Source organism: Cervus canadensis, chromosome 8 (assembly GCF_019320065.1).
Source record: "Cervus canadensis isolate Bull #8, Minnesota chromosome 8, ASM1932006v1, whole genome shotgun sequence".
NCBI classification, from domain to species: domain Eukaryota; kingdom Metazoa; phylum Chordata; class Mammalia; order Artiodactyla; family Cervidae; genus Cervus; species Cervus canadensis.
The window spans coordinates 89,585,095-89,657,183 of NC_057393.1; the positions used below are offsets into that span (position 1 = coordinate 89,585,095).

At 44.6% G+C, this 72,089-nt stretch overlaps 1 long non-coding RNA gene across 2 annotated transcripts; it reads right to left on the reverse strand.

Moving 5' to 3' along the window:
* Positions 1–24,705: 24,705 nt before the first annotated feature.
* Positions 24,706–38,912, reverse strand: LOC122446192. Of its 2 annotated transcripts, none has more exons than XR_006270809.1 (4): positions 38,701–38,912; positions 37,753–37,817; positions 30,143–30,291; positions 24,706–27,787 (listed from the first exon to the last, which is right to left on the reverse strand). It is a non-coding gene; the product is annotated as an uncharacterized LOC122446192 (long non-coding RNA). The 2 variants fall into 2 exon arrangements; XR_006270810.1 differs by having other exon boundaries at positions 37,746–37,817.
* Positions 38,913–72,089: the final 33,177 nt, after the last annotated feature.

Below are 72,089 nucleotides of genomic sequence, written 5' to 3' on the forward strand. Positions count from 1 at the left end.
GCCTGCACTCTTGAACCTGACATTCAGTAGGCGAAGACAGACAATAAGCTAGTGGACAAATGAGATATTTCAGATTGTGACAAGTGCATAGAAGAAAGGAGGGGGTAATGTGGTAGAGAAACATGAGTGGATTATGGAGGTTTACTTAGATGGGGAAACAGTGAAAGCCTGTTTCAGGAACTAGAATTTAAAATTAAGCCCCAAAGTAGAGAGGGAGTCAGCCAAATGAACAGTCAGGCAAAGATTTTAGAGGCAAAGTTCAGTTCAGTTCAGTTCAGTTCAGTTGCTCAGTCGTGTCCAACTCTGTGACCCCATGAACCGCAGCACGCCAGGCCTCCCTGTCCATCACCAACTCCCGGAGTTTATCCAAACTCATTTCCATTGAGTCGGTGATGCCATCCAGCCATCTCATTCTCTGTCGTCCCCTTCTCCTCTTGCCCCCAATCCCTCCCAGCATCAGGGTCTTTTCCAAAGAGTCAACTCTTTGCATGAGGTGGCCAAAGGACTGGAGTTTCAGCTTCAGCATCAGTCCTTCCAATGAACACCCAGGACTGATCTCCTTTAGGATGGACTGGTTGGATCTCCTTGCAGTCCAAGGGACTCTCAAGAGTCTTCTCCAACACCACAGTTCAAAAGCATCAATTCTTTGGCACTCAGCTTTCTTCACAGTCCAACTCTCACATCCATACATGACCACTGGAAAAACCATAGCCTTGACCAGATGGACCTTTGTTGGCAAACTAATGTCTCTGCTTTTTAATATGCTATCTAGCTTGGTCATAACTTTCCTTCCAAGGAGTAAGCGTCTTTTAATTTCATGGCTGCAGTCACCATCTGCAGTGATTTTGGAGCCCAAAAAAATAAAGTCAGCCACTGTTTCCCCATCTATTTTCCATGAAGTGATGAGACCAGATGCCATGATCTTAATTTTCTGAACGTTGAGCTTTAAACCAACTTTTTCACTTTCCTCTTTCACTTTCATCAAGAGGCTTTTTAGCTCTTCTTCACTTTCTGCCATAAGGGTGGTGTCATCTGCATATCTGAGGTTATTGATATTTCTCCCAGCAATTTTGGTTCCAGCTTGTGCTTCATCCAGTCCAGCGTTTCTCATGATGTACTCTGCATGTGAGTTAAATAAGCACAGTGACAACATACAGCCTTGATGTACTCCTTTCCCTATTTGGAATCAGTCTGTTCCATGTCCAGTTCTAACTGCTGCTTCCTGACCTGCATATAGGTTTGTCAAGAGGGAAGTCCAGTGGCCTGGTATTCCCATCTCTTTCAGAATTTTCGACAGTTGATTGTGATCCACACAGTCAAAGGCTTTGGCATAGTCAATAAAGCAGAAATAGATGTTTTTCTGGAACTCTCTTGCTTTTTTGATGATCCAGTGGATATTGGCAATTTGATCTCTGGTTCCTCTGCCTTTTCTAAAACCAGCTTGAACATCTGGAAGTTCACAGTTCACGTATTGCTGAAGCCTGGCTTGGAGAATTTTAAGCATTACTTTACTAGTGTGTGAGATGAGTGCAATTGTGTGGTAGTTTGAGCATTTTTGGGGATTGCCTTTCTTTGGGATTGGAATGAAAACTGACCTTTTCCAGTCCTGTGGCCACTGCTGAGTTTTCCAAATTTGCTGGCATATTGAGTGCAGCACCTTCACAGCATCATCTTTTAGGATTTGAAATATCTCAACTGGAATTCCATCACCTCCACTAGCTTTGTTTGTAGTGATGCTTTCTAAGGCCCACTTGACTTCACATTCCAGGATATCTGGCTCTATGTGAGTGATCACACCATTGTGATTATCTGGGTCATGAAGATCTTTTTTGTACAGTTCTTCGAGGCAAAAGGAACAAGTATTAACAAGATGCCAGGATTAAGAAGCTTGGCTAGTAGAGGGAAGAAATGGAAGGTGTGTGGCTGGAGTGGGATAAGCAAGAGAAAGCAGAAAGCTGAGGAGAGTGGAGCAGTGAGTGAGACCAGACCCCTCAGGCCCCCTGGGCTGTGAGTGAAGTTGGATTTTGTTCTAAGGGCTGAGTGTTACAAGAGTACATGGAGAGCGGGAGAGATATCAGTAAGATGGCAAAATAGGGGGTCCCAGCCCTTATTCCCCCACAGAAACACTGATTTGACAACAATCCACAGACAAAAATATCTTTGTGAGAGCTCTGGAGTCCAGCTGAGAGGTTCCAGCACTCCATGAACCACAGAATGTAAGGCCAGCCACACTGAAAGGGTAGAAAGTGCAGTGTCAATTTGCTTGCATCACTCCCTCCCCCAGGCTGACAAAATTCAGAGCCCAAGAGATTCCCCAGCCCACAATTTCTCCCACAGGATAAAGACAGAACAGATGAGAGTCTGACTCCCCAGTTTTTTAGGGCAACGTCTAAAATCTCTACTTATCTTGATGCACCCAGAACACTGAAGAAACCACCATTGCTGGACTGTCTGGGAGCAACAAAGAACAGAGAAAAGGGTAGAGGTTCATAAGAACCGACATATACACCCCAGAGCCACAAATCCCCAAAGATGGTGCCTGACACAGCCCCACAGATGGCATATGGACCTCAGCAGCCACTGAAGACCTCAGCAACCAACTTGACTCTGCAGGACTCGGGGAAGGTGCACAACTCTGAGACTGCTCTTCAGAAGGGCGGGGCAGAGTGGGGTTGTGCTCATTGTCCTTGCAACTCGGTACACTGCTCTGTGAAAAAGGGGCATGTGACTCCTGGCAATCAACGTGGCTCTGTGGGTAGGGATAAGACACAAAATTCTAACACATGTCTTCAGAAGGGAGGGATGAAAGTAGTGCTTGCATCCAATGTTGTGACTCAGCAGGGCATGCCCTAGAAAAAGGATTAGGCAGCTCTCAGTACCTTACACAGCTCTGTGGGTTCAGAAGAAGGCACACAATCCAAAGACTAATCAATCGAGGAGGGATGAGAGGAATCCAGTGGTCACATCTACACAAAAAGTTTGATAGATTCCCATGATCTCTATCCAGGTGAAGGCCTTTCCATTCCCAAGCCAGGATGTAAGGGGTGACTACTTCTTCAAGTGTGCAGACATCAGCATAGGATAAAATAATCACAAAGAATTAGGAAAACATATCATCATCAAAGGAGCAAAACAAAGTTCCAGTTACTTACGCCAAAGAAATGGTGATGTATGAATTGTCTAACAAAGAATTCAAAATAATCACCTTAAAGAAGCTCAGTGAGCTATAAAAGAATGCAGACAGAGAACTAGTAAATCTGAAAAAGCAATACTGATCACAATAAGTTCAACAAAGAGATATAAACCATAAAAAAGAACCAAAGTATAAATTCTGGAGCAAAGAATACAGTCATTGCTCTGAAAAATTCAATAGAGAGCTTCAACAGGAGACTTCAGCAGGCAGAAGAAAGAATAAATGAACCAAAGGCAGGTTGTTTGAAATGCTCTACTTGGAGAGGCAAAGGTTAAAAGGAATGAAAAAATGCATAAAGCCTACAGGACTCACAGGACACAGTCAAGAACTCAATATAACACCATGGGGGCTCTGGGAGGAGGATATAAAGAAGAAAGTTTATAAAGAAATAACAGCTAAGACTTCCTCAGTGGATCAGTGGTTAAGAATACACCTGCCAATGCAGCGAACTTGGGTTTGACCCCTGGTCCAGGGAGATTCCACACACCACGAGGCAGCTAAGCCCATGTGCCACAGCTACTAGCCTGGACTCTAGAGCCTAGGAGCTGAAGCCACTGAGGCCTGCTCATCCTAGAGCCTGTGCTCCACAAGAGAAGCCACCACCATGAGAAGCCTGCACACCACAGTTAGAGAGTAGCCCCCACTCTTCACAACTAGAGAAAGCCCACATGCAGCAATGAAGACCCAGCACAGCAAAAAAAAAAAAAAAAAGTTAAATAGAGAAATAACAGCTAATATTTTCCCTAATCTGGGGGAAGAGAAGGACATCTAAATTCATAAAACCCAAAAGACTCCAAAAAGGTTGAACCTAAAAAAGGTCTATGCTGAGACACATTAAAATTAAATTATCGAAAGTTAAAGAGAGAATCTTGAAAATTCAGCAAAAAAAGAAAAGAAAAAATGACTCCACATAAAATGAAACTCCATTAAGATCATCCACAGAATTTTTAGCAGAAATCTTGAAGGCTAGGAGAGACTACAGTGATCTTTTCAAAATGCTGAAAGAAAAATATCTGCCAACTAGGAATACTATGCCTGGCAAAACTGCCCTTTAAAAAATGAAGGCGAGGTTTTCTTCTCCCAAGAAAAACAAAAAGTGAGAGGGTGTTTGTTACCACTATACCTGCCTTACAAGAAGTGCTAAAGGGAGTTTGCCATGTTGAAACCAGACGACACTAAACAACCACATAAAAGCATAACAAAGTATAAATTCTACTCATACATAAATATGAATAAATAAAGGAAAATGCAATACTGTCATGCTGATGCACAAATCACTTTAAACCCTACTTGAAAAATTAAAAGACAAAAGTATTAAGAATAACTATATCTAAGATAATCAATCCATAATTGCTTTAAATTTAAATGGACTGAACTCATTAATCAAAAGACACTGAGTGACTGAAAGAATATAACAACAAGCTACCAATATAGGCTCTGTACAAAAGACACTTAAAGCTATACCTTTAAAAACACTCAAAGTTTGAAAGTTAAGGAATAGAAAAAGACATTCCATACAAATGTTAACCAAAAGAAAGCAGGGGTGGCTGTACCTATGAGACAAAATTGAGTTTGAATCAAAGACTGCTACATAAGAGAAAGAAGATGTGCATGCCAAGTGTGCATGCCAAGTCACTTCAGTCTTATCTGACTCTGTGACCCTATGAGCTGCAGCTCACCAGGCTCCTCTGTCCATGGAATTTTCCAGGCCAGAATACTGGAGTGGGTTGCCACACCCTCCTCCAGGGGGTGTTCCCAAACCAGGGATCGAACCCCTGTTTCTTGCGTCTCCTGCATTGGTAGGTGGATTCTTTACCACTAGTGCTACCTGAGAAGCCCAAAGAAGATGATTATATAATGGTAAAAGGATTTATTCAACAGAATGATGAAACAATTATCTATGTACCCATTCCATTCTTGGGTGTGTATCCAAAAAAAGCAAAAACATTACTTCAAAGAGATACATGCACTTCAGTGTTCGCAGCAGCATTATTTATTATTTTGGACGCTTAATCTTTTCAAAAATTAATTCATTTTTTAAAGAAGGATAATTGATTTACAGAATTCTGTTGTTTTCTGTCAAACCTCAACATGAATCAGCCATAGGTATACATATATCCCCTCCCTTTTGAACCTCCCTCTCATCTCCCTCCCCATCCCACCCCTCTAGGTTGATACAGAGCCCCTGTTTGAGTTTCCTGAGCCATACAGCAAATTGCCATTGGCTATCTATTTTACATATGCTAGTGTAAGCTTCCATGTTACTCTTTCCATATATCTCACCCTCTCCTCCCCTCTCCCCATGTCCATAGGTATATTCACTATGTCTGTTTCTCCATTGCTGCCCTATAAATAAATTCTTTAGTTCCAATTTTCTAGATTCCAAATATATATATTAAGTAAGTGTGAAGTTGCTCAGTCTTGTCTGACTCTTTGTGACCCCGTGGACTGTAGCATACCAGGCTCTTCTGTCCATGGGATTCTTTAGGCAAGAATACTGGAGTGTGCTGCCATTTCCTTCTTCAGGGGATCTTCCCGAACCGGGTATCGAACCCGGGTCTCCTACATTAAAGGCAGATGCTTTACCCTCTGAGCTACCAGGGAAGCCCATTATATGTTTTAGAATATGATATTTACCTTTCTCTTTCTGACTTACTTCACTCTGTATAATAGGTTCTAGGTTCATCCACCTCATTAGAACTGAATCAAATGTGTCCCTTTTTATGGCTGAGTAATATTCCATTGTGTGTATGTACCACAACTTCTTATCCGTTCATCTATGTAATGGACATCTAGGTTGCTACCATGTTCTCAGTTCAGTTCAGTTCAATTCAGTTGCTCAGTCGTGTCTGACTCTTTGCAACCCCATGAATTGCAGCACACCAGGCCTCCCTGTCCATCACCAACTCCTGGAGTTTACCCAAACTCATGCCCATCAAGTCGGTGATGCCAGCCGACTCATCATCCAGCCATCTCATCCTCTGTCATCCCCTTCTCCCCCTGCCCTCAATCTTTCCCAACATCAGGGTCTTTCCCAATGAGTCAACTCTTCACGTGAGGTGGCCAGAGTACTGGAGTTTCAGCTTCAGCATCAGTCCTTCCAATGAACACCCAGGACTGATCTCCTCTAGGATGGCCTGGTTGGATCTCCTTTCTGTCCAAGGGACTCTCAAGAGTCTTTTCCAACACCACAGTTCAAAAGCATCAATTCTTCGGTGCTCAGCCTTCTTCACAGTCCAACTCTCACATCCATACATGACCACTGGAAAAATCATAGCCTTGACTAGACGGACCTTTGTTGGCCAAGTAATGTCTCTGTTTTTTAATATGCTATCTAGGTTGTTCATAACTTTCCTTCCAAGGAGTAAGCATCTTTTAACTTTATGGCTGCAATCACCATCTGCAGTGATGTTAGAGCCCCCCAAAATTAAGTCTGACACTGTTTCCATGTTCTAGCTATTGTAAATAGTGCTGCAAACAACAATGGGATACACGTGTCTCTTTCAATTTTGGTTTCCCTCAGGGTATATGCCCAGGAGTGGGATTGCTGGGTCATAGCGTGGTTTTATTCCTAGTTTTTAAAGGAATCTTCATACTGTCTCCCATAGTGGCTGTATCAGTTTACAGTCCCACCAACAGTGCAAGAGCATACCCTTTTATCCACACCTTCTCCAGCATTTATTGTCTGTAGGCTTTTTGATGATGGCCACTCTGACCAGTGTGAGGTGATATCTCACTGTAGTTTTGATTTGCATTTCTTCAATAATGAGGCTTGCTGAGCATCTTTTCATGTGTTTAATAGCCATTTGTATGTCTTCTTTGGATAAATGTTTGTTTAGGTCTTTTCCCCACTTTTTGATTGGGTTGTTTGTTTTTCTGGTATTGAGTTGTATGAGCTGCTTATATATTTTGGAAATTAATCCTTTGTCAGTTGTTTCAGTTGCTATTATTCTCTCCCATTCTGAGGGTTGTCTTTTCACCTTGCTTATAGTTTCCTTTGCTATGCAAAAGATTTTAAGTTTATTTATTTATTTTTCAAAATATAAATTTATTTTAATTGGAGGCTACTTACTTTACAATATAGTATTTGTTTTGCCATACATTGACATGAATTCGCCATGGGTATAAATGTGTTCCCCATCCTGAAGCCCCCCCTCCCACCTCCCTCCCCATCCCATCCCTCTGGGTCATCCCAGTGCACCAGCCCTGAGCACCCTGTATCATGCATCTAACCTGGACTGGTGATTCATTTCACATATGATAATATACATGTTTCAATGCCATTCTCACAAATCATCCCACCCTTGCCCTCTCCCACAAAGTCCAAAAGACTGTTCTATACAACTGTGTCTCTTTTGTTGTCTCACATATAGGGTTATTGTTATTATCTTTCTAAATTCCATATATATGCATTAGTATACTGTATTGGTGTTTTTCTTTCTGACTTACTTCACTCTGTATAATAGGCTCCGGTTTCATTCACCTCATTAGAACTGATTCAGATGTATTCTTTTTAATGGCTGAGTAATATTCCATTATGTATATGTACCACAACTTTCTTATCCACTCGTCTGCCGATGGACATCTAGGTTGCTTCCGTGTCCTAGCTATTGTAAACAGTGCTGCGATGAACATTGGAGTACACATGTCTCTTTCAATTCTGGTTTCCTTGGTGTGTATGCCCAGCAGTGGGATTGCTGGGTTGTATGGCAGTTCTATTTCCAGTTTTTTAAGGAATCTCCACACTGTTCTCCATAGTGGCTTACTAGTTTGCATTCCCACCAACAATGTAAGAGGGTTCCCTTTTCTCCACGCCCTGTCCAGCATTTATTGTTTGTAGACTTTTGGATAGCAGTCATCCTGACTGGTGTATAATGGTACCTCATTATGGTTTTGATTTGCATTTCTCTGATAATGAGTGATGTTGAGCATCTTTTCATGTGTTTGTTAGCCATCTGTATGTCTTTGGAGAAATGTCTGTTAAGTTCTTTGGCCCATTTTTTGATTGGGTTGTTTATTTTTCTGGAAATGAGCTGCAGGAGTTGCTTGTATATTTTTGAGATTAATTGTTTGTCCATTGCTTCGTTTGCTATTATTTTCTCCCATTCTGAAGGCTGTCTTTTCACCTTGCTTGTAGTTTCCTTTGTTGTGCAAAAGCTTTAAAGTTTAATTAGGTCCCATTTGTTTATTTTTGCTTTTATTTCCAATATTCTGGGAGGTGGGTCATAGAGGATCCTGTTATTATTTATGTCAGAGAGTGTTTTGCCTATATTTTCTTCTAGGAGTTTTATAGTTTCTGGTCTTATGTTTAGATTTTTAATCCATTTTGAGTTTATTTTTGTGTACTGTGTTAGAAAGTGTCTAGTTTCATTCTTTTACAAGTGGTTGACCAGTTTTCCCAGCACCACTTGTTAAAGAGGTTGTCTTTTTTCCATTGTTTATCCTTGCCTCCTTTGTTGAAGATAAGGTGTCACTAGGTGTGTGAATTTATCTCTGGGCTTTCTATTTTGTTCCATTGATCTATATTTCTGTCTTTGTGCCAGTACCATACTGTCTTGATGACTGTGGCTTGGTAGTAGAGCCTGAAGTCAGGCAGGTTAATTCCTCCAGTTCCATTCTTCTTTCTCAAGATTGCTTTGGCTATTCAAGGTTTTTTGTATTTCCATACAAATTGTGAAATTATTTGTTCTAGTTCTGTGAAAAATACTGTTGGTAACTTGATAGAGATTGCATTGAATCTATAGATTGCTTTGTGTAGTATACTCATTTTCACTATACTGTTTCTTCTGATCCATGAACACGGTATATTTCTCCATCTTTTTGTGTCCTCTTTGATTTCTTTCACCAGTGTTTTATAGTTTTCTATATATAGGTCTTTTGTTTCTTTAAGTAGATATATTCCTAAGTATTTTATTCTTTTCGTTGTAATGGTGAATGGAATTGTTTCCTTAATTTCTCTTTCTGTTTTCTCATTGTAGTGTATAGCAATGCAAGGGATTTCTGTGTGTTAACTTTATATCCTGCAACTTTACTATACTCGTTGATTAGCTCTATTAATTTTCTGGTGGAGTCTTTAAGGTTTTCTATGTAGAGGATCATGTCATCTGAAAACAGTGAGAGTTTTACTTCTTCTTTTCCAATCTGGATTCCTTTTATTTCTTTTTCTGCTCTGATTGCTGTGGCCAAAACTTCCAAAACTATATTGAATAGTAGTGGTGAGTGTGGGCACCCTTGTCTTGTTCCTGACTTTAGGGGAAATGCTTTCAATTTTATACCATTGAGGATAATGTTTGCTGTGGGTTTGTCATATATAGCTTTTATTATGTTGAGGTATGTTTCTTTTATTCCTGCTTTCTGGAGGGTTTTTTTTTTTTTAATCATAAATGGATGTTGAATTTTGTCAAAGGTTTTCTCTGCATCTATTGACATAATCATTTGGTTTTTTTCTTTCAATTTGTTACTGTGGTGTATTACGTTGATTGATTTGTGAATATTGAAGAATCCTTGCATCCCTGGGATAAAGCCCACTTGGTCATGATGTATGATCTTTTAAATATGTTGTTGGATTCTGTTTGCTAGAATTTGGTTAAGGATTTTTGCATCCATGTTCATAAGTGATATTGGCCTGTAGTTTTCTTTTTTTGGTGGCATCTTTGTCTGGTTTTGGTATTAGGGTGATGGCGGCCTCATAGAATGAGTTTGGAAGTTTTCCTTCCTCTGCAATTTTCTGGAAGAGTTTGAGTAGGATAGATGTTAGCTCTTCTCTTAATTTTTGGTAGAATTCAGCTGTGAAGCCGTTTGGTTCTGGGCTTTTGTTTGCTGGGAAATTTCTCATTACAGTTTCAATTTCCATGCTTGTGATGGGTCTGTTAAGATTTTCTATTTCTTCCTGGTTCAGTTTTGGAAAGTTGTACTTTTCTAAGAATTTGTCCATTTCTTCCAAGTTGTCCATTTTATTGGCATATAGTTGCTGATAGTCGTCTCTTATGATCCTTTGTATTCTGTGTTGTCTGTTGTGATCTCTCCATTTTCATTTCTAATTTTGTTGATTTAATTTTTCTCCCTTTGTTTCTTGATGAGTCTGGCTAATGGCTTGTCTATTTTATTCATCTTCTCAAAGAACCAGCTTTTGGCTTTGTTGGTTTTTGCTATGGTCTCTTTTGTTTCTTTTACATTTATTTCTGTTCTAATTTTTAAGATTTCTTTCTTTCTACTAACCCTGGGGTTCTTCATTTCGCCCTTTTCTAGTTACTTTAGGTGTAGAGTTAGGTTATTTATTTATTTATTTTTACTTTTTTCTTGTTTCTTGAGGTAAGCCTGTATTGCTATGAACCTTCCCCTTAGCACTGCTTTTACAGTGTCCCATAGGTTTTGGGTTGTTGTGTTTTCATTTTCATTCATTTCTATGTATATTTGGTTTCTTTTTTTAATTTCTTCTGTTATTTGCTGGTTATTCAGCAGTGTGTTGTTCAGCCTCCATATGTTGGAATTTTTTAATAGTTTTTCTCCTGTAATTGACATATAATCTTACTGCATTGTGGTCAGAAAAGATGCTTGGAATGATTTCAACTTTCTTGAATTCACCAAGGCTAGATTTCTGGCCCAGGATGTGATCTATCCTGGATAAGGTTCCATGTGCACTTGAGAAAAAGTTGAAATTCATTGTTTTGGGGTGAAATGTCCTATAGATATCAATTAGGTCTACTGGCCTATTGTATCATTTAAAGTTTGTGTTTCCTTGTTAATTTTCTGTTTAGTTTATCTATCCACAGATGTGAGTGCGGTATTAAAGTCTCCCACTATTATTGTGTTGTTGGTAATTTCCCCTTTCATACTTGCTAGCATTTGTCTTACATATTGTGGTGCTCCTATGATGGTTGCATATATATTTATAATTATTATATCTTCTTGGATTGATCCTTTGATCATTGTGTAGTGTCCTTTTTTGTCCCTTTTCACAGCCTTTGTTTTAAAGTCATTTTATCTGATATGAGTGTTGCTACTCCTGCTTTCACAGAATTACACAGTGAAGAGAAGAGGGAGGGAGGAGACTGAGGTGGCCAGGAGGATAAAAGGGGGAATCAAAAGGAGAGAGACAGATCTAGCCAGTAATCAGTTCCCTAAGTATTTTCCACAGCCCAGAAGACACAAACAGAGTTGGGTAGAGAAGAGAAGGGGGAGAGGGGAGTTAGAGGCGACCTGGTGGAGAAGAAGGAGAGTCAAAAGGGGGAGAGAGCAATCAAGCCAGCAATCTCACTCCCAAGTAAAAATGGGTACTGAAGATTGAGTTCTTAAAGGTGCAAAACAAATACCAAAAAGCAAAGATTAAAAATCTAGAGTAGACGTTAGATTCTCAAAAATACAATATTAAATAAAAAAACCAAGACACAAAAATTATAATAAATATGTATATGAAGTTTGCTTTAAAAATAGGGTCTTTTTTATTTTGCAAAGTAATAGTAGGTTATAAAAATGAAAATTAATGGAGTAATAGAGGACTTAAAAAATTTTTTAAAGTTAAAAAAATGATAATAGTAAAAATATATCTAGGACTTTCTCTGGAGCTGTTGGGGACAGTGTGGGGTCAGTTCACTTTCAGGTAGTTCCTTGTTCCAGCTATACTTCTCAAGATCTATGGACCCCTTCCTATGTAGTCGGTGCTAACTGCAGGGTTTTAATCTGTCGCACCTGTCACTTCCAAGGCCGTTCCCTCTGTTTATTTTGGCTTCTTCTGTTTGCTGGCCTCTCCAGTGTCTAATTTCCGCCCTGACACAAGGGGGCGCTGGTGGTCACTTACTCAGGCTCGCTTGTTCAGTCGTGCTGTGGGGAGGGAGGGGCGCTGCAGACAAGCATCCCTGGCGTGTGGGGGAGCGCTCGCAGTGTCTGGGCCACACTGGGTTTGCCCCGCTCACGGCGCGTGTGCTTTCCCCGTCTACACTGCTCAGGCTCCAGGTTGCTCTGCCGGGAACTGTCTAAGGCGGGCCCTGGGTTAAGTGCACTTCCCAGGTCTAAACCGCTCAGGTTCAGGTTCTCGGGTACTCCATAGAGGCGCAGACTCGGTTGGGCCTGCGTTTTGTGGCCTTCCCCGGTCTGAGCAGCTCAGGTGACCAGGTGCTTGGTGAGCGCAGTTGCCCCCAGTTGAAGGCTGGGTCTTATCGCCTCCCCCGTCCCAGCCACTCAGTTTTCTGGGTGTACAAAGGGCATGCCTTCTTAGGTGTGCCGTGTGTCTCTTCTGGGGAGCTGATCTCTGGCTGCGACCCTCCCGGCAGATGTTGACTGTCCAGAATCTCAAGAGGTCTTGCTGCTTGCAGTTTGGTACAGGATGCCTCTCCGGGGCCACGATTGCCCCCTTCTGGCTCTGGCTGCTCTCACCTAACTGTCTCTGGCAGGGGATGGGCCGGTCCGCAACCGGCTAGCTCTGCTCAGTCCTTTGTTCTGTGAGCAGGACTGGTGTTGTCTTCAGTTCAGTTCAGTTGCTCAGTCGTGTCTGACTCTTTGCGACCCCATGAATTGCAGCACACCAGGCCTCCCTGTCCATCACCAACTCCCGGAGTTTACTCAAACTCAAGGGACTCTCAAGAGTCTTTTCCAACACCACAGTTCAAAGGCATCAATTCTTCGGCACTCAGCTTTCTTCACTGTCCAACTCTCACAACCATATATGACCACTGGAAAAACCATAGCCTTGACTAGACGGACCTTTGTTGGCCAAGTAATGTCTCTGTTTTTTAATATGCTATCTAGGTTGTTCATAACTTTCCTTCCAAGGAGTAAGCATCTTTAAATTTCATGGTTGCAATCACCATCTCCAGTTTTTTTTGGAACCCCCAAAAATAAAGTCTGACACTGTTTCCACTGTCTCCCCATCTATTTCCCATAAAGTGATGGGACCAGACGCCATGATCTTAGTTTTCTGAATGTTGAGCTTTAAGCCAACTTTTTCACTCTCCTCTTTCACTTTCATCAAGAGGCTCTTTAGTTCTTCTTCGCTTTCTGCCATAAGGGTGGTGTCATCTGCATATCTGAGGTTATTGATATTTCTCCCGGCAATCTTGATTCCAGCTTGTGCTTCTTCCAGCCCAGCGTTTCTCATGATGTACTCTGCATAGAAGTTAAATAAGCAGGGTGACAATATACAGCCTTGACGTACTCCTTTTCCTATTTGGAACCAATCTGTTGTTCCATGTCCAGTTCTGACCGTTGCTTCCTGACCTGCATACAGGTTTCTCAAGAGGCAGGGCAGGTGGTCTGGTATTCCCATCTCTTTCAGAATTTTCCACAGTTTATTATGATCCACACAGTCGAAGACTTTGGCATAGTCAATAAAGCAGAAATAGATGTTTTTCTGGAACTCTCTTGCTTTTTCGATGATCCAGTGGATATTGGCAATTTGATCTCTGGTTCCTTTGCCTTTTCTAAAGCCAGCTTGAACATCTGGAAGTTCTCAGTTCATGTATTGCTGAAGCCTGGCTTGGAGAATTTTGAGCATTACTTTACTAGCGTGTGAGATGAGTGCAATTGTACAGTAGTTTGAGCATTTTTGGGGATTGCCTTTCTTTGGGATTGGAACGAAAACAGACCTTTTCCAGTCCTGTGGCCACTGCTGAGTTTTCCAAATTTGCTGGCATATTGAGTGCAGCACCTTCACAGCATCATCTTTCAGGATTTGAAATAGCTCAACTGGAATTCCATCACATCCACTAGCTTTGTTCATAGTGATGCTTTCTAAGGCCCACTTGACTTCACATTCCAGGATATCTGGCTCTAGGTGAGTGATCACACCATCGTGGTTATCTGGGTCGTGAAGATCTTTTTTGTGCAGTTCTTCTGTGTATTCTTGCCACCTCTTCTTAATATCTTCTGCTTCTGTTAGGTCCAAACCATTTCTTTCTTTTATCGAACACATCTTTGCATGAAATGTCCCCTTGGTATCTCTAATTTTCTTGAAGAGATCTATAGTCTTTCCCATTCTGTTGTTTTCCTCTATTTCTTTCCATTGATCGCTGAGGAAAGCTTTCCCATCTCTCCTTGCTATTCTTTGGAACTCTGCACTCAAATGGGAATATCTTTCCTTTTCTACTTTGCTTTTCACTTCTCTTCTTTTCACAGCTATTTGTACGGCTTCCTCATACAACCATTTTGCCTTTTTGCATTACTTTTCCATGGGGATGGTCTTAATCCCTGTCTCCTGTACAATGTCATGAACCTCTGTCCATAGGTCTTCAGGCACTCTGTCTATCAGATCTAGTCCCTTAAATCTACTTCTGACTTCCACTGTATAGTCATAAGTGATTTGATTTAAGTCATACCTGAATGGTCTAGTGGTTTTCCATACTTTCTTCAATTTAAGTCTGAATTTGGCAATAAGGAGTTCATGATCTGAGCCACAGTCAGCTCCCGGTCTTGTTTTTGCTGACTGTATAGAGCTTCTCCATCTTCAGCTGCAAAGAACTTAATCAATCTGATTTTGGTGTTGACCATCTGGTGATGTCCATGTGTAGAGCTGTCTCTTGTGTTGTTTGAAGAGGGTGTTTGCTATGACCATGTGTTCCCTTGGCAAAACTCTATTAGCCTTTGCCCTGCTTCATTCCATACTCCAAGGCCAAATTTGCCTGTTACTCCAGGTGTTTCTTGAATTCCTACTTTTGCATTCCAGCCCCCTATAATGAAAAGGACAACTTTATTGGGTATTAGTTCTAAAAGGTAGAACCATTCAACTTCAGCTTCTTCAGCATTACTGGTTGGGGCATAGACTTGGATTACCATGATATTGAATGGTTTGCCTCGGAAACGAACAGAAATCAGTCTGTCATTTTTGAGATTGCATCCAAGTACTGCATTTCAGACTCTTTTGTTGACCATGATGGCTACTCCATTCCTTCTAAAGGATTCCTGCCCACAGTAGTAGATATAATGGTCATCTGAGTTAAATTCACCCATTCCAGTTCATTTTAGTTCACTAATTCCTAGAATGTCGACATTCACTCTTGCCATCTCCTGTTTGACCACTTCCAATTTGTCTTGATTCATGGACCTAACATTCCAGGTTCCTATGTAATATTGCTCTTATAGCACCAGACCTTGCTTCTATCACCAGTCACATCCACAGCTGGGTATTGCTTTTGCTTTGGCTCCATCTGCATAGAAGCACGCGGGCTGGACGCACTGCGCAGAAGCGTGCTGGCTGGGACGGACCGCACAGAAGCATGGCCGAGAGGAGCTAATCCACGTCCGAGGTCAGGGGGGGCGACCGAGAGGAGCTATCCCGCGCCTGAAGTCAGGGCTGCGTCTGGGAGGAGCAACCCCATGTCCAGGGAGTCCCGGCTGCACAGGCGCAGGAGGACCGAGAGGAGCTACTCACGTTCAAGGTCAGGAGAGGCGGCTGTGAGGAGATACCCCTCATGCAAGGTAAGGAGCAGTGGCTGAGGCCTTGCTGGTGGGCGCTGCTGCCCACCTGGAATTGCTGGGCAGGGAGTCCAGGGTCCTTCTGCAAATGGGGCTTACACTCAGTTCAGTTCAGTCACTCAGTCATGTCTGACTCTGCGACCCCATGAATCGCAACATGCCAGGCCTCCCTGTCCATCACCAACTCCTGAAGTTTATCCAAACTCATGTCCATCGAGTCGGTGATGCCATCCAGCCATCTCATCCTCTGTTGTCCCCTTCTCCTCCTGCCTGCAATCTTTCCCAACATCAGGGTCTTTTCAAATGAGTCAACTCTTCGCATGAGGTGGCCAGAGTATTGGAGTTTCAGCTTCAGCATCAGTCCTTCCAATGAACACCCAGGACTGGTTTCCTTTAGGATGGACTGGTTGGATCTCCTTGCAGTCCAAGGGACTCTCAAGAGTCTTCTCCAACACCACAGGTCAAAAGCATCAATTTTTCTGCGCTCAGCTTTCTTTATAGTCCAACTCTCACATCCATACATGACTACTGGAAAAACCATAACCTTGACTAGATGGACCTTTGTTGACAAAGTAATGTCTCTGCCTTTTAATATGCTGTCTAGATTGGTCATAACTTTCCTTCCAAGGAGTAAGTGTTTTTTAATTTCATGGCTGTGAGAGGGTAACAGGCAGGAAGGCCAGGGGTCTCCAAATGGAGGAAACAGGCTGCAAGTGCCAGACATTTTTATCTCTCTTAAGTGGCAGGAGGAAAAAAAACCAGCGATATTGTTTTTCCTTCTCTATACAAATTTGAAAGGAGGTTTCTCTTAAAATGCTGTGTTGCGATGACACCTGGTCTCACCTAAAGCTAACTACTCTCAAACCTTGAGTTAACCAATACATTTCTTTTTCTTGTAGAAATGTTGTCTTAAGCTATGTTAATGTACCCCAGACTCTATCTTCAAGTTGGTTCCACCAAACAGCCTAACTTACTTACTCAGGTATTGTTCCCCTAATCTATGTAAATGAAACTCTTTGTTGGTATTCTGCCCTTCTACAAGATTCAAGACAATCGTTTTATGGCCAGGGATGAATTATCTGGTGCCATTCTAAATTTTATGACATTCCTTTCTTTTCATTAACAGACTGTGAATGACTATATAACATACAGCTAAAGACTAGGAGGGGGGTACTCTTTTGCCCCCTTCTGATGCCTATGTCAGAAGCTTTCTCTATCTCCTTTATACTTTAATAAAACTTTATTACACAAAAGCTCTGAGCGATCCAGCCTCGTCTCTGGCCCCGGATTGAATTCGTCTCCTCTGGAGGCCAAGAATCCCGCGTCTTATCATTCAGCAACAACCTTTCAGCTGCAATTCCCATCTCTGGTGATTTTGGAACCCAAAAAAATAAAGTCAGTCACTGTTTCCACTGTTTCCCCATCTATTTGCCATGAAGTGATGGGACTGGATGCCATGATCTTAGTTTTTTACACTCAGGTAGCTGGGATCTACCTGCTGGTCACGCTTTTGCTACTGGTAAGATCAAGGTAGGCAGGTGCTATCAGGGGAGCCCAGGTTCATCCATGAGTGATGAGGGGCCTGAGAGTTTGAGGAGCAAATTTTGGGCTCTGTCCTCCTTTTAAAAATAACACTTCACCACTTTGTTGAACAATTCTTCATTTTTCCATTAAAACTGGTTATGTACACACAGGATACAGAAAAAACTTATCTCCGCATGTGTGTGCGTACATGTTGTATACAGTTCAAAGCTCCACCACGGTATAGCCAGGAGTATTCATACCAAGTCAGTAATTGGGCATTTCCAGTGCATCCCTCCTGAAAACAGTCCTCTTCCCGGGGTGATGGCACCCTGATATTTGTGATAATCTTGTCCCTGCTCAGTCTCATAGTCTGATTCCCATGCGGGCACCTCTCAGCCAAGGCACTGGGTTTTTCTGTGTTACTTCATTCAGATGGACTATGACACCTCCCCACTTTGGGGACTAGCTGCCTGCTCCTTGGTGCTCCAAATGGCCAGTCAAGTGTTCCTGAGGCTGCTCAGTGTCCCTCGCGTGGATGGGCCACATGCATCTACTCTCCTGATGAGACACAAAGGCCTACTCTATCTCAGGGTTCTGGGACACCCAGCCAAGCCATGTCCCATGTTTCACTGGTGTTTACACCAGGAGTAGACTGTCTGGGTCAAAGAGTGCTTTACCTCCAAGGTCAAGTTTAGTGTCTTTTCTAACAATGGGGCACGTCTGTGTGCCAGGTCCCATGTAGACCTGGGAGGAGGGGAGCATTTATCAAACCTTTACTCAAAGAAGTCAAAGCTGCAGCTGTGGACTGGCCCGTGCTGAAGGAGGGGTGGGCAGGCTGCATTGAGAGGGGTGAATATGGAGGGAGGCCTGTCTGATGCTCCCACCTCCCAACCCCTCCCTGAGACAGGACCTCAGATGTTGAGTGTGAGCTGCAGGAAATATCTGGGCAGGAGGGAGAGTGTGTGCAGTCTTCAAGGCTGGAGGGCTGTGTGGTTTTTGTGCTGCAGCTGCTGCCACACAGGCCACAGCCTGGGCAGCTTGAACAACAGAAGGGTGTCTTCCCACAGCTCTGGAGACCGGAAGTCCCACGTCACAGTCCAGCAGGATCATGGTCTGGTGTGCATTCTCTTCCTGCCTGGCAGTGGCTGCCCCCTCACTGTGTCCTCACATGGTGGAGGGGAGACTCCAAGGCTCCCCTCCTCTTATGTAAGGACTCCAGCCCTACTGGGTTAAGTCCCACCCTTAGGACATCATTCAACTTTTGCATCTCCTTACAGGTCTCCCATCCCCAAACACCACCACAGTGGGGGTTTGGACCCCAGTGAATCTGGGGGTCATGAACATTCTGTCTGTAATGGGGTGAATGGAGCAGATGTGGGGCAAGGGGGAGGCTGTGTTCCTGTACCTGCTTTTGTGAAATCAACCACCCATAAACACAGTGGTTTTAAACAAGCATCAGGTATTCAGGCTGGACTACATGCTTTGGGCAGGGCTGGGAGATGGCCCCTCTCTGCTGCAGGGGACCTCAGTTGAGGCCTCACTCATGGTGGCTGCTGTCCAGGGCTCAGCTGGGCTGGTGGTGGGGCCTGGTCCTCCTCCATGTCTGTTGGGCTTCTTCACAGGCTGGAGGCTGGTTTCCAAGAGTGAGGAAGCAAGAGCCACCTGTCCCATGACAAGCTGGGCCTGACCCTGGCAGGACAGTAATTTCTGCCATCGTTGAAGTCACAGCATTCAGGTGAGCTGCTGGTCACTCATGTCACAGATTTCATCTCCTTTGTTTTTAATGAAAATTGTGTGAATTTCAGGAGTTGTTGTTCAGTCTCTAAGTCATGTCCTATCCTTTGTGACCCTATAGACTGTAGCACACCAGGCTTCCCTCTCCTTCACTATCTCCCTGAGTTTACCCAAACTCATGTCCATTGAGTCAATGATGCCATCCAACCATCTTATCCTCTGTTGCCCTCTTCTCCTCTTGCCTTATGTGTTTCCCAGCATCAGGGGTTTTTCCAATGTGTTGACTCCTTGCATCAGGTGGCCAAAGTATTGGAGCTTCAACTTCAGCATCAGTCCTTCCAATGAATATTCAGGGTTGAGTTCCTTTACGATTGACTGCTTTGATCTCCCTGTTGTCCAAGGGACTCTTGAGAGTCTCCTCCAGCACTACAGTTCAAAGGCATCAATTCTTCAGTGCTCAGTCTTCTTTATGGTCCAAGTCACATCCATACATGACTACTGGAAAAAGCCATAGCCTTTACTAGACCAGACCTTTGTTGGCAAATTTATGTCTCTGGTTTTTAATATGCTGTCTAGGTTTGTCATAGCTTTCCTTCCAAGGAGGAAGCGTCTTTTAATTTCATGTCTGCAATCACCATCCTCAGTGAATTTGGAGCCCAAGAAAATGAAATCTGTTACTGCTTCCACTGTTTCCCCATCTATTTGCCATGAAGTCATGGGAGAAGATGCCATGATCTTACTTTTTTGAATGTTAAATTTTAAACCAACTTTTTCACTCTCTCACCTTCATCAAGAGACTCTTTAGTTCCTCTTTGCTTTCTGCCTTAAGGGAGATATCATCTGCATATCTGAGGTTTTTGATAGTTCTCCCAGAAATCTTCATTCCAGCTTTAGGACTGACTACTTTGAAAATTGTTGAGTCATGTCCTTCTCTTTGCAACCACATAGACTGTAGCACACCAGGCTTCCCTGTTTTTCACTCCCTGAGTTTACTCTAACTGGCATTTTGTATGATGTACTCTGCAAATAAGTTAAATAAGCAGGGTGACAATATTTGATGTATTCCTTTCCCAATTTGGAAACATTCCATTGTTCCATGTCTGGTCATAACTGTTGTTTCTTGACCTGCATACAGGTTTCTCAGGAGGTAGGTAAAGCGGTCTGTTATTCCCATTTAAGAATTTTCCATAGTTTGTTGTGATCCACACAACCAAAGACTTTAGCACAGTCAATGAAGCAGATTTTTTTTTGGAATTCTCTTGCTTTTTCTATGATCCAGAGGATGTTGGCAATTTGATCTCTGCTTCCCCTGCCTTTTCTAAATCCAGCATGTACATCTAGAAGTACTTGGTTCATGTGTTGTTGAAACCTAGTTTGAAGGAGTTTGAGTATTACCTTGCTAGCATGTGAAATGAGTCCATTTGTGCAGTAGTTTGAATTTTCTTTGGCATTGCCTTTCTTTGGGATTGGAATGAAAACTGACTGGTTTACAAATCCTAGGGCCACTGCTGAGTTTTCTAAATTTGCTGACATACTGAGTGCAGCACTTTCACAGCATCATCTTTTAGGATTTGAAATAGCTCAGCTGGAATTCCATCACCTCCACTACCTTTGTTTGTAGTTATACTTCCTAAGACTCACTTGACTTCACATGCCCTGGTTGTCCCACCACTGGTCCTCATTGAGTGCATAAACCTTCAATGGCCATTGGATGTTGGTCAACATGCCACTCAGGGGCTGAGGCAGGGGCTGTGCCGGAGTTGCCAGAAAGAGGGTCTGGGGAAGGCTGGAGCTGATGTTGGAATATGCCCAGGAATAGAGGTCAGCCTGGCCTCATTGCTGCCACTGACCACCCTGGGTCCAAGAATTTCAGGTGTACTGTTATACAGTACGTTTTAGTGTCTATGTACATAGTGGAGTAATCAGTACAGGTGCACTAACTAACTTGTCCATGTGCTTAGGTAACTGCCACTTTCTGGTGTGGTCTGAGCACCTCAGGTCTACTCTCCTGGCGAGTTTCCCCCGCACAATGCAGTCAGTAACTATAGTCATCCTGCTGTGCGCTGCCTCTCTAGACTCACTCAGCCCACAGACTGCAACTTTTACCCTCTGACCAATCTCTCCCTTTTCTCCCACCCCTACCCTGGTTATACCGGACCTCATTTCTCTCGACAGAGCACATCAGGAAACATAGCATATCTCTTGTGTTATTTATCTTCTTGACCTTGAAGAGAACATTGGCCAGCTGTTTCCCCAAGCCAGCACAGCCCCAGAGGGATAAAAGACAGCAGGCTGGGCACCCAAAGGCTGTAAAGTCAGGGTGAGCTGTCCCAAAGTCCCCCCCCACCACCCCATGCTTCCTGCGTGGCCAGTGCACACGGGCTCCATGTGCATCCATCTCTAGATGGATGGATCTAGATGGATCCACGAGCTCCATCTCTAGAGATGCAGCTGAGCATGTGCATGTTGACCACGAGTGAGGTTCATGGCTTTGATTATATTCTCTGGGGGGAGGTCTCTCACCCAAGAGAGGGTGCATGATCATGAAGATGGGTATGATATGAACCCGTATCTGTGTCCTGGCTGATGGGGTGGACAGTGCGTCCAGCCCTGTGAGCCCACCTCAGAGTAGCCATGGTTTATCCCATGCCCCACTCACCACCTGACTCAGCAGGAGTCCAATGATGCAGGCACCACATTCACTTACTCTTGTGGGTTTTTTTTTTTTTTTCATTTTGCTTTTTCACTTTTTCTTATGGAAAACTTTGAACATACACAAAAGAAGGCAAAGCAGTATAATGACCTTCCCTTCCCACATACACAGCTTCAGCAGTTATCAGCTCATGGCTTGTCTCAGAGCATCAATCTCACTTTCACCTTCCCTGCCATCATTTTCTTTTAATGGAGCAGCAGACATATTGAAGAGTGCTTGCGTCCTAAGCACGCAACAGGGTCTGTTTCACACTGTGAGCTCGCAAGGTAATGGTTCTAGTACCCAATTCTGGTGTGTGTGTGTGTGTGTGTGTGTGTGTGTGTGTATGGTACGGGGGATGTTGTCTATGCCCAGCAGCTTTTACACACCTGCTGGCTATCCCACAATTAAGCTCAGCCCCGACACTCTCTACCTGTAAATAGTTAACGGCTCCATCCCATTACCCAGCCTCCACTTGCGATGCCACCTGCAAGCCTAGGTTGTTACCTGTACTTCTGACCAACAGGCTATAAACCAGGCTCCCACAACTCTCCCTGGGTGGATTAGTTTGCTAGAGCAGCTCACAGAGCTCAGGGAACCAGTATGCTCAACTGTATCAGCAGTTACTATAAAAGGTTATAACTCAGGAGCAGTGGATGGAAGAGGCGCTGGGGTCAGGATGTGGGGAGATGGTACAGAGCTTCTGTGCCCTCCGTGGGTGCCACTCTCCAAATTTTCAAACTTCACCAACCCGGAAGCTCTCCAAACTCTGTCCTCCTGGGGTTTCAGCCCATGAGCTGACTGATTAAACCACCAGCCTATGGTGTTCGAGTCAAACTTCAACTCCCCTACTCCCCTATGAAATCAAGGGCTGGGACTGAATGAAGTGAAGTACTAAGATCTTATAGGAACCAGATCAAGTCACTGGGCAAAGAACCCCTCTGCTGGATATTTTTCAATTTCCTTTGATGACCATCTAGAAGATGCACCGGAGATTTTTGGGGGTGGGTCTGAAAGCAGCTGTGGCCTCATAGGAAGAGCTAGGCAGTGTTCTGTCTCCTGAATCTTTTGACTGGTTTTGAGGAGGATTGGTGTTTCTTCTTTTCTAAATGTCTGGTAGGATTCATCAGTGAAGCCATCAATTGGACCCAGAAGCTTTTCTGTAGAGAATTTTGTGATCCAATCACCTTACTAATTATGAGTTTATTCAGATTCTCTATTTCTTTGTGACTCAGTCTTGGAAGGGTTTGTAGTTCTAGGAATTTGTCCACTTTATCTAGTTATCCCATTTGTTGAGGAACAATTATTTACAGTACTCTATAATGCCTTTTATGCCCCTATGTTCATTTCTGGTTTTAATAATTTATCTTCTCTTTTTTTCTTAGTCTAGCTAATGGTTTGTCAAATTTGTTAATTTTTCCAAAGAACCAACTTTGGGTTTTGTTGTTTTCTATTCTTTGTCTCTGCTCTAATCTTTATTAGCCTCCTTCTGCCAGCTTTGTATTTAGTTTGTTCTTTTTCTAGTTCCCTTAATTGTATGAGGTTATTGAGATTTTTATAATGTGTTTAAAGCTATAAATCTCCCCTTAGCACTGCTTTCCTGTTTCTCATGAGTTAGTGTTTTACTTTCCTTTATCTCTACATGTTTTTTGATTCCCCCTGTGCTTTCTTTGTTGCCACAATGGTTCTTTTAAATTTTTATAAATTTGTGAATTTTCCACTTTTCCTTCTGTTACTGATTTCTAACTTTATGCCACTATGGTTAGAGAAGATACTTAGATATGAGATATATTAGAGTATTAGATATACTTAGATATGAGATATATTAGAGTATTAGATATACTTAGAGAAGATACTTAGTATGAGATTTACCTTGTGAAATCTACTGAGACTTAATTGTGGCCTATTCTGTGGTCTGTCCTGGAGAAGGCCCCACATGCCCTTGAGAAGAACAGGTGTCTGCAGGAGTGTTTGTCTGTTTGACCTAATTGGCTGATTGTGCCGTTCACATTCTCTACCTATGCATTCATCTTGTCTGGTGGTTTATGCACCACTAAGAGTAGGGTATTGGAGGTTCCAACTATTGTATAGAACTATGTCTCCCCTCAGTTCTATCCATTTCTGCTTCATGTGTTTTGATGGTGTCACTGGGTGTGTAAATGGCTGTGATTTTATCTTCTTGCTGTATTGAACCTCCTAATCCTTGTCTCTGGTAACTTTTCTGATTTAAAGTCCATGTTGTCTGATATTAGCACGACACAGCTGCTCTCTTTTGGTTCCTGTTTTCATGGACTATCCCTTTCCAGGGGGCGCTCCTCTGTCCATGGAATTTTCCAGGCAAGAGTACTGGAGTGGGTTGCCATTTCCTTCTCCAGGGGATCTTCCCGACCCAGGGATTGAACTCGGGTCTCCCGCATTGCAGGCAGATGCTTTACCACCTGAGCCACCAGGGAAGCCCTAGTGGTAAAGAACCCACCTGCAAAAGCAGGAAACATAAGCGATGTAGGTTCGATCCCTGGGTCAGCAAGCTCTCCTGGAGGAGGGCATGGCAACCCACTCCAGCAGTCTTGCCTGGAGAATCACACGGACAGAGGAGCCTGCCAGTCTACCCTCCACAGGGTCACAAAGGGTCATGACTGAAGTGACAGCACAGCACATCTTTTTCTATCCTTTCATGTTCAACTTTTTTTCTCCCTTTGGATCTAAAGTTAGTCTCTTATAGATAGCGAATAGTTGTATCGTATATTTTTATCCTTTTTGCCAGTCTTTTAAGTGGAGAGTTTAATCCATTTACATGTAATTACTGATACTGAAGGGGTAATAGTCTGAAGGAGTGATCAGTAATTGTCATCTGGCTCTTTTTCTGTATGCCTTATGACTTTTTTGTCCCTCATGTCCTGCAAGATCACCTTCTTTTGCATTGTTAATTTTTTTGTAGTGAAACATTTTAATTCCCTTCTCGTTTCCTTTTGTGGATATTCTGTAACTATTTTCTTTGTGATTACCTTGTGATTACAAATAATATCCTAAAATTACAACACTCTAGTTCAGTTTAAGTCAGTTTAATTTCAGTAACATAAAAAAACTGTTCCTATACAGCTCTGACTCCACCCCTTTCAGGTACTGATGCTACAAAATTAAATCTTTTTAGATCATGTCCAAAAGCAGACAAATTTTTAAACTTTATTAATCTTGTCAAAGAGAAAACAAAAAGTGGAGCTACAAACCAAAGTTAAAATAGGACTAGCTTTTTTTTTTTTTTTAATTTGACTGCACTGGGTCTTAGTTGTAGCTTGTGGGATCTACTTCCCTGACCAGGGATTGGACCAGTTTCAACCTAGTCCTCTTGCATTAGCACCAGAGATTGTTAATCACTGGACTACCAGAGAAGTCCCGAGGCTAGCTTTTCTAATTGCCTGCCTATCTACTTTTACCAAATGTGAATTCCTAACATTTTGAGCTGCCATCCAGAGCCCTTCACTCCAACCTGGAGGACTCCCTGCTGCAGGAATATAATTAGCATAGTTAGCATAGTTAGCATTGCTAGTTAATGCTGGCAGTCAGTGTAGTCAGCAGATCACCATGGTGCTGGGCCTCACAGCCGTCTCGGGGACAAGGCTTCTATTGAGAATTGCGATTCTTTACATTATTGGTAAAGGTTGATTCGCCAAAGTGAGCCCAGTACATTCTGACTGGGACAGAGTTGGCCATAAAGGTCATTAAGAAGAGTCAGCAGAGGTCCTCCAGCCTCCAGGACTCTTCTGAGAAGTGAATAGTATGAAGGCTCTGGACCATGAAAACATCGTCAAACTCCTGGAGGTGACTGACACAGAGGAGACCTTCTTCCTGGAGATAAGGGCCTCAGTGAGCGGGACATGTGCAGCCATTTTGAGGACCATGGGACATGACAGAGGCTGACACCCGAGGGCCACTCAGACAGCTGGTCTCTGCCCTGCAGCTCGGCCTCCAGAGGCACGTCCTGCACTGTGACCTGAAGCCAGGGAACCTCCTCTTTGACACCAAGTAGTGTGTGAAAATTACAGACTTTGGCCTCAGCAATGAGTGTGATGAGAGTGGGAAGCTCAACACTTCTATGGCAGCTGCACTTACTGCCTGAGAATTCTTTCGGGGACAGGGCTCCGACTGCCCTGTGGTGGATGTGTGGAGTCTGGGAGTAGTTCTCTACTCATGGTGACCGGGACCCTGCCCTTTGGGGGACAGGACTTCTCAGAGCTGTGGCTGTGAATCCTCGTAGGGCAACACCCCATTCCCCTGTGTCTGTCATCAGAGAAGGAATTTGCTAAAAAAATATGGTCCTCAACCCCAGTGACAAAAGCACCTTAAATGACTGACAAGGCCTCCAGGGGTGAACCTGGGCCAGAAGGAGCCGCTCAGGCCATTCTGTGTGCCGCCCTGTGACCCCGGGGGTGACAGTGGTGAGGACACTGGTGTCGAGGTGGGACCTGATCCGTGACTCAGGGAACAGGCAGCAGGCACTGCACCGTAAGCTCAGGGGAACACAAGGTGGACGGCTGCTCCATCACTGCGAGGCTCTCCCCTCCCATGGACCTCAGCAGCCATAACAAGCCTTCCCCAAGGCCTGAGGTGTCCACACTTATACCACATGGCTCAACCAGGGCTCCGTTTGTTACGCAGCCTCTTGCTGGGCAGACTATTATAATCCTGCATATTTTCAAGTGAACCCTGCTCTTTCTGGCTGTGGCCAGAGGTAAGTAAAATGTACAACTGCAGGAGGACCAGGAGTCAGGGCAGAAGATCAGAGAGCCTGCCGGTCTCCACCCGGCCTGGAGCAGAGGCCCACCATCCCCAGCCCAGCCCCCCGTGTGGCCCTGAGGCCTTCCCTCCACCAGCAACACCAGCAGCAGGACTGGAGTTCCAGAGGGAAGCAGCTGCCCCTGGATGTGTCCAACACCAGGAGCTCCTCCCACGCTGGGCAGCCTGAGCGTGTGTCCCCAGACACTTTCCTCTGGCCACAGCCAGGAAGAGCAGGGCTTGCCTGAGAATAAGAAGGTGTTTAACAGTCTGCCCAGCAAGAGGCGGCGTAACAAACGGAGCCCAGGGAAAGTCCATGGATGACCCAAGAAGAAACGTCAAGACGCCCTCCCTGGCAGTGGTCGGGGGGTCGAATCCTCTGACAAGATTTGAATCAGGAGGGTATCCCACGCCTCCACGGCCTTCAGAAGCATCGTATCCAAAGCCCTGACCAGCTCAGAGGACGGTCTGCAGCGGCCTGGCGACCAGAAGAGGGCCCACCTGGCTGCAGGGCCCCCCTCGGCTCTCACCTGCAACTGCAGAGACCCGACTGCCTCTCCTGGGCATGTCTCCCTACCCCACTCTTCTGTCCTCCATGTGAGAGGGGGCGCGGGAGAGTTCTTGTCAGCTCTTTGGTTCTTCCAATTCCTGTTGATAAACTTGATGCTCCAGTTTTGCATCCTCCCTGAACAGAATTGAGGCTGTGTATTTTCCAGTCTAAGAAGCGTGCAGTCATGTGGTACTAGAAGTAAATCAGAACAACTAAATGCAAAGACAACCAAGAAAATAAGGACAGTGACTTCCAACAGCAACAACTGCTGCGCTGCAGGGCCGAGATGCAGAAAGTGTGTATGACCTCCCTGCACTGACATTACCCAACATCTTCAGAAGGGCTGAGGGGAACTTTTGGTCCCTGGGGCCTGTGTTAATCATGACTGAGATGCCCATAACTAGGACAGAGTCCCGTGAAAGCCTGTGTGCAGTGTGATCAGGTCCCTGTGCAGCTGAGTCTCCTGACTCTCATGCAGATGTCAGGATCTCCCCTTTGGTGGGGGGAATTGTCCTGATGTGTGGGTGTGACCACAGGGACCGGGGAGCAGGCAGTCTGGCAGGAGGAAGCTGGAGTGTCAGGCACACACAGGACAGAGGTCAGGAGCCAGGCTGGGGAGAGGGGCCTGGGCCAGCCCCCTTGCTTCCGGGACCATCCACACCAGTGCTCTGTGCTCTCCATCTCCAGACATCCCCACCTCAGGGCTGGACAGTAGTTGACTCTGATGACGGAACATTGTGCTCACAGACTCTCCTCTTCTGTGAGGTGTGGGGTGGGGCTGGCTGGGCTACAGCTGCCTCTGGTCACTCTATTTGTCCATCACAGTCCCAGAGAGAGCAGGGCATCCATGAGTAGGGCAGGACACAGTCTCCTTCCACTGGCCAAGATGTCTCAGGCTGCTGGTGACCAGAGGGCCCTGTGGAGGTGGGGTGGGGAGAAAGCCTCAGTGTCAGTGATGGAACCCCGCCAGCAACTTGTCAGGAAACCTCGGGAAAAGCATCCCCTTGCCCATGATTTTCAACTGGTTTCTGAATTATTTCCTTCATGCACTGTCTAATGGACAATTTCATACAATATGAGCTCAGGGTAGATGGGTCGGGTGGTGGGAGGGAGCATTAGAGGCGGTGGGCTGAGGCATCCAAGGGCTCCCAGTACCTTGTCCACTCCCAGAGCACTGGACACCCTCCTTTATCTGCACACTGGCCGCCCAGGACTACAGAGTTCCTGCCTCCTCTGCAACAAGGGTGCTTGTGTGACCAGGCTCTCCCTCCAGCGGGGATGGGAGTGATTTGCACAAACTCTAGAATATGTCCTAGGAGAGTGAAGCAGGCCCTTTCTGCTTCTCCCTCTGTCCTGATCTGGAAACGTCAGCTGTGAGGTTGAGCTCATTCTGCCCTGTGGACAAAGCAACTCCTCTGGGTTGAAGGGCATTAGGGACAGGAGGCTCCAGACCCGCCCTGGACTGTCTGCCCCCTGACCCAGCGTGAGGGGGGCAGCTTCCCTTTGCCCCTCAGCCATGGGCCCTGAGTTACAGCTGCTGAGCCTTACCCGAGGCTGGACAGCAGGCTTGGAGGGGACCTTTCCTGTGGCTCCCAGGGTCAAGCTGCTCCCAGGACCACAGCTGTCTGATGTGTCCCCCCTCATGTCTGTGGGGGACAGCCCAGCTCAGCTCCAGCCCGCTCTCCCCTCTGGGGGCTTCTCTGGAAATCTAATGACTAAAGAATTCAAGAGTGATACATTCCAGGATCACTACCCCCACTCTCTCCCAGAGATGCAGCTTGTTTTGAAACAGTGACATTTCCCTGCTACCATCTGTGGATTCTAAACAAATAACTTGGGGAACAGGCCATCTCACGTGTGGTGTAACTTGATTATTGCCAGAAACATGAGTTTGGAACCAACAGCTTTCCTGCTAAGTTGACAAGTTAACAGCTTTGAAAAACCAACCTATTTCCACTCAAAGGCAGAGACTGGTTCTCGGTCATGCCTGGGCCCGAGCTCTCAACTTAGGGAGATGGGTAGTTAGGACCTCATAGGAGTTTGGTCCTGTCCACGTGATTTTTATATGCCCTCCACCCTGATGGAGCCTGTGATTTTATGGGAAAAGGAATTCTAATACATCTTAATATTTTGTACTTGATTTTGTAAAAAGGTGTATAGTTCACTTGTTCTTCATTTGTTTACTATGTCTGCAAAGTGTCTCATAGGCTGGTGTAAAACAGAATATTTAGTAGAAACTTTGAGGGTCAGTAAGGCTATCTGATCAGGAAACAACCGCCACTGAAATGAAAGTTTCTCCTCACAGTCCTGGAAGAGGGGTTTCACCACTCAGGGAGCATGGGGACGTCAGTAGGCGGAAGAGCTGGAGCTGTGGACAGAGGAAGCCTTCATCGCGTTGCTGAAGAGGGAATGGCAGGCAGGGTGAGTAGGCTGAAGATTGGCTGGGCTGAGCAACTTCATCGGCTCTGGGGTTAGGGGATCCCAAGTGTCCTACAGTCTGACCCTGGGTAGCAGGGCAGGTGGGCAGTGGTTCAGAGTGTGAGCCCAGTTAAAGAGGAGGTTGGTTTGTATGTGAAAAGTGGGCCCTGGGGGAATTCCCTGGCATCCAAGGGTTAGGACTAGGCATTTTCTCTGTCAGGGGCCAGGGTTTGATCCCTGGTCCAGGAACTAAGATCCCACAAGCCCTGTGATGCAGCAAAAAAAAAAAAAGAAACCACACAAAAAAATAGTGGGCCCTGGAAGGACTCCCGTAGGGGCAGGGGTGACATGGGGAGCAGAGGCTGAGTTGAGGTGCTGCAGAACACGGAGTGTTTTTGCTTGCAAAAGCAAAGCATCAAGTTAACAGAAGGTAGAAACGGTCTGTAGAGGGTACAGCTCTAGTGTCACCTCCTCAGAGGAGGGGCACCCTCCACAGTGAGACCCTCCCCAGGGCTCTCCTGCTCCATTCCTGCACAGTATTCAGCACCCAACTCCCTGCTCCACACCAGCCGTGCCTCCACCCACCCAGTGGAAAGGTCCTCACAGGGCCCACAGGGCTTGCAGGACTTGCCCTCTCTCCCACCACTCCCCCCTCGGTCCTCTCTTCCGCACCCTGCACTCCTGACTCCCCTGGCCTGTGTGTCCCCCACAGCACGTGTCCTCCTGAGCGGCTCTGTGCTCCCTGTGTGCCTCATTCAGCTCCAGGCCTGTCCCCCAAGTCAGCGCTGGGCCTGCCCCCCGGGTCTGTGCCGGGCACATAAGAGACTCAGCAAGCAGTGAGTCGACAACTCACCATCACCGCCTGGAACCTTCTTGTCCATGGCCTCGGCGTCCACACACGCAGTGCAGGTTCACTGAGGCCCTACTGTGTAGGGGGTGGACTCCAGACCCAGCACACGGACGGAGTGAAGCGGCGAGTCTCCATTCTCAACAGCACACAGCCTGGAGGGAGACAGAGGAAAACAAGTAATGTACAGGCAAAGTCAGGTGGTAAGATGTTCCAAGGAGAAAAAGGGAGACAGGAAGGACATTTGAAGGCAAACTCTTGGAGGTGTTTAGAGAGCAAGTGACGCAGGGGCAGAGAGTGCCAGGCTGAGAGAATGGCAGTGGAAAGGCTCCGGGGGCCACAGTGGGCTGCATGTCAAGAGTGTTACTCTCTGCAGCTTCTTAGCTTTCTCTCCAGTCTGTATGTTGCCTTTGTTTATAATCCTAATTCTGGACCACCAATCTGTAGGGCTTAGTAGATTCTAGTTCAGTCATTTGAAGTGGAAATGTGTGAATCTGGGTCATGTAAGCAGGTGTTTACTGGGTGGCCTCCCTGGGCCCAGCTGTGTTTGGCCCCAGCAGGCTGTGAAGTGAGAACAATCTCCACCCTGAGGACCCCAGTTAGTGGACATCCAGGTGCCCTCAGGCCCCTTCTGTTGCATCCCTGGGCCCCTCCTCTGGGTCTCAGGCTCCCACCCTGACTTCAGTTGCACCTTTATCCCCTACTTCCAGCTCCTCCTGGACATTTCTGTCCCAGTGGTGCCTGAACTTCCCTGGGTCAGCATGTCCCAGACAGAGTTCACCCCCGGCCCCACGACAGCCTTCTCACCATGGAGCACCTCTTGCGGGGGAGCCACTCCCAGCTGGATGCTTGAGGCCCAAGGCACAGCCCTTTCCCCGCCGTAACATGCCTCCCAGTCATGGTCCCACCTCTACGGGTTCCCCATCATCCTTGCCCTCCTTCAGCCTTGCTTTGCACACCAATCCATCTCTCCTCTTCACAACTCCCCATGAGGCAGGAACAGGTACATACGGGCACAAGGAGGTGACAGGATATTCTGCTTGGAAGGAAGAATCGGATCCCAGAACAGAGGACAGACAAGGTCTCCCCAGTCGGCCAGAGCACAGACCACAGTGGCAGCAAGATGCCCGTAAAGGGTGAGGCAGCCTCATACTGCTGCCCCTTCCATCTGTCCCCCAGGGTGTCTTGTGCTTCATGCCTTGGCCTGGGCTATTGCCTACCTCAGTCTGTTAGGGGGGTGCATGTTCATTCATTCATTCACTCATTCTTTTATCATGTATCTGGTTCCTGTTCTGTGCCAGGCTCCAGGTGAATGAGGCCTCATCCTTGGAGACCCAGCTCAGACATCACCTCCTCCATGAAGCCCTTCTTGATCCCCACCCTTTCTACAGCTCTTCTGGCCTCACCTGGGGCCCCCAGGACTGTGATCACATTATGATTACCTCTCCAGCCTGTGAGCTCTGTGAGGGTCTGGGCCCGATGCAGACAGGGGCTCAGAAAAATGTGATGAGGATAAAACACCAAATAGATGAAGGGGCCAAACACAGGCCACATGTCCATCAAGTGCCCCTTCTCCATCCCTCTAGGACCATGGCTCCATCATCAATTGGAAGCAAAGGGACCCACTCTCACCTCATGCTCATTCAGACCACTAACAGTCTGGGTTTGTTTTTTTTTTTTCCCATTTTAATTTTTTTTAACTTGGGAGCCATGTCATGATGGTGCCCCTGAGTAGTGAGAAATCTAGTCACCGCTCCAGGAGTAGAATCTACCTGTCCTGTCTTAGCTCAGACTGGATGGGAAGCAAATGCCGGATGTGGAGGAGGAGATGGCTCAGGGTCTCACCGGAAGGGTCTCTTCTGTCTCGCTGGAAGAGGTGAGATGGAGAGAGAGGAGGCACAGCTGTCAGGGCCGGGTCACGGCAGGAGGAGTGGAGACCAGGGGCTCCCGGGGTTCTCCTGCTGCTCCTGCCTCCATGCGGAGCCTGCTTCTCATGCTGTAGCCCACCTCCAGGCCCTCACATGGCTGAGCCTCCACCAGGAACCCTCTCCTCTCCTCACCAGCACCAATGCCCTGGCCCTTTCAAGACTCTGCTCTTCTGGGGACTTGTCCCTGAGCCTGCCTGCCCCGTGCACCTGCCCCACCGTGACTCACTCCTCCACTCTGCACTGAGCCCTCCTGTTGTAAAGGCCTGAGGACAGCACGTCTCCTGGGGACCTACTCTGTGCTCTGGGACCAGCTGAGGCCCAGTAGACTTCGGTCATAAGCTCAGAGTCTCTGTGACCCTGGGTGCATCCCTTGTCCCCTTGGAGGCTCCGTTTCTCCTGTAAAGGGTCTGGCAGTGGCCATCTCACAGCAACGCTGAGCCATTGGAGCTGCCGGAGGTGGAGTTGGGCCAGAGACTGTGGCCCTCAGGGCTGACCCAGGGACCAGGCCCCTCATGGCCAGTGTTTGTGGGAAGACCGGGAGCAGCGATGCATGTGTGGTAGGAGAAGGGCAGGGTTTAGGGGCAGCTTTGGAGCCTGAAGACACACCGCCCAGGGGACACTCTATAGAGCTCCTGGTCCTGGCCTCTCCCACCCCTCCGCTTCCTGGCTGCCTTTGGAGGACATGTGATGACAAACCGCTCCTGTGAGGGCTGCACTCAACCCATTTATCCCACCCGCCAGGGGGTCAGGACAAGCTCCACACAGCTGTGGCCCTCATGTCAGCAAAGCTCCATGGCCTAGGAGGAGGACTGCAAACCCAGACATCTCCAGGGGCAGGCAGGAACAGGCCGGGGAAAGCCTGGGCCCGGGAGACGGGTAGTGGGAGGTGGAAACTGTGGCGAGCTAGGGATACAAGCCCCCACTCAGCCTCAGAACAGCCTCACTCATTTACCCCCTGGGAATGTCCCCCAGGAGGCCAGGACTTCTCATTTCTTGTCAAAACTCACAAAGCTAGAAATCTGGGGCTTTGTCTGAAATCTCCCAGTTTTTAAATGTTGGAATTCATTTTAAAAATCCAGATTTGCCCCTGGGCCCTTGTTCAAGGCCCTTAAGACCAAATGTGGGCTGGGCAGTTGCCCGGAGGCAGGGTCCAGACTGGATGCTCTGTCACTGCCCAGCATGGCCCTCGTCCCCCGGGGCCTCCTTGTGGATGCCCAAGGGACAGCTTCACCCCCAGAAACCAGCCCCCAGGCAGGGTACGGGGTGGAGGTGGGGCGTCACAGTCTCCCCAGGCTGCCTTTTCCTTCAGCAGATCCGCGGCAGTGGGATCCATTTATGCCCCACACTAGGCTGGCCCTGTGTGTGGAAGGCTGGAGTTGCCTCCATGAGAAGCGTCCTTGTGCAGGAGAGCGATAAGCCTTCCCCGAAGCCCTAAACCTGCATTGAGCACCTGCTGCATACACAGTCCTAAGATGGGAGCTTGGTGGATGGGGGGAGCCCGGGCATCTGACCACAAGGGACCAAATAAGCCAGATGAGAAGGCAATGGTACCCAGGGCTTCAAGGAGGAGGGAAGATACATCTGATGGGGGGGCCTGTGACTGGGGGACCTTTGAAGCATCATCACCAAGTGATCTGGGGGGACAGAGGACATGTACGCTTGGTGCTCAGAAGGTGTGGGGAGCAGAGGGAGGGACCCTGTCGCTGTAGCGGCCGTCCTCCCCCCTTCCTCTGTCCTGACAGGGCTGCTGATGAGGCCCTTCTCCGTCTCCCCCCCGGGCCTGTTACAAGTTCTCTCTACAGATGAGAACACCGTGGTCCTCTATACAGAGAGGGCAGAGGCCCCCTGCGGTCACCCAGCAGGGTCTCAGTGACCCTCCTGGGCCCTGTTACAAGTTCTCTCTGGCAGATGTAGACCCTTCCTCTGCTTCAGACTTTAGGTCTCAGTTTGGGTTCACTGTGCACTGGGAACAAAAGTTGTGTTCCATAACATGGACACAAACTACACTTCCATCAACAGAGGAATGGGTGAAGAAATGTGCTATGTATCATATATACACATATATGATGGATCTTACTCAGATATATATCATATATACACATATACAATGGATCTTACTCAGATATATATCATATATACACATCTACAATGGATCTTACCCAGATATATATCATATATACATAGATATAATGGATCTTACTCAGCTATAAAAAAGCATTTGCAACAACATGGATGGACAAGGGGCATTATGCTCTGTGAAATAAGTCAGACAGAGGAAGACAGGTACAGTCTCACTTGTATGTGGAATTGAAAAAAGAAATCAAACTCAGAAACAACAGGGTGTGCGGAACCAGAGGCTGGTGTTGAGGGGGCGGGTGAAGTGGGTGAAGATGGTCAACAGGCACACACTTCCAGCTGTAAGACACACAATCCCTGGGGCTGTGTGTACAGTAAGGTGACTGGTTAACAACACTGCATTGTGTATGTGAAAGTTGCTAAGAGAGCAGGTCTTAAGAGATCTCATCACAAGAAAATAATGTGTAGCTGTGAGTGGTGGTGGATGGTAACTGAACTTCTTGTGATCATTTCACAGCATGTACACATATCAAATCATGATACTGGGCGCCTAAAACTAACACTGTTCTGAGCCAATTATATCTGATAACCTGTGTCTCAGTGATCAGGGGTGAGAGCCTGGACGATCTATTGCTGAAGCAGACCCCAGGTCCCTCAAAGCCTAACAGGGCCCTTTAGGGAACAGCTTGCTGACCCTGCCCAGGAAGACAGTGGTCGTTGCAGCCACAGCAGCGAGTCTGGGAGCACTCCCAGCCCACCCAGCCCCTGTGCTCTGCCTGTCGCCTCATTCACCCCCCCCACCCACCCCAAGAGGGACAGTATTCCCATTTTACAGATGAGAAAATAGAGGCTTGTTTTGCTTTAAATACCTTACAAAGTGGTAGGAACCAGCTTTGAAACCAGTGTTCTGATTTCAAAGCCACATCTCAACCCTGATCTCTAGAAGGTGGGGGTCCAGGCATTGGAGACCCTCTATCTTCCACCCTTGAAGCCCTGCTCCAGGGCCCGCCATCCAGAGGCAGAATCAACACACTTAACTCACTTATTCTCACCCACTCGGCCCTTGGCTGCTGCTCTCCTGCCGCTGACACTTCAGCTGGCTGAGGTGCTACAGGCGCCTCATCTCCACCTGCCGGCCCGCCCTGCCCTGAGGGGCAGCCCCTCCTCTCCTCCTTATTCTAAATTCTTAGCTCACAAGTCTGCAGAGCTGCATGAAAACAGCCCTGCTGGCCTGTGTGGAGGCCTTGATAAGGGGAGGGAGGGGGGGTTTGGGGTGGCCTCTGATACAGAAGGGACATGAAAAAGACAGTACTTACGTCCACAATGGGGCTCAGTTTGAAGCTAAGAACTTGGTCCCAGAGAGAAATAAAAACTGAGGGGCTGAAGGTTACAAAGATGCTGAGAAAAGGGCTTGACTATGGGATTGCAAGTGGGTTGTGCTAGTGGTAAAGAACCTGCCTGCAAATGCAAGAGCCATAAGAGATGTGGGCTCCATCCCTGGGTCTGGAAGATGTAGGAGTAGGAAATGGCAACCCACTCCAGTATTCTTGCCTGGAAAATTCCACAGACAGAGGAACCTTGCAGGCTATAGATAGTCCATGGGGCCGAACACAACTGAGGGACTGAGCACACAATTTAATAAAAAATAATCAGGCCCCTGGATGATAACAATTTGCGCATTAAAGTCAGAATTGGCTGTTCGACCTCAGTTCCTAGATGTGACTCACTGGGAATTGGGAGGCCTTAACTAGGGGTGCTGTTCTCTCAGCCGTAGCCACACCTGCCCATGTGTGCACCAGGGCCTGTGGCCCCATGGGTCAAGGAGGCCCAGGTCATAAGGAAGGACACTTCTGTGGGGTCATCTGTGTGTCCCCTGCAAGGTGAGCATCACGTGGAGAAGAGCCGTCCTTCCCCTCCATTCCCCAATCCCCAGGTCCAGTGCTGGGTGAGCACGCATCAGAGCCTATCTGTTTAGCAAACATCCTGGCTGGTGTCAGGAGGCTGCCCACTCTGACCATAAAGGGGATGATGGATTGGGATCCAACCCCTGCAACTCACCAGTGAGTCCCTCACCCACATCCAGCCCCTGTTCTCTCCTCTGTAACTGGAACCCACCCTGGGCCCCCCGTGTAAGTTATGATACAAAGCGCTGGGCTGTTCCAGGCATCCTGGGGTGTGCTGACTCTGAGGCCCAGAAGCTGGGAGAGGAGTGGTGTGGGTGTGGCAGGTGTCACAGCAGAGCTGTGTAAGAACCAGCTGCATGTGTGCTTTCTAGTATTCAGAGACAGAAAGCTGCCACCAGCAAATGCATTCATTAGGGCCACGTTTACTCTCTCACCAGTTACAATCATCTGCTTTGAACAGAGCTCTCTGGAGTCTATCAGTGACATTTCTGACCATCACAGAACAGTGATGCTTAGCTCCTCAGCACAGGGGGCCTTGTTTATTGTGATTTCTGTCTGCTTCTGCGCTCACTCTCTTGCTCAGCTCCTCTCAGCAGCTCCCCGTGGCCCAAGGCCTGCCCATCTCCAGGCAGAAAACACCATATGAAGTCCTGCCACCTTCCCCACCCAGACTGTGTTCCTGCAGCAATTAGCCACTAATGATCCCTGCTCATCCCGGCACCTCTGCCTGTGCTCCTCTCCTACTCTCTGCTCCCATGCCTTTGATCCCTCAGCTCCCGTGTTATTTCCCCTTTGTGGCAGGATGGCTTTGGCTGCTCACCCAGAGGATTTGCCCAGTCCAATTCACTTTCTTCCAGTGGACGCTCAATGTGGATGAATAAAGGTTGGTCCAAATCTGTCATGACAACTGCTTCCACCTAGCGATTGGTCAGGATAAGGATTCATGACCCAGTTCTAGCCAATGGAAGTCTAGAGGAAGTCTACAGGGGCTTCTATGAGAGATTTTCCTTTCTAAAAAGAGATATGCAGGGGAAAAGGTGACCCTTGCTTTTGATGGAGGGTTAAATTTGCAGAAGTGATGGCTGGAGTGGAGGCAGCCACTTTGCAGCCATGAGGCAATGACACCCACATTCTGGTGATGGTGGAATAGAGAGGTGGGTGGATTCTGATGAAACTGTTGGGCCACCAGACCTGCTCTGACTCTCCCACCTCTCACAGTTTCTTGAAACATTAAACATTAGTTGCCTAGGTAGTTGAAGCCACTCTCAATATGGATTTCTATCATTTCAGTCAAACACATAACTAAATGATACAGCCTTCAAATCTCAGTTGAAAATTCTCTGTCTTGAAGCAGTTTCCCAGCAGACTTGGGTCTTTGCCTCTGCCCCCACACCCTTCACCCATGAAAGCAGCTTAGGTGCTATGGCCTGTCAGCCTGGCTGGCTTATGTATATGTGGTCTGTGAACACCTCTGGGCAGGCCTCTGCCTTCTCTGTGCACCCTGAGCCTGCATACAGTGGGCCTTCAGAACCTTAGGGACCTCACCCCACCCCACTATGGCCAGAACCGTCCAGCCATCAAAAGGCCCGTGGATGCTCTTTGGCCCAAGCACTTCTTCCAGACCATGGGGTCTTCTACAACCTCTGCAGCATGAAGAGCAAGGGCCACTGTAAACAGAACTTCCCAGCTGTTAGATCTCACCTCTCACCTGCCTTCCTGTGCTGAGCTGTCAATTCATTGTTCGCTGGGTCTCTCCTGTGGCACCACGGGAGGCTGCAATGTGGAGAAAGGAGTACTGGAGCTGAGTTTCAAGGGAGACGTGGAAAGGGCAGTGATGGATGCATCCTGTTCAAACTGAGTGAGGTTCCCTATATATTCTGGAAAAGGCCTCTGATGTGCAAGAGGGAAGCAGGGCCCCCCAAAGCCCAAAGGAAGAAGATATCCACAAGTATGAGGGGGGAGCCTCCCCTGTAGCAGCTCCAGATGGGAGCCAGTGACCCAGGAACTGTCCATGTGGTCACATGAGCTTGACAAGCAAAGCAGGAGAAAGGTGGGCAGGACTTGGGGGAAACCAGAGGGTTGGGTGTGGTCTGGTGAAGTAAGGTGCCCTCCTTCCTTCAGTGTGAATTGTTTTTGTGACTGTCAAAACAGCCACTTGGCAGTTACCAATTCTCAGACCCCTGGGAAGCCAGCGTGGGGCTGGGTGTCTTAGCCCCTTCAAATGGACAAGCCACACCGTGTGGCCTCCCAGATTTCAAGGAGCAGGATCTGGGGCTTCTTTCTGACTGCACACTTCCTGGCTGTAGCCCACTTACCTCCCTTCTCTGAGCCTCCATCTTGTCCTCTAAAAAGGGACATGGATTACTACCTTAACAGGACTAACCCTGTGAGGACTAATTTGGGGAATCCTAGAATTAATAGTTGGCCCCGACAGATACCGCTTATATCCATTCAAGTCTCCAAATTAAACTGGAGTCTTGTAATGTTATGTGGAATTTCTTCCCTGAGGCCAGATGAAACCCACACCGTGGCATTTCCAGGGTCTCCACTTAGCCAGCTGGACATCAAACCCAAAGGGGCTCAAACAAGCTAACAAACAAGCAGGAGAGAATGATCATAACTAAGTCCACCGGCACAGCTTCTGGCTGGACTGTACCTGGGTCTCAGGGACGTCAGCAGGAATTGTCTTTCCCCACCTCTCAGCTCTGCTTACTGCTGTCATCCTCACCCAAGTAGCTCTGCCTTTGTGGAACAAGCCCTCCAACTGCCACAGGCTGACGTCACATCCCTCCAACTGCCACAGGCTGGCCTCAGGTATCCCCTGTTCCTAACGGAAATAAACCTCCATTCCCCAGGAGTCCAGCTTATGCCCTGATTAGTCACTTGTCCAGCCCTGAGCCAATCACAGGCGTCCAGGAGGATGGAACATGCTGATTGGCCAGGGGGAGGTCATGTGACCACCCCTCCGGGAAGCCTGTGAGCTATTCAGCATGTTTCAGGGAGGGAGACAGTGTGACGCCCCAAGAGCAGGGGTGAGGGCACAGCTGAAGGATCTGCTGTGATGTGTTTCTGGGATGTACCTGCTTACATCCTCTTCACACACCCAGTGGGAATTCCCCTATTTACAAAATGATTTGTGATGGATGTCTTCCCTTCCCAAGCCCGATTTCACCCACTCACACCAATTAGGATCAAGACCTCCTGTTTGAACACAGGACTGGGCATCCCCTCCAGCCTCAAGGCTTGCTTTTAGTGTGTGATTGCAGTCATTTATTCAGTCAGCAAACATCCGCTGAGCATCACCATGTGTTGCTACAGGTTTCAGAACTGTTGGTTGCTCTGAGTAGTGGGCATTACATAGGGGCCTGCCAAAGGGAGTGAATTTTGTCTGAGGAAGCTGTTCAGACGGAGTCACTGAATAACTGAATTGCTTGCTGTACCCCTGAAACTAACACAGCCTTGCAAATCAACTATACTTCTGTATATAAAAAAGATATTCCCTTCTTGAAAATTGTCCTTAAACTTGTAAAGTTTTCCCTTTCAAATGTAGGTTCTTAATGTGTCTGTAATTGATTTGGTGGTGTTTCTCTGAGTTAGGGATCCAGCTTTGTTTTCCAGTTGCATGTCAAATTGCCCCAGCACCATTTACTCAATGGGCCTCCTTTCTCCATTTACATATTGAGAAGCCTTTTTTCAAACTCCTAAGCATCAAGGACCTCAGGTCTTCGGTAATTTGTAGAGCACCCACGGTCATGCAGACTGTCTCTACAGTCTGTGCCTTCTCTCCTCTTTCTATTATTGCAGTTTCTAGTATGCACAAGTGCCCCAGAAAGCCCCGTGTGGGGACCTGTGGGTGTTTCTGTGAGGACAGGGGACGTGAGCATGAAGGAGCGGCTGAGTCCTTAATGACCATGCGACCATGCTGAGTGACCCCAAAAGGGGTTCTGGCTTCCTCAGACAGGGCTTCTATGTCTTGGTGCCTGGTTGTGCACAGTAGGACTGTAGATAGGGACCTGGGGCTCTGGGGCCAGCAGTAGAGAGATTAGCCCTCTCAGCTTGCTTTTGCATTCATTTGCCTCCTATGGGCTCTGCATAGCCGGTGTGGAGACATTTCTGACACCTTTCTCCTAAAAGCCAGAGAGGTGCTCACTGCTTGTGCTTCTCATCCCCTGTCTCATCCTTCCTTATGTCACACTGACTGTAAAGTACCTGTGGTTTAATAGACCCCCCCCCCCCGCCCCCTCCAACTCCCTCTTACTCCTACTAGCTCCTTTCCTGGTAGGGAGATAAAGAACTCTGGGAGCAGTTGGAGCCTGGCCAGAGAGACACATTCTGGCCAGGAAAGCTGCACCCCTGCTGTGGCTTCTGATCCTGCACCCTTGGGTCCTTGGTGTAGGCCCCACCCTGAGGCCTCCCCTCCCTGATCCACACCAGTAGAGAATACTTGGTGCAATCCCTTAGCTTTTCTGCCCTGGTCCTCATCCAGCCCCATCTGCCTCCCAGGCTTCACCCTTGACGCCCACCCACAGGGTCAGCAGGGCCTAGTTCTGGACAGTTTCACACAAAGAGAGACTGTTGGAAGCCCTCCGACCTCTGGTCTAAATAAACATTTCCTTAGAGCCTCATGATCCTGTGGGGAGATACTGGTTTTGTGCCTATTTTACAGTTGAGAAAGAAAAGGCTCAGAGCCGTTGTGTGATTCGCCCAGGGTCACCCAGCAGGTCAGTGAGTGTGTTAGGATTTGAACCCAGGCTGTGTGGCCCCAGTCTCCATGTCTCAGACTCCATGACTCTATACAGGTCTTTCAGCTCCTCGGTTAAATTTATTTCAAGGTATTTTATTCTTTTTGGTGTAGTTGAAGTGGGACTGTCTTTTTCATTTCTCTTTCTGATAGTTTATTATTATTGTGGAGAAATGCAATAGATTTTTGTCCTGCAACCTTGCTGGATTTGTTAGTTCTAATAGCTATCATTTTGTGGAGTTTTTATGGTTTCATAAAATATTGTATCATATGCAAATAGTGACAGTTTTACTTCTTTTGTTCCAATTTAATTTGGATGGCTTTTATTTTCTTTTCTTGCTTCATTCCTGGGTAGGACTTCCAATGCTTTGTTGAATAAAATTATGAGTGGGCATCCTTGTATTTTTCCTAATCTTTCAGGAAAGATTTTCATCTTTTCCCCACTGAGTATGATGTTATCTGTGGGCTTGTCTTTTATGGCCTGTAATATATTCCATGTATAAACACTTTGTTGAGGGTTGATATAAATAGATTTTGTATTTTGTTTAAAGCTTTTTCTGCATCTATTGAGATGATCATATGATTTTTATCCTTTGTTTTGTTTGTGTGTTTGTATCACATTGATTTGTACATATCAGTCTTGCATCCCTAGAATAAATTCCACTGGACATGGCATTTGATTCTTTTAATGTATTCTTGAATTTTGTTTGCTAATATTCTGTTGAGGATTTTTGCATCTATGTACATCAGGGTTCTTCTTGACATTCTTAAATTCTGAATTTAAAATGTTATCTCAGACTTCCCTGGTGATCCAGGGGTTAAGAATCTGTCTAATAATGCAGGGAACATAGATTGAATCCCTGGTCTGGGAAGATCCCACATGCTGCAGTGCAACTAAGCCCGTGACCCCAACTACTGAAGCCTGATCACCCTAGAGCCCATGTTCTGCAACAAGAGAAGCCACTGCAATGAGAAGTCTGTAAAGCACAGCTAGAGAGTAACCCCCACTCGCCACAACTAGAAAAAGCCTTTGCATAGCAATGAAGAACAAGCACAGCCAAAAATAAAATGTCATCTCAGTGAAAAAATACATTTAAATGCAAAGATATCAAGAAAGGGAAAGAGCCCTTAGAAGTAAAAGATATTAATAATAAGGCATAACAGATGAAAGGAACAGGTATTCCAAATAACTTACTTTTCATAATAATTTTAGCTCTTCAGAGGACTTCTCATTAAAATAAATTTAAAAGGCAAATTCCAAGATAAAATTTAAAAATTTTCTTGGCACTATATTTCTATGATAAACTGAAACTTAAGTAATTTATGTATATGATGTTAAGGGATAATATTCAGATATTAAAATCATATTTTCAAAAACTTCATGACATAGGTAAGTACTAATATTAAGTGAAAAGGTAACTAGGAATATAGGATGATCCCATCCCTGGAGAAGGAAATAGCAACCCACTCCAGTATTCTTACCTGGGAAATCCCATGGGCAGGCAAGCCTGGTGGACTATACTCCTTGGGTTCACAAGAGTTGGACAACACTTAGGGACTAAAGTCCCACCACTACCAAGTTTAGATGAAAGTACAGATAGGTTGAGTGATAATTTTCAAGTTTAAAAAAATGGTTTAGTGTTAATATAATCAGAAGGATTCCATAAATATGCTTTGGTTTGATATTCTGTTTCTTTCAACCAGATACACAGAGCTGTGATGCAGATCAGGTATCACCAACACTTTCCCACGCCGCCGCCTGCAAGTCCTGGGAGGCACTGACTTCCTGTCTTGGAGCTCAGTGCCCGACTCAGGGGCTCCATAAATATTCCCAGATATGCCTACTTTTCCACAGTGTGGAATCACAAGACAAAGATTACTTCCATTGGAAGGTACCTCCTAAACACTGACTCTTACGAATTTGGTTTTATCTGCCTGCAATCCAGTGAGTGTATGAGTTACAGATGCAGCTTCTTTTGCCACAGAGCCACGGAGCCCTGAGCACTCCTGTCATTCCTTATTTGACCACTAGAGGGCCGTGCATGACCACTCATGACAATCGCCCTGCCCACACCAAACGTTTCACCAGTTATTCTTCCTCAGAACTTGTTTCATTTCCTTAGAGAATTTCTTTCAGGACTATTATATTCTCTTTTATTCATCAATCTTTTGGAATCTAATGAAAACTTACAAACAACAACTAAAGGTAATGTATTGGATGGGAGATGCCCCTCCTTACATAGGCAGGCACATAAAATTATGAGTGTCTGAATTGAGAGGGTCCGTATTCAACAGTATGTGAACCAAGAAACTCCAGACCGTCAAGCTGGATTTAGAAAAGGCAGAGGAATCAGAGATCAAACTGCAAACATCCGTTGGATCCTAGAAAAAGCAAGAGAGTTCCAGAAAAACATATTCTTCTGCTTTATTGACTACAACAAAGCCTTTGACCATGTGGATCACAACAAACTGTGGAAAATTCTTAAAGAGATGACAACATCAGGCCACTTTACCTGACTCCTGAGAAATGTGTATGCAGGTCAAGAAACAGCAGTTAGAACTGGACATGGAACGATGGACTGGTTTCAAATTGGAAAAGGAGTAGGATAAGGCTGTATATTGTCACCCTGCTTATTTAACTTCTGGGCAGAATACATCATGTAAAATGCTGAGCTGGATGAAGCACAAGCTGGAATCAAGATTGCAGGGAGAAATACCAATAACCTCAGATTTGTAAATGATGCCACCCTTATGGCAGAAAGTGAAGAGTAACTAAAGAGCCTCTTGATGAAAGTGAAAGAGGAGAGTGAAAAAGCTGACTTAAAACTCAACATTCAACTTAAAATGATGAAAGAGAAAAACCTACAACCAAGATTACTACACCCAGCAAGGATCTCATTTAGATAAGAAGGAGAAATCAAAAGCTTTACAAACAAAAATTGGGAGAACTCAGCACCACCAAACCAGATCTTCAACAAACGCTAAAGGATCTTCTCTAGACAGGAAACACAGAAAAGGTTTATAAAATAGAATGCAAAACAACAAAGTAAATGGTAATGGGATCATGCTTATCAATAATTACCTTAAATGTAAATGGGTTGAATGCCCCAACCAAAAGACAAGGACTGGCTGAATGGATACAAAAATAAGACCTCTATGTATGCTGTCTGCAAGAGACCCACCTCAAACCAAGGGACATGTACAGAATGAAAGTGAAGAGCTGGAAAAAGATATTTCATGCACGTGGAGACCAAAAGAAAGCAGGAGTCGCAATACTCATATCAGAGAAAACAGACTTTGAAATAAAGACTGTGAAAAGAGACAAAGGAGGACACTACGTAATGATCAAAAGATCAATCCAAGAAGAAGATATAATGATTATAAAGATATATGCACCCAACATAGGAGCACCTCAATATGTAAGGCAAATGCTAACAAATATGAAGGGAAATTAATAGTAACACAATAATAGTGGGAGACTTTAATACCCCACTCACACCTATAGATAGATCAACCAAACAGAAAATTAGCAAGGAAATGCAAACTTTAAATGATACAATGGACCAGTTAGACTTAATTGACATCTATAGAACATTTCATCCAAAAAAAGAAAAAGAATTTCACCTTTTTCTCAAGTGCACACGGAACATTCTCCAGGATAAATCACATCCTGGGCCATAAATCTAGCCTTGGTAAATTCAAAAAAGTTGAAATCATTTCAAGCATCTTTTCTGATCACAATGTGGTAAGATTAGATGTCAACTACAGGGGAAAAAACTATTAAAAATACAAACATATGGAGGCTAAACAACACACTTCTGAATAACAAACGGATCACGGAAGAAATAAAAAAGGAAATCAAAATATGCATGCTGCTGCTGCTGCTGCTAAGTTGCTTCAGTCGTGTCCGACTCTGTGCGACCTCACAGACGGCAACCCACCAGGCTCCCCCATCCCTGGGATTCTCCAGGCAAGAACACTGGAGTGGGTTGCCATTTCCTTCTCCAATGCATGAAAGTGAAAAGTGAATGTGAAGTTGCTCAGTCATGTCCGACTCTTCCCTCCCCATGGACTGCAGCCCACCAGGCTCCTCCATCCTTGGGATTTTCCAGGCAAGAGTACTGGAGTGGGTAGCCATACCTTCTCCAGGGGATCTTCCCAACTCAGGGATTGATCCTAGGTCTCCTGCATTGCAGGCAGATTCTTTTTTACCAACTGAGTCACCAGAGAAGCCCCAAATAGCCTGAATATCACCCCAGCATCATCCTACAATCAGGGAAAGAGCTGCAACTTACCTAGATATATACATATTTCACTCAACCAAGCTGAAGCTTCTATTATTAAAAATTTTAAAATTAATAGATAGGCCTATTTAGATGTGATCAATCTCAGCTCCAAATGTGTCTTATTGAACTGATCATCACTACCCTAAATAAGATTTCTTGTCCCATAAAAGATGAATGAAAACAACATTTATTCTTGAAGCTAAGAAAAAACAGAAACAAGTATTATCATTTTGACTCATTTAACAAAGACCAGTGGCTGAGCTAGACAGTAATTCAATATTATTTGCTTACTTAAATAACACAAAAGATCATAAGAGTCTACTATCAGCAACTATATAATAAAATGGACAACTTGGAAGAAATGGACAAATTCTTAGAAAAGAATAACCTTCCAAAACTGAACCAAGAAGAAATAGAAAATCTTTACAGACCCATCACAAGCACAGAATTAGAAACTGTAATCAAAAATCTTCCAACAAACAAAAGCCCAAGAGCAGACGGCTACCAAAAATTTAGAGAAGAGCTAACACCTTTTCTACTGAAACTCTTCCAGAAAATTTCAGAGGAACATAAACTGCCAAACTCATTCTATGAGGCCACAGGTAAACTTCCAAACTCATTCTATGAGGCCACCATCACCCTAATACCAAAACCAGACAAAGATACCACAAAAAAAGAAAACTACAGGCCAATATCACTGATGAACATACATGCAAAAATCCTCAACACAATTCTAGCAAACAGAATCCAACAACATATTAAAAAGATTATACATCACGACCAAGTGACTTTATCCCAGGGATGCAAGGATTCTTCAATATCCACAAATCAATCAATGTGATACACCACATTAACAAATTGAAAGATAAAAACCATATGATTATGTCAACAGATGCAGAGGAAGCCTTTGACAAAATTCAACAACCATTTGTGATAATAAAAAAAACCATCCAGAAAGCAGGCATAGAAGGAACATACCTTAACATAATAAAAGCCATATTTGATAAACCCACAGCAAACACTATCCTCAATGATGAAAAATTGAAACCATTTCCCCTAAAGTCAGGAAAAAGACAAGGGTGCCCACTCTCACCACTACTATTCAGCATAGTTTTGGAAGTTTTAACCACAGCAATCAGAGAAGAGAAAGAAATAAGAGGGATCCAGATTGGAAAAGAAGAAGTAAAACTCTCACTGTTGGCAGATGACAAGATCCTCTACATAGAAAACCCTAAGGACACCACTAGAAAATTACTAGAGCTAATCAATGAATATAGTAAAGTTGCAGTATATAAAATTAACACACAGAAATCCCTTGCATTCCTACACACTAACAATGAGAAAACAGAAAGAGAAATTAAGGTAACAATCCAATTCACCAATGCAATGAAAAGAATAAAATACATAGGAATAAATCTACCTAAAGAAACACAAGTACCTATATATAGAAAACTATAAAACACTGATGAAAGAAATCAAAGATGACACAAATAGATGGAGAAATATAGGATTGATAGAATCAATATAGTGAAAATGAGTATACTACCCAAAACAATCTATAAATTCAATGCAATCCCTATCAGGCTACCAATGGTATTTTTCACAGAACTAGAACAAATAATTACACAGTTTGTATGGAAATATAGAAAACCTTGAATAGACAGAGCAATCTTGAGAAAGAAGAATGGAACTGCAGGAATCAATCTACCTGACTTCAGACTATACTATAAAGCTGCAGTCATCAAGACAGTATGGTACTGGCACAAAGACAGAAATATAGATCAATGGAACAAAATAGAAAGCTCAGAGATAAATCCACACACCTATGGACACCTTATCTTTGACAAAGGAGGCAAGAATATACAATGTAGAAAAGACAATCTCTAAGAAGCGATGCTGGGAGAACTGATCAAACAACTGTAAAAGAATGAAACTAGAACACTTTCTAACACCATACACAAAAATAAACTCAAAATGGATTAAAGATCTAAATGTAAGACCAAAAACTATAAAACTCCTAGAGGAAAACATAGGCAGAACACTCTGACATAAATACAGCAAGATCCTCTATGACCTACCTCCAAGAATAAAAGCAAAAATAAGCAAATAGGGCCTAATTAAACTTAAAAGCTTTTGCACAGCAAAGAAAACTATAAGCAAGGTGAAAAGACAGCCTTCAAAATGGGAGAAAATAATAGCAAATGAAGCAAGTTACAAAAATTAATCTCAAAAATATACAAGCAACTCAATACCAGAAAAGTAAACAACCCAATCAAAAATGGGCTAAAGAACTAAACAGACATTTCTCCAAAGAAGACATATAGCTGGTTAACAAGCACATGAAAAGATGCTCACCATCACTCATTATCAGAGAAATGCAAATAAAAACCACAATGAGGTACCATCTCACACTGGTTAGAATGGCTGCTATCAAAATGTCTACAAACAATAGATGCCTGAAAGGGTGTGGAGAAAAGAGAACCCTCTTAAACTGTTGGTGGGAATACGAACTAGTAAGCCACTATGGAGAACAGTGTGGAGATTCTTTAAAAAACTGGAAATAGAACTGCCATATGACCCAGCAATCCCACTGCTGTACATACACACTGAGGAAACCAGAATTGAAAGAAGCACATGTACCCCAAGTTCACTGAAGCATTGTTTACAATAGCTAGGACATGGAAGCAACCTAGATGTTCATTGGCAGACAAGTGGATAAGAAAGTTGAGATGCCTATACACAATGGAATATTACTCAGCTATTAAAAAGAACACATTTGAGTCAGTTCTAATGAGCTGGATGAAACTGGATCCTATTATACAGAGTGAAATAAGTCAGAAAGAAAAACACCAATACAGTATATTAAAGTATATGTATGGAATTTAGAAAGATGGTAATGACGACCCTATATGCAAGAAAGCAAAAGAGACACGGATATAAAGAACAACCTTTTGGACTATGTGGGAGAAGGAGATGGTGGGATGATTTGAGAGAATAGCACTGAAACATGTATATTACCATATGTGAAATAGATGACCAGTCCGAGTTTGATGCATGAAACAGGGCACTCAAAGCCAATGCATTGGGACAACCCAGAGCAATCAAATGGGGAAGAGAGGTGGAAGGAGTTTCGGGATGGGAGGACACATGTATACCTGTGGCTGATTCATGTCAATGTATGGCAAAAACTACCACAATATTTAAAGTAATTAGCCTCCAATTAAAATAAATAAACTAATTAAAATTTCTAAAAGAAGATATTAAGGAAAACTTATAAAACTAATAAAATATGAAAAGGAAAATGAAATCACTCATAACATTCTTTAAAAAACACCTCAACATTCAAAAACTGAAGATCATGGCATCCGGTCATATCACTTCATTGCAAATAGATAGGGAAACAATGGAAACAGTGACAGACTTTATTTTCTTGGACTCCAAAATCACTGCAGATGGTGACTGTAGCCATGAAATTAAAAGACACTTGCTCCTTGGAAGAAAAGCTATGACAAACCTAAACAACATATTAAAGAGCAGAGACCTTTGCTGACAAAGGTCTGTCTAGTATAAGCTATGGTTTTTCCAGTAGTCATGTATGGATGTGAGAGTTGGACCATAAAGAAAAATGAGCACTGAAGAATTGATGCTTTTGAACTGAGATGTTGGAGAAACCTATGGAGAGTCTCTTGGACAGCAACGAGATCCAACCAGTCCATCCTAAAGGAAATCAGTCCTAAACATTCATTGGAAGAACTGATGCTGAAGCTGAAGCTCCAATACTTTGGCCACGTGATGCAAAGAACTGACTCACTGGAAAAGGCCCAGATGCTGGGAAAGACTGAAGGCAGAAGAAGGGGATGACAGAGGATGAGATGGTTGGATGGCATCACTGACTCAATGGACATGAGTTTGAGCAAGCTCTGGGAGTTGGTGATGGACAGGGAAGCCTGGCGTGCTGCAGCCCATGAAGTCGCAAAGAGTCAGACATGACTGAGTGACTGAACTGAACTGAACTTTGCCTAATGTGAAATTTTAAAACTCATTCAAAGTGAACAAAAGACCTAAATTTAGGAGCTAAACCTATAAACTTATTGGAGACCACATAGGAGCAAATTTCTTGACTTTGGATTTGGCATCAGTTTCTTAAAGGTGACACCAACTACACAAAAGTTAGAATATATATTGGTTGAAATGTCACCAACATGACTGCAAAAATTACACAGGGCATTTCTCCAGTAATTCTCCCAAAATCCATTGTGGGTATATGTGTTAATTGCTTAGTTGTGTCCAACTCTTGGTGACCCCATGGACTGTAGCCTGCCAGGCTCCTCTGTCCATGAATTTCTCCAGATAAGAATACTGGAGGGTGTATCCATTCCCTTCTGCAGGGGATCTTCTTCACCCGGAGATAGAACCTAGGTTTCCTGCACTGCAGGCAGATTCTCTACCATTTAAGCCACCAGGAAAGCCCACCACCCCACCTCTGCAAACCCATTTGGCAGTGCCAGTTTTTGTCTCCATTCTAGAGATGGGGCCACTAGGCACTTTGACTCTGTGCCCCTTCCACACTGCTTCTCCCTGGATTCCTCCAGAGATTGGATGCCCAGGCCTCAAGAACTCCCTGAGCTCTGGGGCAGGGTCACCACCTATGCCTGGGGCTGGGTTCACTGGCCAGGAGTAGCCCCCCCCCCCCCGGCCACTGCCCCTCCCCCCCGGCCACTGGGGGCCCTCCCAGTCCCAGGATAAGCTTCTACCTGGGCAGGAGGTTGTTTCTCTATGACACTGGAAGTAAGGGCTCCTGTATCCTCAGAGCTGAGAGACCCCCTACAGCATCCAGTTGCAGCTTGCTTGTCAGGTGGGCCCTGCAGATGTCTACTAAACTCTGGGTTCAAATCCCTCCTCTGCAGGTCTCCAGGACAGAAATGGGGACAGTTTCTTTAAACTCCATTTCTTCATCAGTCAAAGAGAGACAGTGTTTCTACCTTCAGCCTGGAATTGTTAAGAGAGTCCATGAGCTGATTCATGTCTGGAAAAGAGACCCAGGTAAGGGGTGGATCTTTAGCTGCACCTGTTGATTCGATGAGGTCTTCCCTGGTGGCTCAGTGGTGAGGAATCCACCTGCCAATGCAGGAGACCCAGGTTCTATCCCTGGGTCAGGAAGATCCTCTGGAGGAGAAAATGGCAACCCAGTCCAGTGTTCTTGCCTGGGAAATCCCATGGACAGAGGAGCCTGGTGGGCTACAGTCGATGTCCTTGCAAGCCTGCTGCTGCCCTGGGCTCCCCAGCTCTGACCATTTAATTCCCTCTGCTGAGTGCTCAACTCCTTCAGACTCATATCATTCTCCAGAAAGCCTTTTTCACACTCCCACTGGGTGGGGTGTCCCTTGGCCAGCTGTGGGGAACAGCACAGGGGCTCATGCCATCAGACCCAGGGCATCCCTGAAACGACACGACCCTGTGCCTGTGGATGATGAAATGCTGAGTGCCGAGAGCTGACCCTGGAGCTCCTTACATAGTGCCGTCTGCTCCTTGAACCACATGTTGGGGTGCCTGGGAAATGGGCTTCTTCCTTCCAAGGCAGCCAGAGTGAGCTGCCCTGAGCTCCCCGGGGTGCCTCCCACCTCCTCTGCGTGCTCACCCTGAGACAGCATGTCAGGGTCCACAGCCATCGAGGGGCCAGTGTCTTTTTGGTGGTCTATCAGTTCAGTTTAGTTCAGTCGTTCAGTCATGTCTGACTCTTTGTGACCCCATGGACTGCAGCACGCTCTATACTGAAAGTCAGTTTCTGGAGAAGAGTTTAGGTTTAATGGAAACAACATTGGGAAGAAGAATTTGGGCTGCTGCTTACAAACCAGCAGTAGCCTGAGCACATAACATGTGGCACTGCCTTCGGCTGGCAGCCCTGGCCTGTGGTCCTCACTGCTCTCCCCACCGGCAGTGCCCTGTTCCATCAGGGGCATCTCTCTCTCTCACCCTGGGACCCTGAGTGCCTTCCCTATTAAGGTCTACATTCTGTGAGTAGGGACCCATGTCCTGGAAGACAAAGGAGAGGTTGCTGACCCAAAGCCACAGGTAGAGCACCACTCTAATTTGAGGGTGGGAAGGGCTTTTCTCCTCTCCCCTCACTTGGGGTCTGGGGTGGGAAGCAGAGCCCCTCCCCCATGAAGAATCTGAACTGGGACTGGGGCAGGGACTGAGCCAGGGGTCACTGCTGGAGGATCCGGAGGGGTGCTTAGGGGCTGTGCTGCCTTCAGAGCCCCAAGCCTGAGGCTCTGACCTTCCCGCAGCCCCCAGGGGCCCCAGCGTGCTGTGTTAAGGCCTCTCCTGCTCACAGGAGCTATAGTGGTTCTTGTTGTCATAGCTCAGAACTTCCACTGAACTGAGAATAGAAAAAGTCACGTCTAAAACTCACAGACGTGCCCTGGCAGATGCTCTCTTGAGAAGAAGGAGTCCAGGCTTGGAGGAGGAGGGAGTGGCCAGGCCTGGGCCCTCTGCTAACTGGGAGGCAGGGCCTGGTCTCTGCTCAGAAGCTGAGTTATGAGATGGAAGGGCTGGGATGGTTCCTGGGTGGGGCCAGGGGCAAGGCTGGGTGTATCCCCAGGAAGGAGCTGGGTGAGCTGTGCTCCAGGGAACGGAGCAGGGGGGCTGTGGCAGGAAACCTGGGGGAAGGAGACTGGGGTGGCCCCTCCCTCCTCCAAGGGTCACTCTTAGATACCTCGATGGCCACCGCCTTGCCTCTGCCTCAGGGGTCAGCTCCCGGCTCCCAGGAGCCTCTGCTTTCCCAAAACACAACCTTGATAAAGACATCACAGATAATGGAAACTGCAGCAAACACCTAAAAACAGTTTGAATTGTAGGGACCAGTCCTAAAAAAAATAGAGACTGATGAATGCAGATGTACCCTTCAGCATTGGGAGAGTGAAAAACTGGGAATGGCCCAATTGTGTACAGCTGGAGCTGCTGAGTAAACTGTGATGTGTGTCCACAGATATAGGTCAGGGAGCACAGGACTGATCAGCGTGTCCTCCCAGGGGGACATCAGGTTACATTCCCGGGGCCTCCCCACCCACCCCGTCATGTGTACATGCACACACACGCTACTGCCATTTCCAACAGGAAAGAGTGGGGGGAAAAGAAATCACTTGTTGAAGACAAGTTTTTTTTTTCAGGATTTTATTTTATTTCAGTTTTATTGAGATATAGACAAACAATACTGTACAAATGTAAGGAGTACAGCATAATGATTTGACTTGACTTAGAATCATCATGGAGTGATTATAACAATCAGTTTAGTGAATATCCATCATCTTACATAGATACAAAATAAAAGAAAAGAAAAAGTACGTGTTTTTCCTTGTGAGGAGTACTCACAGGCTTTATTCTAACAACTTTCATATATAATATATAACAATGTTAATTACAGTTATGATGTTATATAGTACATCCTGTACTGTGGAAAATTCTTAAAGAGACGGGAATACCAGACCACTTTACCTGTCTCCTGAGATACCTGTATGCAGGTCAAGAAGCAATAGTTAGACCGGGACACTGAACAACAGACTGATTCAAAATTGGGAAAGGTGTAGGAGAAGGCTGTATATTGTCACCCTGTTTCTTTTTTTAAAATATTATTTATTTATTTAATTGGAGGCTAATTACTTTACAATATTGTGGTGGCTTTTGCCATTCATTTCATGAATCAGCCATGGGTGTACCTGTGTCCCCCATCCCAAAACCCCTCCCACTTCCCTCCCCATCCCATCCCTCTGGGTTGTCGCAGTGCACCGGTTTTGATGCCCTGTTTCATGCATCAAACTTGGACTGGTCATCTATTTCACATATGGTAATATACATATTTCAGTGCTATTCTCTCAAATCACCCCACCCTCGCCTTCTCCCAGAGTCCAAAAGTCTGTTTTTTACATCTGTGTCTCTTTTGCTGTCTTGCATATGAAAGGTTGTTACTGAACGATGAGACGTGGGATTCTTGGCCTCCGGAGGAGATGAATTCAATCTGGGGCCAGAGACAAGGCTGGATCACTCAGAGCTTTTGTGTAATAAAGTTTTATTAAAGTATAAAGGAGATAGAGAAAGCTTCTGACATAGGCATCAGAAGGGGGCAAAAGAGTACCCCCTTACTAGTGTTAGCAATGGAGTTATATACTCTCCAATGAATCCAAAGAATGTCTGGAGGTTGTAAAGACCTCACCAGACCTTCTCCCATAATTTATGTTTTAAGATAACAGAATTAGCCAGAGGGTTTAATCCAAAGACTGTCCTCAGGCAGGATACATTATTGTTATATAATCCTAAGGAATGTAGAGGAAAAAAAGTAAAAAAGTTTGTCCTTTCTTCCTCCTTGAATATCCCAGACCTCTCTCTCCTTGGGGACCCCTAGACTTCTTATCAACCTGCCTAGGAAATGACTCTCTCACATATAGGGTCGTCGTTACCATCTTTCTAAATTCCATATATATGCTTTAATATACTGGATTAGTGTCTTTGTTTCTGACTTACTTGACTCTGTATAATAGGCTCCAGTTTCATCCAGCTCATTAGAACTGACTCTAATACATTCTTTTAATAGCTGAATAATATTCCATTGTGTATATGTACCACAGCTTTCTTATCCATTCGTCTGCGGATGGACATCTAGTTGCTTCCATGTCCTGGCTATTGTAAACAGTGCTGCGATGAACATCGGTCACCCTGTTTCTTTTAACTTACGTGCAGAGTACCTCATGCCAAATGCTGGGCTGGTTGAGTTACAAGCTGGAATCAAGGCTGCTGGAGAAATATTAACAACCTTAGACATGCAGATGATACCATTCTAATGTCAGAAAGCAAAGAGGAATTAAAGGCCTCTTAAAGCGGGAAAGAGAAGAGTGAAAAGGCTGGTTTAACATTCAACATTCAAAAAACTAAGATCTTCGCTTCTGGTCCCATCTTTTCATAGCAAATGGGGGGTGGGTGGGAGTGGAAGCAGTGACAGATTTCCTCTTCTTGGGCTAGAAAATCACTGCAGATGGTGACTGCAGCCATGAAATTAGAAGATACTAGCTTCTTGGAAGGAAGAATTGGCAAAATTAGACAGTATATTAAAAAGCAAAGACATCACTTTGCCGACGAAGGTTCATATAGGCAAAGCTATTGTGTTCCAAGTAGTCACCTACGGTTGTGAGAACTGGACAACAAATAAGGCTGAGAGCTGAAGAATTGATGCTTTTGAATTGCGGTGCTGGAGTAGACTCTTGAGAGTCCCTAGGACAGCAAGGAGATCAAACCAGTCAATCCTAAAGGAAATCAGCCCTGAATATTCATTGAAAGGACTGATGCTGAAGCTCCAATACTTTGGCCACCTGATGCTGGGAAAGATTGAGGGAAGAGGGCAGCAGAGGATAACATCAACAATTCAGTGGACTTGGGCGAACTCTGGAGATGGTGAGGGACAGAGAGGCCTGCTGTGCTGCAGTCCATGGGGTTGCAAAGAGTTGGACATGACTTAGCGACTGAACAACCATGCATCCCTAGTACTTTTTTGTTTATAAGTGGAAGTTTGTACTTTTTTGACCACTTTCATCAAATTCCCCCTCCTACCAACCCCTGCCTCTTGTAACCACAAATCTGGTTCTTTTTCTATGTGTTTGTTTTTTTTTAATTATATTTGACCTCCAATACTATTTTAGTCCTAGTACATAACATAATGATATTTCTATGCATTTCAAAATGATCATCAGGCTAAGTCTATTTACCACTTGATTCTGGTCAGAGATATTAAATTATTATTGACTGTATTCCCCACTCTGTACATTTCATTTTCATGATCCAGTTATTTGTAACTGAAAGTCTGTACCTCTCAATCTCCCTCATCTGTTTCTGGCACCCCCCTACTGCCCTGTCTTCTGAAGACTACCTGTTTGCTCTCTGTATCTAGGAGTCTGTTGCTGTTTTGTTGCTAGTTCTTTCATTTATTCTGTTTTATAGATTCCACACAAATAAAATATTTGTCTTTCTCTGTGTGACTTATTTCACTCAGCATAAGGTCCATTCATGTTGTTGCAAATGGCAAGATTTCATTCTCTTTTAATAGCAGAGTAATAGTCCAGTGTGTGTGTGTGTGTGCATGTGTGTATGAATGATATCTTTTTAACCTACTCATCTGTCAGTGGGCTTTTACATTGCTTCCATATCTTGGCTATTGTAAATAAAGCTACTGTGAACATTGGGGTGCAAACACCTTTTGGAATTAGTGTTTTTGTTTTCTTTAGATAAATACACAAAAGTGGAATTGCAGGGTCATGTGGTAGCTCTATTTTTAGTTTTTTTGAGGAAACTGAGTACTGTTTTCCACAGTAGCTGCACCAGTTTACATTCCCAACAACAGTATAAGAGTTCAAATTTTCTCCACATCCTCACATTCATTTTCTTTTTTATGATAGCCATTCTAACAAGTATGAGGTGATATCTCATTGTGGTTTTGATTTGCATTTCTCTGATGATGAGTGATGTTGAGCATCTTTTCATGTGTCTGTTGGCCATCAGTATGTCTTTGGGAAAATGCTGGGAAAGACTGAGGGCAGGAGGAGAAGGGGATTACAGGATGAGATGGTTGGATGACATCACCAACTCAATGGGCATGAGTTTGAGCAAACTCCAGGAGATAGTGAAGGACAGGGAAACCTGGTGTACTGTAGTCCACAGGATCACAAATAACTGGACATGACCCAGGGACTGAACAACAGCATAGCTTCCCCTCCCCAAATATGGGGCCAAAACATGCATATGCAGATATGCATAGGATAAGTAAACAGTTGGCATTATTATAACTTGGAAAAGGATATAAAGAATTAAAGAACCTGCTCTAGACAGTGAACATTTAGCATTTTCCATTGTATTGTAAAGGAGGTTAAAACTATTAGAGGAGCAATTTAAGCCCTGAAGCTTGGGGCTGCAAGTGTAGCTATCCAGTGGCACTCACCCAGGGAAATTGTTGGAAAGATTCTGGGAAGCAACTGAGAACCTTATGAAATATCTGTAGCAATAACATGTTCACTTTATACACCGAAGATAATATTATCTGTTATTGTTGTAGAAACTCCTCACTGGAGTTAGATTACTATGCTGTTCATGTACAAAAACTATTAACAGGTTGAAACATTCATTTTCATACAAGGAAAAATGTTTTACTGACTTTTATTGAAGTGATATTTTTCCTGATACATCATAAACCAAAACCTCCCAGTGTACAGAGCTTGTTAACATGCCACAAACTAAGCACTTAATGGATTACATTTCTGTGATAATGATGTAAGATCACTGATTTAGTCTAGGAATTGAGGATTAATTTAAGGATTATTTTTTTATCCTGGAAATCACATTAGTAAGGACCAAAAAAATCTATGGGGCAACAGTGTGTTCAATATTGCTCAAGACAGATGGTATTCGTTCTACTCACTCAAATGACTACAGACCTGGGTGTGAACACTGACGGGCAGAAATGTCGCTACAGCAACAGAGTTCTGGAAAAGTCTCAGACCTGCTTTTGTAACATTCCAGGAACTGACTGTCTGGTAAAGTGGGTTATGAGACTGCAATCACATCATTACAATTCAGTGAATGACTGTTTAAAAAAATCTCATATAAATGCTTTTTTGAGAAAACAGCTTTCCTAGATATAATTTACGTATTATATAATTCACCTATTTAAAGTGTACAATTCAATGAGTACATTTGCAACACTGTGCAACTATCACCACAATCAATTTCAGAACATTTCATCACATCCCCACAAATCCATGCCCATTAGCTGTCACTCCTTACTCCCCCCAACCTCCTCCAGCCCCTGGCAATCACTCATCTGCTTTTCGTCTCTATGGATTTGCCTGCTCTGTGCATTTTATATCAATGGGATCATACAGTGTGTGGAAACTTTCTGTTTTGAAGGAAGGGGTAGGGAAAGCTCCACGGTCTGCTTTTCTATTATTGTAAATTTCTTGTCTTATTTATAACCCTTCTGTCCCTAAGTAGTATCTTCCTGATTTCCATCACAGCTGGTAATGGAAGGGAGGATGGTTCCTGGTTGGTTTCAGTGTGATACCCTGATGTACAAAGTGCTTGCTCCATGCAGACACTGCGGGGGTGGGGGAAGGGTGTGGCAAATGCCTTTGCTCTTGGCAGGCAGTCCTGGGTGGTTCTCCAGCAGCCTACATCACCTAACAAGGTGATAGGATAAGCCAGGTGTGTAAGGATAATCTGCACGTCTGTGAAAGAGTCTTGAGAGTCAAATACCAGAGAAACCAGCTCAAACATCAGCAGGATTGGAGACTAGTGTGTGGTGTCTAGTGCATAGATAGATCAGACTAAGAGCAGATAAGAAATGATCAGTCCATGTCCACGGGGTGAGCCCAGGGGCTCTGAGTCTTACTCCAGAACGTAACTGTTCTTTGGGAGACACTGAAGAGCCAGTGATCCTTTGCCATTGACCTCAGTCTTTGTGTTCTTAGAGAATGCATAGACATCACTGGTTTCCTTCAAAATAGTTACCACCCCTCCCACAGCCCACACCCCACCTCCCTCCTCCATTCTGGCTACATATAAGTCTGAAAATGCCAGATGCCATATTCCTATTCCTTCTACCAACAACAGTTAAGCATGAGATCCACACGTGGCCAAGTGACCTGGTGGGAGACCACCGGGATATTTCTTGGAATAGATGTCTTTCCTAATAAAAAAAATAGATTCATGAAAAAAATTAAGTGTTTTGACAAGACATTGTCTTCACTTGCTCCCTAGAAGTGTAATGACCACTTTTTTTTTCATTTATTTTTATTAGTTGGAGGCTAATTACTTTGAAACCATGAAGGAGGAGTCAGAAGCTGGCCACCTGGGAAAACAGGACCCATGCAAGCCCTTGACCACAACACTGCGCTTCTCACATAACCAACCCCAGGATGCCCTTCTCAGCTTTTTGTTACATGAGTTTATCAACACTTAATTATGCTTTCTCATAATTTTTAATAGGAAATATCCCAGAATGATACACTGGAATGAATATACTACTTTCGGAGGATCATTGGTTATAAATCTTGGTTATAAGGCAAGTAGACAGTTGTACTTCTTTTGTGATTTCAATTTCTCCTTGGAAAAATGCTCCCAGTGGATGCTGTACTTGGTCAGTATCCAAAAATTGGAGTGTTGTCATGGACTAAAAGATTCTAAGAACCAAAGGCAGCACTTGTAGTGTGATGTGGCAATGAATGCTTCCTCAGAAATAGTGGGGTCATGCAAACGCCAAGTTCAGCGCCATAAATCAGCTCTGTGTGCTCGAGTCCACCCACCCCTCAAAGCTGGCATGGGTGTGAGAGCAGCTGGGGAGGCCGATTTTCTTTGTGATGTGGGTCCTAAATACCAGGTTTCTTTGGGTTGAATGACAGCTGGGCCCACTGACCAGGGCCTTGTCAATACAAAATTTCAATTTTCCATAATCCACCTCTGTAAAGCTTTTAAGGCAAACCTTAGCTGGAAACCAGGACATATCACTTTTTTTCCTTTTTAAAATTAATTTGTATTAAAGTTGACTTACCATGTTGTGTTTCCTTCTGTTGTACAGCAAAGCAAACTAGTTATACAAATACATATATCCACCATTTTTTTGATTCTTTTCCCATATAGGTCATTACATGGTATTGAGTAGAGTTTCCTGTGCTACACAGTATATATACAATGGAATATTATTCAGTCATAAAAACAATGCAATAATGTCACGTGTAGAACATACGATTTTCATCAAGGTTTTAGATTTAGCAAAGATCAAAATCAGGGCCCCAGGCTTCCCTGGTGACTCAGTGGTAAAGAATCCACCTCCCAATGCAGGAGACCCAGGTTCTACCCCTGGTTTGGGAAGATCCCATATGCTTCAGAGCAACTAAGCCTGTGTTCTAGAGCCCAGGAACCCTAACTACAGAGCCCATGTGTAGCAACTACTAAAGCCCACACACTCGATAGCCTTTGCTCCATGACAAGAGAAGCCACTGCAAGGAGGAGCCTGTACACCACAATGAAGACCCCCATTCACTGCAACTAAAGAAAAAGCCAGTGCGTCAACAAAGACCCAGTACAGCTTTAAATAAATAAAGTCTTTTTAAAAAACCAGAGCCCCAAACTCCTCAACACCCTGTGACACTGCCCAGAAGCAGTTCTGATAGCCCTGGAACCAGAAATTTATGATCCTTTTTAAGTTAAATTGACTCAGTTCTGCCTGGTGGTGGTACCCCTTCTGAAAAGTGACAGAGTCTTATGCCAGGCAACTCTGCTCTACCTGCCTTAATTCCCCCTCCCCACGTTAGGGAAAAATCAAGAACCAGAAAGGCTGTGCTCACTCCCTTCAAGCACCTACTTCATCTTCAAGCAAGAATTTGCTCTGCAAAAGCCTCTCTGGACCTGCCCAGCTCAATGCAGAGCTCCCTTGTCTGTGCCCAGGACGAACTACTGTGCTGTCAATGGTCTGGAATCCAGCTCTGCCTTTCCAAGACCGTGACTCAACAGAAACATCATGCTTTTAGTGAAAGTGAGAGTGTTAGTTGATCAGTTGTGTTCAATTCTTTTCTCGATCCCATGAACTGTAGCCCATCAGGTTCCTCTGTCCATGGAATTCTCCAGGCAAGAATACTGACACGGGTAGCCATTCCCTTCTCCAGGGTTCTTCCCAACCCAGGGATCAAACCCAGGTCTTCTACATTTCAGGCAGATTCTTTACCATCTGAGCCACCAGGGAAATTTCATGCTTTTAGGCTTCCACATAAATCATGGGCCCTGTGTGTTTACTTTTCAAAACACAAATACAAATAAAACAAATCGAAAAAGCTAAACATGGGTGGTTTGTTGTATTTCGTGTGAACTTTTGGTTTCGGTGAATAGGAATGAAATGGGATCTTACAGCATCTATGAACAGCAGATCTTACTGCACATGCTGGGTTGCTGGGGTTAACCTACTGGAGACTTAATCTTGGATATTTGAGGTTTTCAGACATGGAGAAGACTCTTGAGAGTCCCTTGGATAGCAAGGAGATCAAGCCAGTCATCCTAAAACAAATCAACCCTGAATATTCATTGGAAGAACTGATGTTGAAGCTGAAGCTCCAATACTTTGGCCACTTGATGAAAAGAGCTGACTCATTGGAAAAGACCCTGCTGCTGAAAAAGATTGAAGACAGGAGGAGAAGGGGAGGACAGAGGATGAGATGGTTGGATGGCATCACTGACTCAATGGACATTAGCTTGAGCAAACTCCAGAAGACAGTGAAGGACAGGGAAGCTTGACGTGCTGCAGTCTATGGGGTCACAGAGTGGACACCACTTAGCAACTGAACAACAACAACAGACATGGAAGCTGCATTGTGGTGCTCCCCAGCCCAGCACAGCCCCTGCGGAGGGGGAGGGGGAATGGGGTCTACCCAACTCCCGCATCCACAAGCAGAGCTCTACCATCAGCCAAAGTCAAGGACAGCAGACTCCTGGTTTTTTCTGATCTCATTTTTACTCTCAGACCTCTGTTTTTCTGAGGATCGAGTCACTGTGAAGTCCTGATGTCACGCACCCCAGCAGGCCTCTCAGCACAGAACTAGCCCACCCCATGCAGGGATCCATCTCCCCAGGAAAATCCCACTTGCCCACGACACTCAGGGCCTTCAAGATGACTAGATTGCTGGTTGTTGATCTTCCCAATCAATATTATGGAGAAAAACTGTGTTTATTGTCATTTAAGATTTGGTTCTGTGGTACTTTTTTTCCCCCAAGGGGACAAAAAATGGTTAAACTTGTGGTTCAAGTCACATATTAGGGTTTCACACTCATGGCTTAGACAGTAAAGAATCCTGCAATGCTGGAGACCTGTGTTCGATCCCTGGATTGGAAGATCCCCTGGAGGAGGGCATGTAACCCACTCCAGCATTCTTGCCTGGAGAATCTCCATGGATAGTGAAGCCTGGCAGGCTACAGTCCATGGGGTCACAAAGAGTCAGACATGACCGAGGGACTGAGCACACAGCACACACTCCATCTTGCAGTTCCCCTCACCCTTAGCCCACGCGAGTGACTGAGGAAGAAGGAACAGCAGTCTGTGGGGTCGGGGCAGCCATCCTGCACCCTGCTGAGGCCTCCAGAGCTGCTGGCTCTGACCAGGACTGGCATCTCCTCTCTGCAGAAGAACCAGTCCACACAGGTAAATACAGGGTGAGGCTGTCCGGGTTCAAGTTGAAACTACACTTGACTTCACGGCCCTGCTGCCTCACAAGGGTGGGTGCGCAGCCTTCTTCCTCCCAGACAAGAAGTGGAAGCCAACTTGTTCGGAGCAGCCTGCACCCCGAGCCCATCCTTCCAGGCAGGTCTGTGTCCAGCATGCCATCTTCTCCATACTCCATATTGCTCAGTTCTTCTGCGTGGTGCCCCACCAGAAACAATGAAGACGGAGGACTGGAGTTTCTCTTTCATGGGACCCATGATCTCAAAAAAGACCTTGTTGGCTGGGTCATTAAGGTGCCTCCCTACTTCTGTCCCATGATCCTGTCACTGGAGGGTTTCTGGGAGCCCCACGCTGTATCCTAGCCTTGTGGACTGGTGCTTTTGCAGAAAGGAGATGGACGCCAGCCCTTATCAGATAGCTCAACAACCAGCAACTGGGTAAGACTCCAGCAGGGGTGTTGGACAGCCACCCCCACCCCATCAGCTGCTGTTCCTTCTCTCTCAGTCACTTGCTTGGGCTAAGGGTGGGTGGGTGGGATTGCACGATGGAGCCCAAAGCCCAAGTCTGCATTTGACCCTATTTACTGAGGAGTGCCTCTTCCCTCATCCTCCCTGAGACAGCCCTCGAACCTGGAGTACAGCTAGGGGCACTCAAAGGAGGAAGCTGCTGGGCCCCTGGCAACTCTTCTGGAAAGCGAGCTGTCCGGCCACCTCAAGGCCACTCCTGTGACAGGCACTGCAAGGGCCCGACTTCTAAAATGTTCAATTAGGCTTGAGGAGCACATCATCCTGGGAATTTCTATACAGATGTTAGAATGACTGATACAGTAACTTAAGTCTGCCTGTTTATATAGTAAGAATTTGTCATTCACCAAACCCATCTGTAACTTTCCTTTTACTGTGTGACATCATTTTTAATGTCAAGAGCTGCCTCTGTGTGCTACTCAAGTGAAGCCAGTATTCAAGGCATTAAACTTCAACCTGAATTGTTACCCCCTAGAAGCAGCCCAGACACCCGTGTCCAAGGGCCTGGGGCCCCTCCCTCAACACCTGGGAGGTGTTGTGGACTTAAACGTGCGCTAAGTGGCTCTCTGATCTCACTGTGTTGTCACTTGTCATGAATCTGTTTGCAGAAAGTAATGTGCTTGTGCTTTAAGTAAAATTTGGTTTGGCAAAAAATAAAGTCAATAAATGACAAGGCCTACTGTACAGCCCAGGGAACTAGATTCAATACCCTGTCATAACCTATAATGAAGAAGAATATGAAAAAGAATATAGATGTTTGTGTATATATGATTTGAACATATAAAACCTGAAACACTTTGTTGTACACCTGAAACAGTGTAAATCAACTATGTTGTTGTTAGCAACTTAGTCGCTAAGCCATATCCGACTCTTTGCAGCTCCATGGGCTATAGCCATGGAATTTTTCAGGCAGAACACTAGAGTGGGTTTCCATTTCCTAGTCCAGGAGATCTTCCCGACCCTGGGATCGAATCCACGTCTCCTGCATCTCCTGCATTGGCAGGCAGATACTTAACCAGTGAGCCGCCTGGGAAGCCCACTATGTAAATTTAAGGTGGACAACATGTCAGTTTGATACATTTTACACTGTAGTGTGACTGTCATTGTAGCGATAATTAGACCTCCATTTCCTTACATAACTATCATTTCCTCTTAGTGGCTGGAATTAAGTTCTAATCTCTTAGCAACTTTGATGATTACAATACAATGCCATTGTTTAATTGCTCAATTATGTCTGACTCTTTGTGACCCCATGAACTGTAGCCCAACAGGTTCCTCTATGCATGGGATTTCCCAGGCAGAAAACTGAAGTGGGTTGCCACTCCTTCTCCAGGGGCTCTTCCTGACCCAGAGATGGAACCCACATCTCCTGAATTGCAGGCAAATTCTTTCCCACTGAGCCACTCGAGAACACCTTATAATAAAATACTGTTGTCTATATTCATATACTATAAATTACACCAGATATTTAAAATTTTAAAAAGAAGCTGAAAAGCTAGCTACACAAAATTTTTCTAATTCTTCTAATTTTTCAATGCTGGCAACTAACTGAAAGCCAAAGTTTTCAACAGTTTGTTGGCCAAAGCGTTTTTAAAGCTGGATTTATCTGGATCCAATGTATCTCCATTTTTACTCAGCACTAAACAATGCTCCAAAGTATATAAATTCCATGTGCTACCTGTTTTCATATTTTAATCACATTGAATTTTTAAACCAGATTTGAAAACCAGAATATCTAACGAGTCTGTTAACAGCAACTTAGCTCAGGCGGCAGGCTACACACAGGAATCTGAAGTTAGAAGTCCAGCCCCAGGGCTGAAACTGATTTATTCAGTGACTTTGAACAAGGTCATTCACCAAGAGTTCACCTGGGTCTGCATCTGGGTCTGCTGTGAGAAGCGCTAACCAAGGGGATTTAAAACATTTAGCTCCCTCCCAAAAGTGCTTCAAGAATTCACACTACTCTCTATTTGTAATTTTAAAGTCTGTCTCATTTGGAAACATTTCCAGTGAATTTGGCAGACAAAGGTCCATATAGCAAAGTGATTGTTTTTCCAGTAGTCATGTGAGAGCTGGACCATAAATAAGGCTGAGCACCAAATAATTGATGCTTTCAAACTGTGATGTGGGAGAAGACTCTTAAGAGTCCCTTGGACAGCAAAGAGATCAAACCAGTCAATCCTAAGGGAAATCAACCCTTAATACTCATTGAAAGGACTGATGCTGAAGCTGAAACTCCAATACTTTGGCCACCTGATGCAAAGAACTGACTCACTTGAAGAGACCCTGATGCTGGGAAAGATTGAGAGCAGGAGGAAAATGGGTCAACAGAGGATAAGATGGTTGGACGGCATCACTGACTCAATGGACATGAGTTTGAGCAAACTCTGGGAGATAGTGAAGGACTGGGAAGCCTGGCATGCTGCTGTGAGGCTGCGCCATGACAGGCAGCCTAGATTAGGAGTAGGCCTGGTTTTCCAGGGTAACATGATTATCAGGCCACCTGGAGCCAGCCAATCAATATGCGCCCAGTAAGGAAAAGGGACCTATCAGGGGAAAGCTGAAAAGCCCGCGAAAGCCCAAGTTTGAAAAAAGCCCGTGAAGGTTTGAGCCAATAAGATTACTTTGCAAGCATGTAACCAATCCGCTTAAGCCAGCTACCAACTGCTTATGCACACCTTATAAATTGGGTAACAGCTCGGGCTCAGCGCTTTTCTGACCCTGCACCACTGCGTTGGTTGCAGCAGTAAGCCCTGACTCGAGCCAGCAATAAACTTCCCTTTTTTTGCGAGTTGCATTGTCTTGGAAGCCTTCTCTCTTCCCGCTCGGGGATTTGGACATCGGGCATAACAGCTGCAATCCATGGGATTACAAAGAGTTGGACATGACCTAGTAGCTGAACAACAACGAGAAACCTAAAAATGACAGTTAAGTACTGTCAACTGAATACAAGCTTTTGCAACATTGTAAAAAATATATATACATATATATATATTCCTTTTATAAATTAAAAGATTTTCCAGGAAAGACTAGTTCTAAGTCAATTTTTTCAATACTTTAGGCTCTGAAACTAACTTACTTAAAAAGCATGGTAAAAAAATGAAAACATATTAAATATTTTAAGCCTCAGAAACAAACAAATTGGTGGAAGAAGCTAATATTTCCTTCTCTGCTTATCCTCTCATATCTGTGCATGACCCTTGAGTTGAGGCTGCGAAGACTGCTCCTTTACATGTTTTCTTAATAGGAAAATGCTTTCAGTTAAGTATAATGGGCTCTTTTTTTCACTTCGTTTCCAAGGTATATTTAATATTCTTAGGCTATATTTTATAAGCCTAGATGTGTATTGCACAGATATGCACACTATCATTTTAACAAGATCAGTCCAATTAATAAATTTTACATACTCCAAAGTTATTGTTTGGTATATGAAACCATACTTGCCCTATTCATCATTATGAAAATTCTCTTTCCCTTTGATATGGCTTGATGTGGGTTTTTAGTAATACCCTCAATTTCATCCAATCTATCAATGGTGTTCAAAACTCATTCTTGAGTTTCTCATTTGTGAATTTTGTGGTTTGCCTTCAGCATTAAAAATGAGTTGATTGCCCTTCTTGAACCCCTATAACTACTTCCCTAAAAAGAATACATAATTGATCTTACAAACTCAATGTGCACACTTCACTTCCGTGCATCGTAAGTATCATGACAAGTTTCCTAGCTCATCCTCACTGTTTGCCTCTGCCCCTTCCTTTCCAGCCACAAATCATCTGCTCCAACAGTTCTGCCCTGGTTTGCTACATTCTATCGTCTCCCTTTTCTCAGCCTTCCTATCTTCACACAGGCCTAACTCACTTGGCATCTGTGTGCATTTCTGACCCCCCAGCCTCCTACATGCAGCTCATGCACTACTCTGCCCAAGCCTATCTTCTGACTACAGGCTTTGTTTCCCTCGCCCACTCCACAAAATTCACCCCTTGTTTTTTATTGCTCTTTATGTTCAGAACTGCCTCCCACGAACATTCATAAACCTTACCACTCTCCCTAAGATCATTTCTCCAGAAGGACTTCCTAGTCTGCAAGCATCCTTGCTCCTGTGTCTGCATGTCACACAGTTCTTTCTGGCCAGTTCGTAGCAATTCACTTTTCTCCCTGAAAGATTTTCTTTGGAGCCTTTTTTTTTAACAGATACTTTATAGAATTAATCAGGGAAGCTTCAGCAGTATATGTTAAACATATGTAATATTTATTTGTAAGCTATGCAAACACAAGGGCAGGAGTAATTCTATTGCCTGATGGTCACATGGACCAGTCAAATCAGCACCAAAACTGCTTCTCAAACAGGTGGAACTTACATCTTTGCTGCATGCTATTTTAATAACCATTACTATCAGAAAATTTGAATTTAATAAAAATGCCCACTCAACATTTAGAATATTTGTTAAAATGTTTATTGCTTGTTAAAATTTAATGTTTGTTTAAAACGCTTTTTAAAACTGCCTTTATCATAGGATGCAGGATTCTTAGAATCTGAGTAGTTTCTCTCTGTATAGTATATAAGACTTGCATTGAGTGAAAATCTGTGCCTTTAAATATCTTGGAAAGAAAACACTATTATTATGTCTTTTTCAACCAGAGCAATTTACTAAACTAGCTTTAGTAACTATTTATCACATGCTTGTTGCAATAAAACTGCAAAATTGGCAGTTGGTATCTGTCTACATTCCCTGGGATGAGATATGAACTGATGCCAAAGTAAAAATAATCAACAGAAATTATACGCTTTGAACTCACTGCAGTAAGTTCATAGGGCAAGTTGCCAAGCCCCTCTTCATATGGTAGCTGCCAGTCTCGGGAAAGATCGATTCTAAATAAATAGCTCACTGCCATGCTCAAGGCTCACAAAATGCCCTTTGTTCTCAACTGGAAAAGTCATGAAAAGAAAATGTGGAGATTCAAGGTCTTCATTTGGTCTCCTCCAAATAATCCATCAAGCACAATCACCCTTCTCTTTAAACTTCTGTTGCACTTACTCTCACAATTAACCAAACAATATTCCCTTTCTCTGTATGTTTGTCTTCCTACCACAGTCTTCTCTGGAATTGCTAGAGGCAGAGACCATCAACTATATTCTCTCTGCTTGTCATTTCAGCACTGGGGCCACATGAATGGGAGGAACATTAATTCATTCAACAAACATCTTCCAGACAACTACGATGCTCCAGGCACTGTAACTAGAGATACAATGGTAAGCAAGACAAGGTCCTGCCCTGGGACAACTGAAATCTAGAGGGAGAGAGTCAGGTAAGCAAACAGGCAAGTAGCATCATATGTGATGGGCAGCCCTTGAAGCCAGAGTGAGTTATGAGAGCACATTTGGTGGGATTTGAGTTGTTTTTAAAGAGTTCAGGATGAGCCCTGGATGAAGCGATTTCTAACAAGTTATCTGGAGGTGAGTAGGACTCAGCACAGTGAAGAAGGGTTGGCGGAAGCAGAAGAGTTTAAGCTGCATATCCCAGAGGTAAGACAAAGCGGAGCACGTTAAAGGAACAGGAAATACTTCAGGAGACTCGGAGTTTACAGTGGTGGTGAGGATTGGAGATGGGAGATAAAGCTCTAAAAACGAGCGAAGACTAAGAGACACAGGAGGAAATTTGGTCTTGCACCTTCAGGGTAACGGAAAGTAGGGGGAGGTTCTGAGCAAGCGGGTCACTGTGGCCAGGAAGGTCCTTCTGGCTAGCCGCGGAGAGACGGTGGGAGGGATGCAGGTGGGGGCGGGGCTGCGCTGGGCTGGGCGGGGATGAGGAGGGGTGGTGGAGATCTCGGAGGCTGTGGGAGAAGGAGGAGTCGGAGGATGTAGGTGTTCCCAGTTCCGTCAACTGCATATAGGCTAGTAAGTATTCTAGAGCAGGGCTGTAGTTCTCAGGGTGGGTCCAGCACAGTCCGCACCACCTGGGAACTGATGCAAATGTCCCAGATCCAAGCTACTCCAGACTGATTGGGTGAAACGGAGGAGACCAGCGATGTGCGTGCGTCTTAACCACCTTCCAGGTGATTCTGATGTGTGCTTAAGTTTGAAAATCAATGTTTTAGCTCATGAGTCTTCAAACTGTTTTGTTCAGTTACCCTAAAAAGTGTTTGAAAAAATGTGTGTTATTCACACGTTTTAAATTTGACATCCAAATGCTTTCTTTTAAAGTATAAATAGCTACAAAGGATGTAATTTTTAGCATGTTAAAAATATATTGTATCTTTTAAATACAGTCAATAAAATAAAAATACCCTAACAGTGTGATACTCGCCATAACACAGTGAGAAGGTAAACAGGATAAAAAAATGAACAATTTCTTTTTTTAGTAGTTTAGCAGTTTCAAAATGTAAGCCCATTCCTTGAACACTCATATCCTTTTAATTTCCATAACTGAATGTTATACTCTATTCTATTAATCAACCTACCATACTGAGCTGCAACAAAAATATGAATGTGATAAAATGCGTGCCTGCTAAGTCGCTTCAGTTGTGTCTGACTCTGTGCGACCCTGTGGACTGCAGCCCACCACGCTCCTCTGTCTGTGGGATTCTCTAGGCAAGAGTAATGGAGTGAGTTGCCATGTCCTCCTCCAGGGGATCTGCCCGACACAGGGACTGAACCAGCATCTCTTACCTCTCCTCCATTGACAGGCAGGTTCTTTATCACTAGCACCACCTGGGGAGCCCTGTAATAAAATATTCATCCTCAATTTAGATATAATTATTTAGCACATAGTTGATAAAATAGCATAATGTTTTATAATTTTGATAATAACTATTAGCATGAAAAGTAGCGTATTGTTGAAATATATCTCCTAGTGTGATGAGTAGGGCTTCTAAAATTTAATTCATATATCTGTGGATAAATATTACATAATAATAAAACAAGACAAGCTTTAGTGTCAATTCTATCCATATTTTATTTTTATAGTGCAAATTAGAAACAATTAACCAAACACCCTGTTCATATAAAAGGGAAAAGGGATGAAAGAAGTTTTATTATAGCAGTTCTACCTAATTTTCTGCACTCTTTCTAAGATAAATGCTAAATTATCATAGAACCATCTATCATCAAAAATGTCTGGTGGACTATCATTTCTCTGTGAAATAGGAGGCCAAGTCATTTGTTGAGAGTAAAGATGAAGTGGTAGGTGGGCAAATGGAAGAGAAGGAGTTTAGGGGGTAGGAGTGGAAGAGAGTGAGAACAAAGAAGATACATGATTTGCCCGGCAGAGTTTAGGCCCTGAAATACTAAGAATACAAATGATTGGATTAACAAACTGAGGGCATGTTATTCAGTTGCCACTCTTTGAAACTGATTGCTGATTAAATGAGCAAAGTTTAATCACATGGTATGTGTTACAGACAGAATAGTGGCTCCTCAAAGATGGCCATGTCCTAATCCCCCCTGTGAATGTGTTACTTTATATGACAAGAAGTACTTTTGTATAAGTGACTGAAGTTTGAAAACAAGATGGGATGGGTATCCTGGATTATCCAGGTGGTCTACTGTCATCACAGAGTGAAGGGCAGGGGTCAGAGTCAGAGAAGAAGACTGGAGCCAGAAGTGGTCAGTGATGCAGGAAGAGGCCAGGAAGGGGCTAAGGATGCAGGTGCCTCCAGAAACGGAAAAGTCAAGGAGATAGACCTCCCCTGGGGCCAGAGAAGGAACCAGAGCTGACTGCACCTTGAGTCTAGGACTTCTGCCTCCAGGAGTGGAAGACTGTACACTTTTGTTGTTTCAGGCACTCAATTAGTGGTGATTTATTACAGCAGCGAGAAGAAATGAGCACACTTGTCCCTTCAGTCCTGTGTGGACAATGTTGCTCACATTGTAACACGCAGTCATCTGGGACTTTATTCCCATGCAGCTTCTGATTCAGGAGGTCCTAGAGGGTGAGACTGCGATTCTGCACATCCAACAAATTCCCAGGTACTGGGCCACAGACACACTCTGAGTAGGAGGGATCTGGAAAGCAATGTCGAGACAGAGAGAGAAGTGGTTTTTGTGAGCATGTAGCATCTTTCATTTGTATAGTTGCCCCGAATTTATACCTTATGATGGCATTCTGTAAGCACAGAATCTCTGTGAGGCAAATCCTGAGAGCATTTTCTTTTACTGACAAGGACAGTGGTGCTCAGAGAGGACCACTCAGCCCCAGGCTGCACAGCTGCTCTGTTGCATTTGGCCTGTGGCAGGATCAGTACTTGAGCATGGGTTCCTTCGTTCCAAGTGCTTTTCACTGTGGCAAAGTCAATGTTTAAATCAAGATCCAGAAACAACCAACAAATTCTGAAGCCTCGGAGCTGCTCAAGGATAAGAAGCAAAGTTAAAGAATCCACAGCAATTCCTGTGGAATTTAACTGGCACAGGAATGGATGGGAAGAGAGATGAACTGTTACACAGTTTTTTTTCACTCTGAAATTTGACCAAAATGTTAATCATGCTTCAAGTTACCTGGGATACACTTGTATTGCTTGGTACTAGTATCTTAACAATGAATAAATGTACATTGGAGATATTAAGTCATGCTCTGCTGTCTTTTCCAAAACCTTTGCATTATGTTCAGTATTTATTGAGCACTTACTGTGTGCCAAAAGCTTATGCCAGACATTACAGAATTGGATATAAATGAGACATTGTCCTTGTGTTCTGGAATTTCACTGCATGATAGCAAAGAGATAAATGCAGGGGAAAATCTATATTTTTATACAGTTATAGAGGTTTCAAAGATTAAAGGAAGGGTTGATTTGCTCTGGAAAAGTTAGATATGAGAGGTTGTTTTTGTTTTCCTCAGAGGAAACTGCATCTATTTCAAAAAAGTCTATTGAGATTTTTAAAATAAGTCACAGATATAAAGCCCTAGTTTTTCCCAAAGCTTTAAAGCCCATACTACATTTATATTTTTTAGCAATTATTAACTGTCAGTTGCAGGGGGGCTCTTATTACTGCTAAGTCTGGACTGTTTACACATTTTGTATCTTTAAACTGCATTGCAAATTTAATGCATCCCAGTTCCTTTATAAGTATTTTGACCTAATAAATAAAACCTAAGTATTGTATAACTTATAAATGTAATAAATTGAATGTGTAAATACAGTAAAGTTTAATAAAAGTCACATAAATGTTCCAATTCAGGAAGATTTCAACTTTAAATCACAAATCTAAATCAATTGCTTGATCTGACATTTTAGTTATAAAGCTGAAGTTCTGATAGGCCAAATATTTTGTACATTAAAAATACGTAAGAAGTTCATATGTGTTCTTTAACACAATAGTATTATTGTTATGATTTCAGTTTTCCTGAACATTTAGAACTTTTCTAAAACTAGGAAGATGTTTACCCTCTAGGAAAGACAGGCACACCTTGCCTTGCAGGGCAGTGTCCTCCATTCTAACAAGGACCACGGGGAGCAGGATGCCCATTGTGGGGGAAGAGCCATGTATGCAGACAAGGAGTAAATGAGGAAACTCTGTACTTCTGCCCAATTTTGCTATGAATCTAAACAGCTCTCAATTACATAATCTATTAATTCATTAAAAAAATAAATGGAAGACAGTTACCATCTTTGTTAATGGAGGATTTGCTGGGGATGCTACATTCTGGTCCAGTCTTCACACCCACGTCCCTGGATCCAAGCCCACTCATCACCTGACTCCTGAGTCTCTCCCAGAAATCTGTAGCCCATCGGTGTTGATCATTTAATTGCATTCTGTGTGGTTTTGACTTTTAAGGTACATTAATGTTTCTTCTTTCTGTGTAAAGATCTCTGAACCTTACTAAAAACCTGCATTATTTTTATTTTATATGTTTTATAGGCACACATAAAATAGATATTAAAAGTCTATTTCTCTGAACAGTGAGTGTTCAAGGTTTTCACTGACTGGCGGTTACAGTTTATAAAGTCATTTAAATAGCAATGCTCCCCCACCTTGAAGAGCTTATAGAAGAGATGTAGTCCAATACTGGTCCATATGGTGAAACATTCAAGTATAGAAGCTCACATGAGACAGACAAGAGGATGAACTAACTCCAGGTGGGGAGAGGCACTGTGTATGTGTTTTCAGAGCACTTTATAACTGGGGCAAGCTTAGAATGTCAAACAGGCAAATACTAGGCAAGTAATGGAGAAAGAAATTCCAGTAAGGGATGCAATAAGTGCAAATACACACAGAATATTTTGACCTAGGACATACTGTATGTATTAAGTCATGCTTGA